Consider the following 59,626-nt stretch of genomic DNA (forward strand, 5'->3'; position numbering starts at 1 on the left):
ATTAGAACAAATATTGATTTATGTTTTCTTTGAATGTGATGTCAAATAATATCTTCTTATATGTCCTACTTTTTTTTCTGTGGAACAAAAATCACCATCATACTTTCCAAGCAGTTACTCGTTTTCCAAGATGAAGAGCCCTGGTGTCAATTTGCCCTCTCTTTTGGAGACTTCCAGATTATTATTCTTATTCTTCTGTATATATTCTCTAGTTTTATCTGTTTGGGGTTTTACTGTTTTTTCTTTTTGTTTTTTGTTGTTGTTGTTTTTAAGATCGAGAGGACACAGCTGCATGCAGTATTCAAGAGAGATAGACACTGTATTCATAAACAGGCTTACAGATATTTCCTGGATTGCTATCCCATTTCTTTTTTCTGCATGTCTTTTGCAAAATCTTAGTTCTGAGATGCTTTTCTACTGGCCACTGAATACTGAGTTTCCCCCACCATTCTGTTATGTGAGATTATTATGCAGCAGATCCAGTGTAAGAATGAACGTCATTTGTGTCAGTTGTGTAAATTTTGTAGATCACCAAAGTTCTCTCACTAGGCTTCTCTTCCCTATCACACTTCTCCATTTCATGACAAATGCTTACATCTTCTTACCCCATGAGATGAACCAGAGAATGTAAATAAAGCCAAAAGAGAAGTGTTTTGATTTTAAGTTTCACATTTGAGAGCTAAAATTTGTCTGTTTAACCCTCCTCTTGCCTCTCTTGTGCCATCAACACTCACAGAGATCATAAGTGGCTACCTCCTCTTTTGCAGACCTCAGCAAAATGCCTTACCTGCTGAACCCCTTCGTACTCCTAAAGCATGCAACCAAACTACACTTCACCAACTACACTACAATGGCCAGTTGCTCATGTAGTTGCCAATACCAGCTGAACTAATAGACCTCTTCCCATCAGTAAGAATCACTAAATGTGAAAGAAAATTCTCAGTGCAAAGAAATATATTCTTATCTGGTGGAGAGATTAACCTCCTCCAGAGTTGGACTCTGGAGGAGAGAAGGCTCTGGGGACACCTCATATCACAAGTCTAGTTGCTCTGTTCTCAAAAAGCAAAAATTCATCTATTTCACTCAGGGATGTTGTCAACAATTAGTCAGAAGCAGTGGGTTCCTGCATTACCCACTGAACCTTGATCTGTTTTCTTTTGGAGGACTGAGTTTCTATTGTTGATTGAATGACTGTTCTTTAGTAGTGAAGTCAGACATCCATATATGTGTAACTCCTTTCCTCATCAGAATTCTGTTCCCTCGAACAAATGAGCAGTACTGTTGTCTCTGATGTACTTGGCTTGGTGCCTCAGCAATAGCCAAAACCTCAGCTCCACAAAGACAAAATATGAAATTACTGGGCAGCTTCTCCAGAAAAAGGTCAAAGAATCTGGACATCACAGCTAAATATGTATCAACATTGTTCTACTTTGCTGTAAAAACAGGTAGATTTACCATTAAAATAAGCTGAATAATCTTTTTGCTCTCTTTCTCACTTCCTAAATATCAGCAGAAATTCTTCATTGATTTCAAACACTTGAAAAACATTGAACATTATAAGGAATGAAAATGAAAATGGTAAGAATAACAAAGGCTAAAATAACAACGCATGAGGCATCAAGAAATTTTGAAGCTAGAAAGCAAAAGCAAGTCATATCTAAACAGTATTTAAATACCTAAATAAATTGTCAAGAGCATAGAACTAAACTGTTCTCCCTTTCCATTGTCATAAGACAAAGTGCTAAAATTACTGCAAAGGAGATTTGCGGGGTAAGAATTTTCTGCTAAGAATAGTTAAGCATTAAGGATAAATTGTCACAGAAATATCAGAATGCCTGCCTTTGGAGGCATTAAAGAACAGATTAAGGAAACATCTGTAAAAAAGCAGTGTAGCTTTGGCTTATCCTGACTGGGGAAAAAGAAGGATTAAGTGACCTTTTAAATGGGTCACGCTTTTCAATAATCTTGTGGCTTTGGTTTGATTGTTTTTTTTTAACAAGTTTTTTTCACTGACATTTCTGAACTGTTTTTATCCCCTAGGGAAATGACTCATTTAATACAAAGTTTTTTGTTTCATTTCTCCTTTTAATACTTTAAGAGGCCTACAACAAAGCTTTACCAGAGATCATAGTGACAGAACAAGTGACAGGACAATGGCTTTAAACTAAAAGAAGAGAGATTTAGTTCAGATGGCAGCTGTGCTTGTCACTCTTAAAATCAGTAGAAAGGAATAGGTGTCATAAATTACATAAACTGCATCCTAGAAGTGCCTATTTCTCTCATTAACTTTTGCTGCACTCTGAGTAATCAGCACAACTGTAGCTTTGTCTGTGTGTACCTCTGAGCACATCTTACTAAGATTTCATATCCATCAAATTTAAATGGGTCAAATGATCTAGAATATAAACACCACAATATTTGATGTTATAAATGCCTAACATCTTTTAGCAAGTTCCAGTGAATGATGAGAGAAGGGCCCCACAGTAAGTGAGAGAAAGAAACGGTTACAGAAACTGGGACAGGGGGAGTGAAAAGATAGTTTATGTAAAAGTTGTTAGAAGAATGGGGAGTGCAGACACTGGGTCTGGAATAACAAGGGGGATGAAGGCCATAAAGATAAGGGTGGAACAGCCTGAGAACAGTGTGGTGATTAGATGTCCACAGGGCAACTGGAACCAATTTGGGGGGGTGCCCTCCCACAGGGTTAAAAGTTTACAGTGGGGAAGATGATGAGCCTTCATCCCACAGCCACCCCAGGACACACTACACACACACAAGGGGGGAGGGACTGCATGCTAATGGGGTCTCAGGAATGTAATGAATATATATACAAATTCCTGCAAAATACTGATTATTTATTAGTTCAACCTATATCTGTCACACATTTTCTCCTAATGGTGTGCAAGAGAGGTGGAGCTATCTCCCTTGCACCAGGGGGAATTAAGTCATTAAGCATACCTGCTTTATAACTACTTTGTGGTTATGGAGTTTGATTCCGCAAGTCACCAGGGTGCTCTCTGCAGTAAAGTGTCAGTTGGCAAGAAACCATCTAGCCCATCCACTGCCTAGAGATGCTGTATTGGGTTTGTTTTGTTTAAGATGTTTAGAAGTTGGGAAAAGGATAAATGCTAAATTAATGAGAAGGAGAATACAATGGTGTTCTTCTTTCTAAAGTTTGTGTGAATGAAGTAATGGTGCACAATGACCATGAGTTAATGGTTATATAGCTAGCAGACTGTATTTCTTATGTTAACTCTACAAGAGATAACGCTTAAATTCTACACCCTGAGATACTGTGACAGGACAGGAGCTAACAACTGTATGAAAACACAGGCTGATGACAAGGATTTTCTGATATTGATAGAGGAAACAAAACTTTAACCATGAAGTTTGGTATTTGAAATATTCAGAAAGAAGAAAGAAAAAAGAGAAACTGAATTTTGAAAGAGAAATTCCAAATATTTCTAGTAAGATTCAGTTTTGAGGGGAAGAGGATAACTCATGAGTGAAGAAACTTTAGGAGGTGTCTGGTCCAAGTTCCTTCGCAAAGCAGGATTATGTCTGAGGTATGATCAGTTTTGTGAGAAATTTACTTAGGTCTGGAAAATCTAAAGGAGAAAGGCTGTACCATCTCTTCTGGGTAGGTAACATCACTCTTGATGTCCTCCCAGTGGAAAAGTTTCTACTTATATCTAGTCCATACATCTCTTATCTAAACCTGTGTCTGGTGTTTCAAGTCCCACCATACACCAGTTTGAAAAGTCCAGCTCCATGTAATAAAATCCTTGTAAATACTGCTGTTCTATATATTATGGGTATCTGAGGGCTTCAGGTCCCTCTGAAGCCCTCTGTGCATATAGAAAAAGCCCTCTTCCCTCAGCCTCTTCTTATACCACATCTGATTCAGCCCCATGACCATCTTTGTGGCCTTCTGCTGAAAGACCACTTTGTGAATGTCTTTACTGTGCTGGGGAGACTAAAACAGGATTCTACATATCATCTAATGAATGCTAATCAGAAGGCAGTAGTCATTTTCCTAGGCCTTTTAGATAGGTTTTGTTAATATAGCCTAGGATGTTGTTAGCATTTCTTCCAGGCACATTTTTAGCTACCAAGCTGGACATCAGTTCAGCAAGATCCCCAAGTCACTCTCAATGGAGTTGATTTTCAACCATCACAGTAATCCAGTCAAACAATCTATGACACCACATTTCTCATTTCAATTACATTGCTGTACTTTGTCTGCATACAGTCTTCTAGTTCCTCCCATTTGTTTCACGGGCTGCTTGGATTTGTGTACATACACTTGAGTTTTATTTTATCCTGTTCTGTCATCCCTGAGGACTCACTTTTTCTTGTCACCTTGTACCTTTTTCTTTCACTGTTAATCTCTGCTTAATGACACAATTCGCCTTTTCCATCATTCCTAGTAAACATTCCCCTCAACAGGTTGGTCAGCTTCACTAAGATTATTTTGTAAAGCTTTACCAAATGTCCCTTGTCTCCCCAAGCAGTTCCTGGTCCTCAGAGACAGTTCTACAGTTGTCAAAGCCTGTCATCAGGACCAGTTATGCAAAACCAAGTGTTGCCTGCAGCATCCAGGCCCTCCACCCAGTCTTTCTTCCTGTAGGGTCAAGGAAAACACAACCTGGACCGCCATGTCCTACACCTTCCCCCACAAATCATGGTTGTGTAGTCATTCTGGACATGCTCAAAGCCTCCCCAGTAGTATCTTTGGTGTCCACATGGTTAATCAGCAGGGGATAGTAGCCTGAGGTCTAGACAGACTTCAGTAGTCTCCCTGAAACATCTTATAGTCAATGCCCTAACAGAGAGCAAACATCCCTATATCTTACTAGATCACCAGAAAATGGTCTTCAGTCCCTGAAGGAAACAGTTTCCTGCTATCACACACTGGCTACTGCATTTTCAGGATTCGCTGGCTCTGAGCACATGCCATGTACAGTTTCCACTCTTTGCCTGATGCCAGAAACCAAACCAGTTCTGCAGTTGCAGATCTGCTAGTGGAGAAAGAGCCATCTTCACCTCACCAGAAGTCACAAGCACCCAGCGTTCCCAGTCCTGGGAGCCTCCAGCAAACAGTCTCCAGCTGCTCTTTCTTCTGTGCATATGGAGGTTCAGGCTCTTGTCTTTGCAGTGTCTCTGTGAATAACTTGTCAATTTAATCATCCTTTGTGCTATGCAGCCTGCTCACTTCCTCCCACAACTCCTTGACAGATCAAAACAGCACATCTGCAAACAAGGGTGTGTGACTTCACATTTCTTGCCTTCAGCAAGAGACACCAGTCACTCAGCTTAAAAATCAGAGCAATGCAGAACCTATGTCACAGATGTTTTTTCTGAACTAGGACACATAAATCTGCTTTCGCAATACTAAGACTTCCTTGAAACATTCATGGAGTTTGTTTGTTTTTTATTAGAGAAGATAAGTATTGCTACACAAATATACAATTTTATTAAAACATATTTTTTCATTCTGTTCTGATTTTATGGTTCACAGTATGCCTTGAGAAAAGGTTAAAATTTATAGAACTGAAATAGTGCCCAGGTGACGTAAATCTTTTACTGGATGTGCACAGTCCTCTGTAGAACTGTGAAAAGAGTTCATATACACATTGCAAGCTTTCTCTGGAGCTGCATGATCAGGAAACTTGTATTTAATCTTTAAACTCCTTTCCAGAATTTTTCTTTTGTGCTTGAATTCCAAAATAGTTTTTGTATATTTGTTAATGGTCGTGACAGCTGCAGCCATACAGCAAGCGAAGGAAGCCCAAGCGAGACTATAAACAAAAAAGTTTATTAGAAATTAGCAGATCATTTTCATATCCAAGTTGTTCAACTTTATTTTTGAAAAAATGCACCCAAGATGTTGCACTGGTTTATACTAGGGAAAGAGGAGAATGGTCAGAGAAGACACACATTTGGTTAATGGCCATCCACATACCTGACTTACAGAATGCACCTCTGTATTATGCTTATAATATCCACATTTAATGACCTTCCTTATAATATCCACATTTTATGCCTATGATTCCTCTGTTAATTCTGAGTTCATTATTGGGAAGAGGAACTATGTAAAAATGAAGATGCTTAAAAAATTAAAATGTGCGGCTACTGAGACTAAAAATCTCACAGATGTCACTGAGAAATAATTTGTGTCAGTTACCCACAAAGATTAGTAAGTGTTAAATAGCAGGGCCAAATGCTGAAATACATTCCTGAGAAAATACTGAGAAAATAAAGGTGATGACTAAAGAGGAAGAAAGTGGCACCAACTATGAAATGTTTGGAGTAACACCATAACAAGACAGAACTAAAAATTGATATTGAGTTAGGATTTACTGAAGATACAAGAAAATGCTGGACAACGCATGCTAGAAATGTAAAACTATCATGTAAAAATATGGTCTCAGTGGAATGAATTACAGTTTACAGTGAATAAATTTAGCAGAGCCTTTCTTAACATGCCAAGGTCAGGATAATCAAATGAAATGTGTGCTTTAGTAGAAAAATCAGTATAAGCAACTCCTTTTAATATCTCTTCTCCTTCATAGCTATTTGTTCCTACATCCTTGCTGTAGTTCAGTAAAGTCATTTGTGTTTCCTTTTTTATTTTTTCCCCTTTTGAATGCTATTTTCAGCAAGGATTAGTTACCAGGATTATCAGACAACCAGTTACACTGACAGTTTGAGTGCAGTGGACTATGGCATACAGATGCACAAGACCACTAGAAAGAGGAAGGAGGGAGAGCAGTTTAAATTATGTTTTCTCCTCAAGTCAGCCAAATCACATATTGACTTACCATCTCAAATATAAGAATAAGTGGAAAAGACCTTGTAACAAAGAAATAGCAAGAACTGGGGAAAGAACTGGGAGAAGCAGGTCCACCTTTGCTGGTATGTAACCTGTGGCTTGAGCCAACTGTAGTAGAGAAGAGTTGAAGATGGCAGCAATGAAATCAAGTTTTAAACTATGAGATGATTTAAAGGTAGTGTATCTGATTCATGTAAAAGCATTTTCACTGAATAAATAAAGCGCTGTAGCATTAGTAGAAAAATTAGTATAATTAATAATACAAAGCACAACTCCTGTTGAAGGCATTCTTCCTAATCACCCTGTTAAAGCCCTTTGAAGGAGCTACTTAAATAAAGGCAAGAAACTGATTACAAGAAAACTTCAAAAAGGCCTCTTACCAAAAACTGAAAAAAAAAAGACCTCTTATGAGCAGATACTTCTGTAGAACAATGCTGTTGTGTTAAAATATACAAAATAAAAGACAGAACTGAATTGTTTCCTTTGACAATATAAGAGGATATTAATGTAATTCCTCAAGATTTTTCCCGAACTTTTCCTTTTCCATATACAATCTGGGGGAAAAAAAAAAGAAAAAAAAAAAATAGGAACACATCGACTAAGGAGAACCATGAGAACCAAGGAAAGAAGTTGAAGTCTTGTTACTGAGAGACCCAGAGGATAGAGGACAGATTGGCTACAGTGGAAATTTAGCTTCAAGAAGTAAATTCAGTTTGAACTCTGCTCAAAGAATAAAGGCAAATGCATGATCAGAAAGATCAACTGGAAAAGAAAGTGGACTACGGCAACTAGTTTATCTGGATAAAGGAGTTACAGGTAAAAGTGCAACTTGAATACATTTTTTTCCATCACTGCTTTGTGAAGGGAATGTAGTACAAAGCAAATCTTTAGAGAGAAAACTTTTTTTTTCATTTGAGGATGCATCAATGTGAGAAACACAAGGAGAGTGAGTGATTCACTAAAATGATAAACATCTTCCAACATACCTAAGAAGATAAAAAACAAATATAGAGAAATGTACTGTCTTAGTTTCAGATGGGACGGAGTTAGTTTGTTTTTTTGGTTTTTTTTTTTTTTTGTTTGTTTGTTTTTGGTTTTTTTTTCTTTTCAGAGTCTGGCATGATGTTATATTTTTGGTTCTAAGAGAAAAACAATGTTTTTAAGACATTTGTGTGCAAACAACTGTCTGATGCTCAGCCACCTGCTGGTGCCCTAATGCTTCTTAAAAAGATATTCAGGGCCACCACAGATTAAGCCTACCCATCAGAAGTGATTATTGTGCCAGGTACCTCCTGGACAAGGTAGAAGAAAAACTCTGGCACTGCAGCCAGATTTGAGGAGACATAGGAAACTGTAGCAGGTGGAAGAAGCATGACAGAGGATCAGCAGTTCTTGCAGGCACTAGAGCTCTTCTCCAATGAGTAAGGAGGTTGGGATAAAAAACTGTTGCCACTGACCTGATTCTCTGTTTTCCTTGGCAGTTAGAGAGGTGATTTTAAAGAGGACCAAATGGTAAAGTAGTAAATTTTTTCCTGTGTGTCTGCTCATCCATATCCCTGTCATGGTCTTAATGACAGTGACCACAAGTGGAAGTTGGGATAATCAAAAACAGAGTTAAATACAATGCATCTTTTGGCATTTGACTTCTTTCCTCATAGAGTATCAGCATATTTCCCTTTTTACTCTCATGAGGTTCTTCCACTCAGTCAGTAGGAGACAAGTTTTGGAATGCTAGGCTTGAGGACTTACAGAAAAATTAGGAAGCTCCATGTGTAGGCTATCAAAAGCAAGCTAATTTTGAATATGGAAAGAGATAAAAGGAAAGAAATCAAGCAAGGCAGCTGGAAGAAGGTAATGAGGCATCTGTATGTATGGTTTGCTTTATTCTTAGATGTGAATGGGGTGATGTGACCAACTGTTAGGATGAGTAAAGGAAAGAAGAAAGTAAACTTTGTCAGGAGAAAAAAAAAAAAAAAAAATGGCGCATGCAATTGATTAGAAAAAAGGCACCACAAAGACCATCTTCCTTAGAGTACATGCAGGTACCAATGGCTTCCTTGGAAGTTGGACAAATATGTTAATCTACATCATTTATCATTATTTGAATAGTCTCTGTCCTTGAAGTGTTGTCTGTACCCACACTTAAGTGCACTGAAAGCACTAGAGAAACAGCTCCGTTTATATATGTTGAACAGAAGCTTCCAAACAAGCTGGTTTGGCTCAGGAAATTTAAACTATATCTATATATATCATATAGATATCATATATATATGATCTATATTCTCAGTATTTAGAGAATTAATCTGAGTTTTGCTCTAGTGACATTAATTATTAAGGCCAGCAGACTTTGGATTTAACCCAATACAATTGTTTCTCCGGTGACATAATGACAGCTGTTTTCAGCAAATATCTTTTGAAAATTCATAGAATCATCATAGAATCATAGAATGGCCTGGGCTGAAAAAGACCACAGTGATCATCTAGTCTAATTTTCTGTCATGCTGCAGGAGAGATGTAGCGATTATGGCTTTAGAGAAGTAGTAGTAGACTGTTTTCCTTCTGCTGAGCTGGAGAGAAACACACGAGAGAAAAAGGGGACATAGCTGAGACTGAGCTGTAAAGCAGAAAGGCACACTTAATAAGCAGGCAACATGAAGTAAATAATTTGATGGGCATCCGAGCTTTCTCTCTCTCTCAAAAGGCAGTGGAGAGAAGAGCCAGAAAAGAAAGAATAATAACACAGAATCATTATAGAATGGCCTGGGTTGAAAAGGTCCACAATGCTCATTGTGTCCAGAGTCACATCCAGCCTGGCCTTGAATGCCTCCAGGGATGGGGCATCCACAGTCTCCTTTGGCAACCTGTTCCAGTACGTCGCCACCCTCTGTGTGAAAAACTTCCTCCTTCCCTTCAGTCTATCAACTGCACTGCTCAGCTTGATGTCATATGCTAACTTGTGTGCCCCGGTGGCGCAGTGGTTAAAGACGCTGCCTTGCAACACTGGGGCCCGGAGTTCGAATCCCCCCTGTGGCGCAAGTGGTAGAAGTGCCGCTCTGTTACACAGAGGCTCGAATCCCGGGGGCTGGACTCGATGATCTCTAAGGTCCCTTCCAACCCGCACGAAACTATGAAACTATGAAACTTGTTGAGGGTGCACTCAAATTCAAATACTGAATACTGACCAAATTGGAACGGAATTTCAGTGGCCTAACAAAGATATGTATATAGCAAAAATCCTTTGCATAGCCCACTTTCTTAATAAATGAACTATATTTCCTCAGTAGGAATGTTACAATTACTTATAGGGCAAAAATACATTATTTTTTGCCCAAGCCTCTTCTCAAAAATTTAAATTTTGTCTGAAATGTTCCACATGCAACTACTTGAAGTAAGGAAATATTTAGACTAAATGAATGAGGCCAGGAGTGCTTAAAGTAACTTATGCAAGGCAGTCTTCCTGGAAAACAAAGGTACTCAATCTGGGCCTGAAAAAAATGGGTAATCTGATGCATGTGGAGGAGAACCTCTGCTTCATGCAGAACTGTCTGAGGGATGGTAATTGCAAAACTCACATTTATACATCCTATGCAATAATCTGAGTACTGAATTTTGGAGAAAAAGCATCTAGGTATCAAACTGTTTTGTCAGGAGAGAAGTAGGTTAGACCTATCCATTATAAAGTAGATATAAATTCTTTGAATATAGGGTGAAGTGACTGAAATTGAAGAATCAAACATAAACAAATAGGTACCAATAGGACCAGCCATAATCCCATGTGTGAGGTCTCCAGTCTTCAGGACCAAGATTTACAGTCATTTGAAATACAGTTGTGTACATCATGTGAGCAACCATTCCCAGAAGACCTAAAAAACACAATATCATTACAATATTAGAAAATGCAAGCTGCAGCCATTCCTCCTTCTCATCTCATTACAGTTGTCCCTTGAGCTCCTGAATAACATTTTTCAACATATCTAAACTCCATGAGAAACTGAACATACACATGAACATACTGAACATTGTTATCTAGTTGTATTTATGTGTTGTGAGTTTGTCAAGACAATCACTAGTTCAATCCTTTGGCACCTGCTAGTGGAATCTATGGAAGCAGTGAAATATGCAACACATAGATTTTAAAAAGCAAAAAGGTTACTGGTCAGGGGATGAGGCACCCCTAGCCATGTTGTCAGCTGCTGAACTGAGTGAGGTTTCTATTGTCAGGGCCTACAAACTTTGAGCCCCAAGCACCAGCTATTGGAGTCAGACTAGTGGTATGGGCCCCTGACTGTGATACCAGATCCTGGTTTTACCAACCACTGAAACACAACTGGCAAAAAACAGTGTGACTAAAGAAATGTACATGTGTGTGGATATGATTTTAAATGATTAAGTGCTGGCTACTGAGGGGACCACTATAGGTGGAATTCAATGCAGCTTACTGGAGTAAGGCTGGGAATGTGGGTGCTCCAGCCTGTAATGTCAACTACTGGCATCAGTGGGGCTCCAGTGCAGCTTCTGACATGTGTGGGGTCTTCTACTCCTGGCCACTGAGGCAAGAGTATTGTGCAATTTCAGACTGTCAGCATGCTGACATGAGTGAGGCAAGTGTAGGACTCCATACTGGTGGCTGAAGCCAGGCCATGCATCACAGCCCATGTGCCTGGTGCCAGCCAATGTGGGGGTAAGTGTCCATATCTTCCCCAAAGATGTTGTATGTTTGGAGGGTGAATTAGCGAGCAAACTCAAAGCTGAACCAGCCAGAAAATAATGGTGCTGCAAGTCTGGTCTGGGACATCAGGAGGGGTGGGAGTCCATGCCATTACATCCAGGAGGCCTTACAGCATGGGGTGCATATGGGATGAGTGTCTGTATGTGAAAGCTGCATTTTCTCAGTATGCATCAGGCTGGACTTATCTATAAGTAGGAGACCAGGGAAGTAGACAAGAGAGGCCAGAATCTGGGCAGGCATACTAGCCAGAAGGAGGATTTGTGCCAGCATGTAGAGTATCCATTAATGTCTATGTGCTTGTGAACCTGGGGAGTGCTGTGTATGTGCCTGCACTACTGATTTCTGCCTCTGCCAGACCAAGCTGAGAGTCAGCTTTCTGTGTTCATGTTCTTATGTGAATCCTCTGTTTTCAAGTCAGTGTTTTGACTATGGCAGGCTGACTATGTCATGGTCCTTTGCTTGTGTGTCCTATGTCACTGTGACATGTACTCAGCATTGCTACTGGATGAACTTGCAAAAGGGAAAGAGGCAGCCATGTCCCTCAGTCTGGGCAGAGGCATCAGGTTCACAGGCACAGAGATGAGCTCCACTGACCAAGAAAGAGGATTCTGGTGCCAGAGTGGCACCAGAGGAAGTGGCCATGCTCTTTACATCACTTAGGCTCGCTATTCTTTCCTTAGAAATAGACCTGGCAATGGACGAAGAGGTACAGGTAGGAATATTTCAGCAAAAAGTAAGCTTATTTAGCAATTCAAAAAAAAAAAAAAAAAGTATGCTACTTTACTAAGTCTGTAGATGAGGTTCAAAATACAGAAAATCTCTGACAAATGATAAGAGAAAAATATTTTAAAATTGTTTCCAGGAGCTCTACTGGTAAACCCCTACTCAAGAAAGACTGTGGAGACAGGGGTCTTCTTTTGAGCAATTAGTAGGTCTGGTGACTATGAACATTTTTTAAAACTTTCAGAAAAATAAGTCAGGAAAAAAAGAAAAAAAGAAAAAAAAAGGAAGAAAGTTATTCTACAATGTTCTCAAAGGTCATAGACAGTAAAGCTTGGGTGCCACACTGTGGCCTATGTGGAGCTGAGAGAAATCTGGAAATACGTAAAAGTTGACAAAAAGGAAGAAGAAATCACCCATTCTGTTTCAGGTGAAGAGCCCTAAAGATACAAAAACTGTAGCAGCAGTGGCTCTATATTGGGCATGAAGAAAACATTTTCATATTTAAGGTCATTAAATATTACATTTCCTCGGAAAGTCAGAGAACCTTTATTACAAAGATGGGAGTTTTGTTTTGTTTTGTTTTGTTTTCTCTTTGCTTTGTTTTGTTTTGTTTTTTATTGGTGGTGGTGGTTCTGGGAGTTGGAGATTTTTCCTAACATGAGGCTAGAAAAACATCTTTCAGATAAATATTAGGAAATTTGGGCCTATCTTGAATGTTGAACTAAAACTACAGTGTTCCAGAAATTACTATCTGGATTGTAAATTGTTGTCTTCTAAAGTCCTTGGAGGCTCACCCCATTGTCCACATTAGTCACTTTATGAAAACTGTAGAAAAGTTGAGTAAGATAATAACTAGAGCCACAAGAGTGATCAGAGGCAGTAGAAATATATGTGAAGTCATGTGACATGTTTTTCTATTATTTCTTTCAGAGAAAATGAAGGTGAGACACAATAGGTGTCCTTAAGTATGCAAAGGCATCTTCAGAAATTAAGAAAAATATTTTTTTTCTCTATTATCACAACTGGGCTTTTACATATCTTAGTTTACTTATCCAACAAATAATAATGGCAAACGAATTAAATATGTGATTATGTCTAAAAGGAAAAAGTAGAGTGAAAAATCTTTAATTCATGAAGAAAAGCACAGCAATCACAAATACAAGAACACTAAATCCACAAATATTAGAACTAGGATCAAACCCAATTTTCCCAGAGAAAAGCATCTTGAGATTACTTCATAAAGACATAGGCTTTGCCATCTGCCCATGTACTTGACTGTCAATTACATGTGTTTTTAGAAGATATTTTTGCAACCTACAAAAATCAATTTGTACTCATAACATTGTGAAAGATGGTGGTATGTGTTCCACAATAAGTTATATTGCTTCTAGCTTTAAAACGAGTAACTGTGAAACACTGTGCATGTTACCAGTAATTTTAGCATAATTTCCCTCAGTGACAAGTGTTTGACATAGAATTGCAGAGTAGTAGTAGACATAGAATTCAGACTGGCAGACATTTTCAGAAGTCCCTGATCTGATCTCCAGTTCTCATCACATGGTCAATGATGAACTCAGACCACATTGCTCAGGTACTGGTATATTAAATTCTCCACCAAGAGGACAGACAAGCAGTGGAATCAGCTTCCCAGGAAGGCTGCAGGTCTATAAGAATCAGCTCCACTGCGCAAGCTGCTCTGATCTTGGAGGTAACCCTGCTGTGAACAGGGAGTTGGACTGGGGACCATTTGAAGTTTCTTCAAAATTGATTTTGTATAGGATGCTATTATTAGATAGCACCGGATTAAGAAGTAAAATGCAGAAAGTTAAACACAATTTTTATGATGGTTTTTTAGTAAAAACTATGTGATTCCACTTTATTCCCTCTTATAACTGCCATTTTGATTGGACTGTTTCTCATTTTATCCTCAGCATCTTGGAAATAGAAAATCAAGTTATTTTGAAGGTTTTTGTTGGGTTTTTTTGTGTGTTTCTTTGTTTGTTTTTGACAATCAGACAGCCAAAATAAAAATTATAAAGTTAAAACACTGACAATAAAAATAATAAGTACAAATATAAAGTAAACATAATAAAGCATATTAAGAAATAATATTAAGAAATAATATTTTCCATAAAAAAAACCACAGCAGTGTGTTATTAATTTCTCAGTAGACAGATGGTAGTAGTTCACAATCTTACACACTGTCATTAATCTTCAGCTAGTTATCAGTGTTAAATTTTCTGGATGTTATAAATTGAGATCCTAAATTGTACCTGCTAGTACGATGACTACTGCAGAAAAGGCGTTGATCTTTAGCCCATCAATGACAGTACTGTAGTAGCACATTTCTATTGACATAAGAACAACTCCAGTCAGAAGTAAAATGTTATAGAGTAGCTCTGCTACAATAGACAGCCATAAAACCCCTGTAAAATCAAATAAATAGCGCAGAGTTTATAAAATGTCACTTAGTATTTTCACCATTTTTCTCTTCATTTATATTGTTTACATAACTTTAAACAAAATGTCAGAGATGTGAGAATGCTATTTTAACATCAATAAGAAGAATTCAAGTTCAATAGCTACCCTGACTTATTATTCCTCTACTGATTTGGCCATGTAGTGAAAGAGCTCTGCACATTCCTTCTGCACATGTAAGAAGCTCACAGTCCAAGGTGGGTAAGTACAGTTTCTACACTGAATAGTTACCCTAGTTATTAACAAACATCTTCCCTTTTAGTTTTCAGTCTTACCAGAAAAGCTCTTTCAATTTGGACAGAGATGCCTTTATGTGCCTAGGCAGTCTCCAGTTTTCACTGAGATTGATCTGTTAGTTCTTATCTCTCTAGTTATCTGTTAGTTACATCACTGTTTTTACTGTTCACATGCTAGTGACACACAGGCCGGAGCAGGCAGGATAATCCTCTTGTGTCCAGATAGAATCAGGACCTGGCCAACAACTGGTCACTGAACCATAGAAACCTTAAAAACAAGTTATTATATATATGCACCAGGTATATATATATACATATATATTAACAATCATAAATTAAAAATAGAAACTTTGTAAGTCATGTAATTGACTAAATACTAAATATTGACTAAATACTAAGTGCCTGGCAAGGTGTATTTCTCAAGAAAATCTTTATCTCAGCAAAAAGAGTTGATTATGTTCAGGAAATTTGAATGATACATTAGCCAACAGCATGGTCCAATAATAGAATCTTGCATCTAAATATGTTTGAATAGTGAACCATCACTGCACATGCATGGAGCACCTATGTATATCACCTTGCCTTGGGATGTTCAGGAATAGCAAGCTTGATGCATCCCAAGACTTGTGCACACAGTAGCCATACGTATGTGTGGAACACAAGCTTTGTCTTCTTGTGCAAGGTGGAATGTGAAAAGGGCAAAAACCTTTATTTCCACACAGGATTTCACTGCCCTGAGGTATTTTCACATTGAAGTATTCAGGTAAAAAATTTCTTAGTTGTCTTGATAGGACTTGTGGATACCAGGGGCCAATGTCCTGTTCATGGAGTTGTTTCTGTACTGTATCCACCAGTGGTTCTAGTTGTAAGGATCCCCCAGTCCCAGGTCCACAACCTACTCCTCATGCTACAAACACCTTGAATTATTTGTGCACAGAGACATGGCTGCACAGAGGTAAGAAGAGGGGCTTGCCCTCAGATATTCAGTCTTTCTGCTACCCCTGGCAGTTGTAAATGCTTATCCAGGCTATTTGGACAAGAGTACTTTTCTAGTACGTAATTGCAAACCTTGGAGAAGACTTTATTCTGGATCAGCCACTACCTGATTGGTCTAACCATTTAGATGATGGGGTTAACATTGGAAGGGACTCTCTTCATGGCATCTGCAAGCAGGTTTCGTTGGAAAAGGATCAGTTCTTTGAAAGAACTAGGTTTACTCCATGCTTTCTGTAGTTATCTTTGGGTTGCAAAACCTAGATGAATGGAAATACCTACTTAGAGCTATGTGTAGCACACAGGGAAAGGATTAATCTCAAGATTGGTTTGGTGCACAGGACATCTCCCAAGTCCCCTGGGAGACAAGATGCTTGTCCCCGTTCATATGCTGCTGTCCCTGTGTCCTTTCCAGGTAGCATAGTGTCAGTAGTGGAGTTCTTGACTGAATTTGGAGGTATAAAGAAAGAGATAACAAAACTTAGAAAACCCGATTTCCAGTATTTCCATTATACTTATTCGAAATACCTTTTTTGTTGTTGTTGTTTAAGTTGCTGTTCAAAAGGAGTGGTTTCAAAGGACATTGACATATACTTTAAGTCATGTGGGCTTCATTTTGAAATGGAAAAACAAAATAAAGAATAAAAACTATATGGGATTTAATTTCTTTTCTTTCTTTTTTTTTTTTTTTTTTCTTTTCCAAATCAAAACACATTGTATTTATTATAGTGGTAAATGTGGTCAAGAAAGTTTTATTTATGTAAATACAATTGCGTATTTACCTCGATCAGAAGCTGGAGTCAAACTGATAAAACTTCTACATTTCTCACCTAAAAATAATAATAATAATAATAATTTTAAAAGAAAATTCTGCATTATTTTGTGTTCTGCAATGAAACAGTTCAACAGAAAAAAAATTACCATAGAAGCACAAATTAAGATGACCTGGAAAAACTCTAATCTGTGTTTGTAAGTACATGGATCAACTCATGGACCTGTTTCAGAACAGAAATGGTATTACACTTTTAAGGGAGACTTTTGAGAAAGTCTTTGAAGTTATTTTCCAAAAGATGACAGCTGTGAAAGCCAGAAATTGAAAATTAACAGTTAATTTGAAAGACTGTATTCCATTCCACTTAGGAATCTTGTGTGCCCCGGTGGCGCAGTGGTTAAGGACACCGCCTTGCAACACTGGGGCCCGGAGTTCGAATCCCCACTGTGGCGCAAGTGGTAGAAGTGCCGCTCTGCTACACAGAGGCTCGAATCCCGGGGGCTGGACTCGATGATCTCTAAGGTCCCTTCCAACCCGCACGAAACTATGAATCACAGAATCACTAAGGCCGCAAAAGACCTCTACAGCAAGAAGGCTGCTGCTCACACTAATTCCTTCAAAGTTTGACTGCTTCTTTATCTGTAAGCTTTGATTTTCTAACCAATGTGATCTCCTGGTCCCTGTATAGATGCTTTGAACAAAGCTCTAGGAATTAATTTTGGTCTGCTCTGAGAATAGAGGATGGTTTTTTTTCAGCTACTAACCACATCAAGTATGGACAAAAATAGCCATAGGCAACAACAGATCCATTCTATGAACCCAGTATCTATAGCAATCTCTACCTAAAATATGTCTTTTTTTTCTGTTGTTTTCTTTTGAGTGAGAGATGCATTTTGCTCTGCTCTTTGTCATCAACCTCTTTAAAATTGCACAATATACAAGATCTTCTGCCAGAACTCACTGCTCAGGACATACAGCTTCTAAAATATTTGTATTTTGTTGCACAGATGACAGCTGACTTGATTCCTAGTTTTGTTCAATTTGGCACTCCTAAACTGATCAGAGCAACAAGAAAAAAAAATTAACTTTGACCCGAATTCACAATATAAACCCTATTTCTCAAATCAGTTAAGCAGTTCCACATACAAAGATCCAAACACAATTAGAGGTTCTCTTACACAGCAATTTTTTTCCCATTCTACTGATACTTATGTCAGAGTGAAACACAGTTACATGGAAGCTCCCATGATTCACGAATTTCCAAATTTTGGTCTAGGAGTGTGAAAATAATATTATTCTGCTTTGGTTTATGAATTTTGAGATCACAGTAATAAAGTAAGTATGCCTGTGCTTAACAGGAAATCCATGTAAAAATCTTAGTCTCACAGATTTAACTGGTAAAATGAAAATCTAAATAATTTGTCATTAAAATGCATGTTATGGTTTTTATGTTCCTACAGGGCAATCATTCAAGGTAAATATCACAGAATCACAGAACTGTAGAGTTTGTAATGGACCTCTGCAGACCATCTAGTCCAATGCCCCCTAAAACATGTTCCCTGCAGCAGGTTGCTCAGGTAGGCACCCAGGTGAGTATCTCCAGAGAAGGGCCACCCTTCTGGGCAGCCTGTTCCAGGGCTCTTCTACCCTCACTGCGAAGAACTTCTTCCTCTTATTTGTTTGAAACTCGCTGTGCTGCAGTTTGTTCCCACTGCCACTTGTTCTGTCATTGTACACCATTGTAAAGATCCTGGCCCATGCACGATGGGGGTTATTTTTGCCTTAGAAAGTAACAACATCAGAAAATAAACCACTTCCCTGTTATAAGCAATACAAAATCTTGATCTGCATGATGGTCTGTCACTTTAAAATTCTTAACAGAATTTATTAGAATTTTTTTTTTAGAAGTTGACCGGGGACTATCATCTAAGATCCCCTTTCCTGGATAAGATCAAATTTTAAAGGCTGCTTATTCTTTTAAAATACATACATGATATTGCAGCAACGAGAAAATTGACATCAAATAAGTAGAAAGAACTCAGAGTATTTTCTAAAGGAAGTTTATGTGCTTTTACTCACCTTCCCCATTTATAATTTCTTCACACGAATACCAGATTCCAGCATGAAACTTTCGGTCAACAAACTTGTCATCTCCTGTTTCCCAGATATACTGCACAGCATTGCTGTTGTTGGCGTCAGGGCTATTAAAGCGGATGCAGTGATCCCCTTTGGCCTGTCCTATGCAGAAAGGTTTGGCAACTTTTCTTGTCCCTTCACACCAGTAATTGCTACTGAATGCTGTAATAGAGAAAACTAAAGAGAGAAAACTGAGAAAAAATGCTGCTGAGGCTCTCTGCCGTCTGTCTGTGGCTGGGACTGAAACTGGCATCCTCTAGGACTGTTGTATCTGTTCTTCTGAAACAATCATTTACACAAATATATAGGCCTGGTAAAACACCTGCCTGTATTTACCATCCTAATCTTCACTCCTCTCAGTGAACAGCACCAGCTTAGCAGTTAAGACAGAAAGCAGAGACAGAGGCATAATCAGAAATCATGTGGTAGGAGAGATTAAGGATTTAGGGCAGTGTTGTTTTGTGCTAACATCTTGTGAAAGAAATACAAGGAGAAGAGATAATGAATTATAATTTGGCCTAAGAGTCACAGGAGAAAGGGCACAAAGAACACAGAATCAATCTCAGAATTGTAGGGGTTTGAAGGGGCCTTTAGAGATCATTGAATCCAAAGCCCATGCAAAGTGGTATCCCAACAGCAGTCTGCACAGCTTGGCGTTCAGGCGTGTCTGCAATATCTCCAGAGAAGGAGAATCCATGATCTCCCTGGGCAGCCTATAAAGCATACCAATATGTAATCAGAAAAAAAATATATTTAGAGAAACAAAATACACTTATTACCTCAATCACCATATGGAGTCCAATTGATGAAGCTTCTACATTCATCACCTAACAATTTGATTCTGTCCCTTCATGACTCGAAGGCATTATAGTGTACTGTGTGCTGGTATCCACCAGTGCTTTCTATTTCTAGGTTCTGATGTGCCAGGCCATCAAATCCACACAGTCCAATAAACTCTATTATCCCTTTCCCCTCCTGACTGAGGGCAGGGCCCTTATATTCACAATCTATGGCAACTGGAGCAACTGTACTGGTAACTGACCTGTTTTGTAGATCTCGCACCTGTGCTTGTAGTACAGGAGTAGCTTGGTCATGCCACTTCCTCATGTCTTCTCCACGGTCATGTAGGTAATGCCACAAGACAATACGCAATGTAGTCTTACTTTTGTTTCTTGCTTGAGCTAGAAAGCGTTTGCATTTAATAGGTGAGAATTTTGATGACACAGGTGAGAAGGAGGGTTCACCACCTTTAATTAATTGGACTAGTTTGATCAGCTCTTTCATTAGACTCCTTTGATGATTCTGATCTTCATCTATCATTTCTGATACTACTATGGGATCATCACTTGAGACACCTGCTCTTGCACTTCATTCAGTCTGTCCATTACTTCTGAGATGGCTGAAATGGAGACATGAGTCGGGGGTAACTGTTGTTCAAAGTTTTGAAGTGTGAGAACCAATTAAAAAGGTAGGGGTCTTCTCTGTTCTTCCTCATACCTTTGAAACATTGCTGCTAGTGTAACGACGTACCTTTCTGGTGCTGTTTTTATGAGTTTCTGCCATATATCAGGTGTCATCCTCACTCTCTCAGGATCATGGTCTTGGCAAGGATCATTAGGATCAAAATTAGGCTTATACAACATTTCCACCATGGCTATTTCCCTCAAATACTGGATACCTTTTTCAATTGTATTCCACTTTTTCATCACAGGCTTCAGATTGTCTTTGAAGGGATGCCTTTCCTTCACAGATGCTAACATTCTCTCCCATTGGGTGGCAGCCCCATCCAAACATGTACTAATCCCTCTGTTAATAGTTTGGTCTCTGGCAACACCTCCTAGTTGGCGAGCTTTGTTACCATCTAGAGATAAGCTACTGGCCCCACTGTCCCAACAGCGAAGCAACCAGGTAAAAAGAGATCCGTTCGGGCGCTGTGTAAACTCCTTTCTTGAACCTTGGATTTCAGTCATCTTCAGAGGTCAATGAACAGTGATAGAGACTTCCTCCTCATCACTCTCCTCTTCATGCCTCTTAGCTCTTCCTTTTGCCTTTCTAAGTGCTGTGGTGAGCCCCTCGCCTAGATCTTCCTCTACCTCCTCCTCTGCTTCTTCTTTTTTCCGTTCTAGATGTGAGGACATCTGTTTCCATTTCTTGCCTTCCACAGGGGCAGCTGGCATTGTTACTGGTGCCTCCTGTGACTGATCAGATTTGACTTGGGGATTTCCCCCTTTGGCTTGAATCTCAGCTCCGAAACTCTTTCTCTCCAGAACAGTGTTATATAGAGCACGGTAAGCAAAAGCCAAGCCCCAAATAAGTCGTATTATTATTATAAGTCGTAAATAATCTATCATAGATCTATCACCTAAGCTGCACCATCCCTGACGCAAATAATGGCTTAGTTTCTTGGGATCCCACAGGTGTTCAAGAGTGAAATCCCATGACATTGCAGGCCCTCACACTTCTAATATTTTTCCTAAACCTCTCCATATTCCCTGCCAGTCAGCATTCTCTGGTTTTGGAGAAGACTTCTTCCACATAAAATGAATGGAGAAGAGTACATTGAGGAAGACTGACACAAGGATGACCACTGATTCGGCTTTCGAAAAGCATGTGGCAAACTGAGAAGACAGCCTGGAAACTAGATCAAACATCGTGTTATTTGTAAAATTGGCTATTCCATCTGGGGATGTAATTGTTTGTGAAATTAGTCATCCCATCTGGGATGTAAGTGTCAAAGTTCAAATCATACCACACTGTATATGAATACTAGGCAGGTGTCTCCATCAGTGCCCTTATTTGGTAATAGATTAACACAAATCCACAACAATAAATCATGACGTTAATAATCATCCAGTATGTTGAGAAAATCATAATTGCTTTCAATCCCTTAAACAGAGCAGCTAAAATGAAAAGAGGATTCATAGCTGGTAGCTGCTAAAAAGGGGGAAAAAAAAAAAAAAAAAGAACCAAAACAGAAGACACTCGGTACAGTGTCCAGAGTTTGGCAGACTGCCCAGACTACAATCTAATCTATGAAGGTCAAAGTAGCAATGCTTTTGCAGTCTCTGGCTTAAAGAAATCCTTTCTTGTTTTGTTTTGTTTTGTTTTTCTTCGCTACTAACTAACATTTAACTAACATTAAAATCTTATGCTAGTGCCCGCATTCTCCACCAAAAACTGTCATGGAGTTATCTAGATCAATCTATATCCATGACAGGGAGCAGTAGGCCTGTGGGCCTCCTGACCCCCAAAAATGGGATAGGAAAAAGGGAAAAGGCGTAGGGAGGTGGGAGCTGGGCTCAAGGAAACAAACAGAGCCACAGCAACAATCTAAGGAGGAAAACTTATTTTACTATGATATTGGAATGCAAGATAACACAATCCAATCCAATCCAATTGAAATTGAGGCTAATAATTCAAGTAAAATAAGAGTGAGAGAGGTTTTCTGAAGACCGAGAAGCCTCCTTTGAAATTGAAGGTGTATGGCTTGGAAGCACACCCACACCTGCTGCCAGGAGTGAGAGAGAGAGAGTGAGCGTTACTTCCATGACATATATATCCCTCTCTGACCATGAGGTCCCCCGAGACATGTAGTTCTTTTTCTCTGTGCTCCACATGACGTCAAGATGTGGAGCACCGATAGCAAAAATTACAAAACAATGACAAAGCCATCTCTTATGGTGGTCTCTAAAAAGCTCCAATGCCAGAGCATTGTTTGGATTTGCTGTTCATAGCCTATTACAGAGCTGATCATACTTACACAGCAATTTGAAAATTTGTAGAAGAAAAGACAATCCCTTATAACAATACACAGCTGAGCAATTGTTAAAGGTGTTTTGAGGTGCCTCTCTTTAGGCCTCAGAATAGCCCATAGGTGTGGCTTGGGGAGGATGTGTACTCAGGAGAACAATCTCTGGACACAGACAATATGATGAAAGCAGCTGATGTCCTCTCTGACAGAGCTCTCTGGGGTGGGGTGGGTCCACTTCCACCCTGAAATGCTTTTCTCCAGAAAACTTCCATATATATATTGCTCCCAGAAAATTTCTGTACCACATCCAAGCCCTAAGTAAAGATAAGATCCATCATGCCTTTCTTCTTTTTGATTCATCTAGACCAAATTTTGGGCATGTGAGGAGGGAGGGAGTCAGACACACTTAACCACTGAACAGGTTGAAAGCGTGCACTGCAGTTTGCTTTAAGCCTATGTATGGCAGTGAAAACTGGTCTGCCACTGCTTTTACAGTCTCAGTGGTGTATCTCCTTTCTCTGTCTGCGCTGGAGGGGATAAACATGAATTTGGGGAGAGAAGTGGGGCCTCCTTCTGTACAAGTAGCTGCAAGTCTCATTTAACTTAGAAGTGCAGAAGGAAACATCTGCCTGAATCTCCATGCTGCCCACTGAAAGTAGAACCTAAGCCCTAAAATCTTTGTATTGTAAATGTTTTTAATTTCCTGGCTTTCTGTATCACATACACTGAATATGAAAAGCATTGTTGTAAAACTTTAACTGCTGACTATGTCCATTTTTGTGCATTTAGGTTGTCCTTAATTCTGCACTGTCTGTGCATGTTTGACAAAGTATTGATTAGTATGGATCAAAATGCCTTTTAGTGAGACTGAGGACCTTCCTACCAACTAACTTGACTCAGCAAGCTTTCACAGATTTTCTACGTTCTGGGACATCTTCTAATAGTTTCACAAGGTGTATATAAACATATCTATATATTTATGGAACTGTATTCCATTCTCACAAAGTCACTGGCAAAATTCCCATGAAGTTTCAAGAGAATACGATCAACTTCTTAATGTTTTAATAGTTTTGTGACTTCTTATTGGCTGAAGAACAAGCTACAGTAAACAGACTTCATGTGAAGTTTAGACTAAATTCTCTGTGACTTTAATCAGAAAAAAAAAAAAAAAAAAAAAAAAAAAAGCAAGACATAGCTGGAGACCATCAAGCCTAGACGCCTAGACATTTTAGTAGACTTCCTGGTTTATTCCTAAGAAGATTCTTGAAACAGAAGAATAAAAGAAGACACTTAAATGTGTTACACGGGAACAAGTGATATAACTGGTTTATTATACATTAATACAGCAGCATACGGGGAACTAATTTATTAAAATAGGCATGATTGTACTTTTTGGTCTCTGCTCCAGCATGGGGATCTGGTCTGGAATATCTCCCATACCTGTCAGCTCAGTCATTATATTATTTCTAGTTAAACAGGTAAGCCAATTCCATAATTCATAATTATCAATGTAAAAGTGGATATATATCACACAGCATTTTAACCTTCCTTGCATGATTGTTTCAAAACCATTTCTGATATGCCAACTAATGTTTATTAAAATGAGTTATAAGAAACATTGAGAATTAATAGAATGATGTATCTATCATTCTATTCCGAATCACTTGGAATATGTGGTGTATTATAATTTTATTCTATGGTTCATACAGTGAATAAATGATGTTTACATTTATTTATGCAGTCTCTTTGCATAATGACACTGATCATTATTAAAGTAGTTTTATTTTTTTAGTTTTCTACCAATATATCAATGCTGTTGTGAAAATTCTTTATTTTCTACTGTTGTTTCCAATCATATTCTATTCCTAATGTTAATTACTTTTCAATGTGCTTTACAATGTTGCTTTACTTTACATTTAGCCATTTAGAAATATACAAAGAGAAGACATTGATTCTCACATTTGTGAAAGCTGATGTTATTGGTTTTGTTCTGCATCTCAGCTTCTAACATCCAACTAGAAAAGCTATTCGGAATTGTTATTTCTAATTCTTCGAGTGCTCTAGCAAAATGGTATTTTCTTTCTTATTCTAAATCTATGAAAAATTAAAAGCCGTCTTCTTCATCTGTATTGTCTTGGAAATCTGTGAGAGTTCTCAGAATTTAAGGACAGAATACCTCAGGGTTATTCAGTTCAGGGAAATTTTTTTTTTCATATATATATATTTATTTATTCATGAATATGTACCTTTATTTCAGGAAAGTAAAAAAATAAGTATATTATTGTGTTGAAGTTAATTCTAATTCATCCAAATAAAAATAATAAAAATCATATGCAAATTTAGAGAAATAATTTGTGAAATAAATATACAAAGTAATAAGCACAACTGAACAAGTTTACTTTACACTGAAATTAATAAGTTACTTCTAACCACTTGTGCTACAATTGCATGTGAATGTGCTGTAAATGTTGAAAAATACTGAAATTTTGCTCTTTTTTTTAAATAAGAAAAAGTTACCAGGAGACATGTATTTTGAATCTAGAGCTTCTCTCATGTAAATGAATAGTGAACTGACGCAGCTTTCCATTTTCTGAGAATCCTTGAATCCATACGGTTCCTCAAACAAAGCATCAGTACCATCATTTTTAACTGAAAATCTCCCAACGACTTCTGTGTCATTAAAATTTAAAGAAATTAAAGAGATGCAAACCTGATTACATATTAGTCAGTTATGAAAAGAATACATTGATTACAATTATTCTGTTAGCAAACTTGGAGGTCTATTTTAATAACCTGCTTCTTTGGGGGGAACTTGTAGCAGTGCTACCTACTGCATCCAACATATTTTAAAACAGTGGGGTCAGCTTTGTGCAGCTCTGTGTACCTGAGTGAACCAAATGAATATAAAAAGCTTTACAGGGAGGTTTGGTAACATTGCAGTGTCAACGAACTTCAGTGTTCATGGGCTACCAGCAAAACTTCAGACAGTCTGAAATGAAGAAATGCCTTGCTTTGCTCAAAACATTACAGACTTTCTGAGCTTTTGTCTTGGAGGCTGGAGTTTAATTTTTTCTGAGTTTTAAGTCCAATTTAAATATGACTGAATTCTTGCTGAAATGTAAAACTGGGTTCAAAAGTCATGCTTAGCTGCATGTTTTCAGACTATGAGATTACTGTAACTGAAAGCTTGTGAACATGCACTGAAGGATCAAAGTTTTGGCAGTAGAGTTGCTCAAATTTAAAATAATTTTTTAAAAAAATCCCTTTTCTGTAATCAGACCTGATGCAGGGAGTGATCTGTGGCTCTTTTCAGAGCACCCCTACAAAACTGGATCCTCTACTACACATGATGAAGGCAGAAAAAATGCACGCAATCTCAGCAGCCAGGTAGACAACGTGAGGCTTCCTCTGTTTCTTTAGCTGTTTAATGCATTTGTTTATTAGAAACAGAAGTGCTATCCTTAAATCAAGCAGTCTTTTCTACAAGTGCGTCATCATATCTTTTGCTTCTTCAGATGAGGTTCACTGACCAAGGAATATCTGAAGAATCTCCCCTGGCTCTCAGCATTTTGAGGCCCACATGAGGGAAATGCCAAGAAGATTTGTATTTTGGAAACATGCACTCTTTTCTCATGGCTGCTGTAAATATTCTTTCCTTATCTTGCAAGCCTATCAGATGAAGAAAAAGTACAGTCTTTCTACTGCCAGGGTGTCTGGAAATTAGTTGAGAGTCTCAAAGCAGAGCAGGGAGCAGACAACATCTTATACAGCCAAACCATGCAAGAATGGGTGGTCTCAAAAATAAACTATGTAGCATTCACTGCTGTTCTGTTTTGAATATTGAATATACTACCTTTCTTTGCTTTTTGCTAAACTTGGGTTCAAAAAATATGTTAAAGGTGAAGTTCACAGCAGTAGGGAGTCCTGGTTTTTTGTTCAGCTCTTAGCACATTACCTAGCTCAGACAAGTACAACTATACACATGTGAAAGGCACTTTCTGAAAAGGGTCCAGTCCAGGTAAAAGGAAATGAATTTTCCCTGGGTAGCTGACAAGCAGTTTTTTGATGCAAGAATTGTTCTGTTTTGGTGACACACAGTGACATTGTTCTTGGACTACTTGCCTGCCTCTAGCCTTTCAAAGCCCTGGTGTTCAGGAGACTAAGTGGCATACTGTACAGAGATTGCTTTGGCTAATATTTCTTTCACTGGAGAAATGATGATCAAATCATTATGCTGGTTCTGAACTGCAAGCAGTGTCTAGCAATATCCTTTCTGTACTGCTATTGTCCTAGTTGGGCATTACCTAAACAGCCCAAATCTAACAGAATGCAAAGCAGTTTTGCATTTAGCTCTTCTGGTTTACCCATTCCTTTCCTAGCAGTATTTATCAAGTATAGCTCTCTGAAGGCCTCTGCAGTAGGAGAGCACTGTATGAATAAGATGCATCAGAAAGACAGATATTTAAAGAATAAAATATAAAATTATATAAGTCCTTTCAGGATAACAGTAACCCTTAAAATAACATTTTTGCCACAAATGTCCACTGCATCCTAGGCACTGCAGTCACTTCATATGAAATTATTATTAAAGTCTGTTCGTCACTCAATTCTTACTTTTTATTATGTAGCTTTTTATTTATAGCAGATTTTATTTTATTTTATTTTTTTCTCTCCTCTCTACTAGCAACTATATGTGTACATCCCAAATCTTACCTTTTCAAGAGACCTTCAACTAGGTCCCTTTCCTTTCTCCATATCAGTATTCTGATCCATCTCAGGTTCCAGGGTTATTGATTACCAGCCAACTGAATATGAGCCAGCAGTGTGCCCAGATGGCCAAGAAAGCCAATGTCATAGAATCATAGAATTGAATTCTTAAATTCTCTGGAAGAATATAAGAAAATTGTGGATGTGGTAATTCAGGACATAGTTCAGAGTAGGACTTGGCAGTGTTATGGATCTGATTGGATGTGATGATCTTGAAGATCTTTTCTGATCTACATTTTTTGCAGTTGCAGTGCAGTCCACATCTTATAAATGCAACTCTGCAGGGAGCAGCTGAGAGGAGAACTGATTTTTCAGGCACTACAAAAAATCTGCTGTCATCAAACTGAATAAACCCAGTCACACCTGTACTATGCTACACTAATAAAAGAGAGATTGTTTTTGTAGTGTTTTAGTTGTATTCTCTTTTAGCAGATAAGCAGTTATTCTAGAACATATTCTTCAGAAATCTAGTTTTTCAGAATTTAAAGGCCTTCTTGCTCCAAATCATAACTCTAACAGAAAGATCCAAACTTCCAGATTTGAAAATATCTAATATGAAAAAAAGAAATTTACCTACAGGGCATAAATATTCATTTGTATGAGATGTTTTATATGGAGAAATCTATTTCATGGATAATAATATGCATTTATGCTCCATTTCATTCTGTCAGAAATCTTGAGGGCAGAGATACCTGTGGACAGGAAGGGATTGTAAAATTGTCCCCTGCATCCAGGCAAAAACAACAACAGAATTAGTGCAGATAGACAAGAAAAACTAAAATGAATGATTGTAAGTTTTCCAGAAAGCTGAGGAATAGAAATGTATTTATGTCACGGTTGCTGTGTTGGAGGAAGAAGTGACCTTTGAGTTGCTGAAATGGAGCACAGAATGAACTGGAGAACAGACAACAATAGCTAAATGTTACTGTTTATTCTTTACACTTCTATCCAAATTACTACTGAAGTATTCAATCATGTAAGCTTGACTATCTTCAAACATACTGTAAAAATAAAGAGCCTGCAAAGTTGTCATCAATCAATTTCCTAAATTAATCCGGCATAAAGAGAAACATAAATACATAAGAATGAGTAGCTGACCTTGGTGTGAAATGACTGTCGAAGGTTTGGAAAGACTAAAATTTTTGAAGCTTAACACATATTTTGTGGAAAAATTAAACGTTTTTCCTCCTACCCACTCCCTCCCCTACCTCCTTCCCCCAGCACTTAGGTATCTGTGTGTATTTTCAAAAAGGACTTCATGAAGCTTGGGTAGATTTCTATGGCAATACATACCTTGTCCAGATAAAGAAAACAACTGATGAAATCTCTTCCTCCCACTTACCTAACTTGCCTCCATTCTCCTCCTCACTCCTCTCCTCACCTCTTACATTTGTTAGAGTTGATGGAAACTTGACCACTAAAAGACCACAGCACTCTAGCTGATTTTCTCCATGTAAGATTTTTTTCACTCACAGGCCAAAGGATCTCTGCTGGAAAAAACAACCACTGGATGGAACAAATACAAACAGGAATGTCTGAAAATGCTACAGGAATCAGCTGTAGGTACTGGTAAGTGCACAAATAGCAAAATAGAGAAATGCATTAAGCAGCATTGCTGAAAATGCAAATATTCACATGATATTACTTGATTCACAGAAGTGTGTGACTCTTAAGACCTAAATGTAAACAGTCACTTGTAACTAGGTCTACAAATATTCAGGAATGAAGTAAATGGCTGCCTTTGTCCTCGACTGTTTTATATTGAAATGAGCCATAGAACAGCTTGTCCTGAGCTACTGCTGTGATTCATCACGGACTACATAACTGAGAGGTCCTTTGGATGAAGGGGACCTGTGTTCACTCCCTTTTTCAGCCTGAAGGAAGACATGCACTTATTTCTGGAAACTGTACTAAGCATAAGATAATGAGTCATCAAAGGAAAAAAAAGATGACTCCGATTTCTCCTTTAGAAACTGAGCCATGATGGAGAAAAACACAAAACAAAGGTGGCAGGACAGCTGGGGTCTTCTTACTTCTCACAGGATTGCTTGTGCCATAAGCTCAGCCATTAGACAAAAAAAGACAAGGAGACCAGGTTTCCCCTTGCTTACCTGGCACTTGTAACCCTTACTTTACAGTTCTGAATTTATTCTCCAGTCTCTATGACTTCTGGATTCCTGACCTAAGACTAGAATAGCTTCAGAGGATACAGTCTTTTCCTGAAAAGTTGCACAGGGAAGAACAGAATCCACATCTCTTATTTGTGGTTGGATGCTCTAAGGCTTATGATTTTGCTTTCTTTCTTCATTATTAAAACAGACATATGATCTACAGATTTTTCACTGTACTCCCATCCTAGTTCAGTTCTTGGCTGATTCATCCAGTTATATTTCAAAAGGCCTGTTGCCAGACAAAATTTAGCACTGAAACTCCTTCATAGCTGAACTGCTTGGCTGAGGCCAATGGGCTGATATATAACAAGACTAAGTTCTCCACTTTGGCCACAACAACTCCAGATAATGCTACAGGCTTAGGGTAGAGGGACTGGAAGACAATGTGGAAAAAATTGATCTGGGGTTGTTGGTCAACACTTGGCTAAACCTGAGCCATCAGTGTGCCCAGGTGGCCAAGAAGGCCAATGGCATCCTTGCTTGTATAAGAAATGGTGTTGGCAGCAGAAGCAGTAGGTGATTGTCCCTCTGTACTCAGCTCTAGTGAGGCCGCACCTTTGTGTGTGCTGTGTTCAGTTTTGGGCCCCTTTCTACAAGAAAGACATTGAAGCTCGGCAGTGCGGCTATAGAAGGGCAATGAAACTGGTGAGTAGTCTGGAGCACAAGTGGCTGAGGGAATTGGGATTGTTTTGACTGGAGGAGGCTCAGGGGGGACCTGATTGCTCTCTATAACTACCTGAAGGGAGCTGGGGGTTAGGTCTCCACCCCCATGTAACCATCAACAGGACTAGAGGGAATGGCCTCAAGTTGCACCAGGGTGGGTTCAGGTCGAACACAATATACCCTAGGAGAGTCAAGAAGCCAGGAAGAAAGACATCTACTGAGATGCTCTTTTAATCACAGACAATTGTTTTGCTTTTTGGTGTTCTTTCATATCTTGGAAGCCCTTCCCACTCCTTCCCTTCTCTTCTTCCTTTCTCTAAATGGTTGGTAAGAAGCTAAAGATCAATGATCTGTACTGAAACCCTGTCAGAAAAACACATGAGCAAAATGCAAAAGTGTGTTATGGTGGGAAGTGGCAATTGGAAACAATCCAAATGACCCAGGAAGCCAAAAAGCAGTGGCACATAGCAACATGTCAGAAGACAGTGTTTTGTAAAAGAACTATTCATACTCAGAACTCCAGTTTTCAAGGTATAAAGTAAAAACTATTTTTCTCTAGTCAGCCTACACAATCTACACCTGTCCTAACTACCTGAATTCTGTACCCCCAATGAGATATGAGGGAAAGGGATCATAAGAATACATGTATAAATGTTAACAACTGTGTGTGGGTTGTAAGGCAGATGGAGTCACAGATTCAAAGGTATAGTAGAATCATTAACAATGCACATGTTGTCTGTGGATTTTAGCAAAAGCACCCTAAAAAAGTTTCTGGGGAGAAAGTATGCAAATTATCCTTGTTTCTTATTTCTCACCAAGATCAAAGTGTTACTGATCGTCATGGAAAACAAGGCAGGATATATTCTTCTACCTCGGATGGACAGAAAGTTGTGAAGCTCAGAGATGAGAACTTCAACTTATCCTAAAAAATGACAGAAAGATCAAAACTAAAAAACCCAGAAACCAGTACAATCAGCAATGTTGAAGTGCAGTTTGAAGTGTTTTGTCTTATCCTTATGTCCTGTGTGTGATGTGGTATCTGTGAATATTAAAACTAATGGAGTTGGTCTGAGATCCTGCCAGCTCCCAATCCTTTATTACTGAGAGAGCAACAGAAGTCACTACCAGAGAAAATGATTATCTGAGCTGAGAATCGGTGTTACAGGGGTCATGAAAAGTGTAATATCTTCTATTTATCAGCAGTCTTTGATGTGTACTCACTGACTGAGCACAGCTGGAAGCTGTTACACTTAGAAGACAGAGATCTTGGGATGATTTTAAACACTACTAGCTCGTGGTGAAGCGTGTAAAACATGTTGCTATTGTGTACATCAAGGCAAAAAGAACCATTTCAAAAATATGCCATTTCTGCACTGTTCAGCAAACAGAGTACTGTGAATGTATGAAGTCTGTTACATTTTCTAAAAACTCTTTCTATTCCAGAGCACAAGTGATCATATGTTGTTTCCATATGGTAGGATTGATATTTCACGCACAATGAATCCACATGCTTGCAGGTTACTTTAAATGGTACATGATGTTTTTCATGATCATCCACTGTCTGAAACATTTTCTGTAAAACGTCTATTTGCTTCTCTCCCTAGGAATACGTTGTAATGGGACTTTTGATCAGTTTGTTTGCTGGCCGTACTCAACCCCAGGAAAAGTATCTGTTCCTTGTCCTTCGTATTTGCCATGGCTGGAAAATGGTAATGTAAAAGCTGTAATTTTTCTTGGAGTTTATGCTAGCAATCCAGACACATGACAAATAGTTCTGGTCTATTTTGTTCCAGTGTCCAGTGACTTCTTTTCTGACTTGAGACACGGAATTACAATCAATGTCTAATTATTTACCTTTTTTTTTACCCTTCACAGAATCACAGAATCACAGAATGACCTGTGTTGGAAGGGACCTCAAGGATCATGAAGTTCCAACCTGGCAGGGCCACCAAACTTCCACAATTACTAGATCAGGTTGCCCAGGGCCCCGTCCAACCTGGTCTTGAACACCTCCAAGGACGGGGCATCCACAACCTCCCTGGGCAGCCTGTTCCAGGGCCTAACCACTCTCCTAGTGAAGAACTTCCCCCTAACATCCAACCTAAATCTTCCCTCTTTCAACTTAAAACCATTTCCCCTAGTCCTGCTATTGTCAGCCCTTTCGAAGAGTTTACTCCCCTCCTGGGAGTAAGTTCCCTTCAGGTATTGAAAGGCTGCAATGAGGTCACCCCGCAACCTTCTTTTCTCTAGGCTGAAAAAACCCAACTCCCTCAGCCTGTCCTCATAGGGGAGGTGCTCCAGCCCCCTGTTCACCCTTATTTACCACTGATGGAGTTCAGTGCTTCATCTCTGCACTGTCAAAGCAAAATTTCCAAGAATGCATAACTGTACAGTCAGGCCTTGACTGGCAGTAACAGATTTGGGGTTCACCTTCTGGGATGTCCACTGATCCAAGAGATTAAGCACTCACATAGAAGAATGGAAAAGACAAACCAATGGGTTTGAGCAGTCCGCCCTCCGGTGCAATATGCTGCACCAACAGCAAGTGGTGCATTGAATAAAAAGGTTTTCCAAGCTGCACTCTCCCGGACAGAGTGGAGCAGGAAGGCCCTCCTGGAAGGGAAAAATAGTAACATCTTCAGGAGCAAAACCATTTGAAAGCGAACAGCCTTCCTTTTCTCCAAAAGGAATAAAAAAGCATTATTACCAGCACATTCTAGCAATTCTGACTCCTCCTGTTTAGTGTTCCTTTGCTACACCCATGTAGTCATATTTTGTAGTCATATTTGTAATGCCTCTTAGAAGAACCAATTGTGCTTGTGTTCTTTGGTTGGGCATCTACCATGGGCTGCTTATCCAAGCTTTCTCCAGTCTACCCCACAAATGATTTAATAGGAAATGTCAACATCCATCTTTTTTGGGGCTGCTGAGCTCCAAAACAGGGAAGAACAACTTTTATCTATTCTCTCAAATACCTACTTCTTCCAACCACTAATAACAAATTCAGCTGTTCAAAACAAACATGGTAGCATCTTACTTCCTTCCCTGTAATAGAGACTCCTTGTTGTTGTTTTTGTTTGTTTGTTTGTTTGGTTTGGTTTTTTCCCCAATTTTTTTCTGTTTGAATTTCTGGAAAAACAACCTGTAAGACATTTGTCTGGGAAAATGTTGATCACAGCCTGAACCTCTGATTAACCACCTGAGGCAAGCAATGAGTCACCTGCGGGAGCACAGGTGAAGGTAATTCAATTCAATTCAATTCAATGAAGCCAAGCTCCACCTCTCCTAGATCCCATTTAAGGGCTGACTGCCACTAAGGCAGGATCTCTTTCTGTGGCAATTCTTATTTGTGGAGTTTACTGTGAACCTTCAACATTGGGGAGCATTTTGTATTTATCATAGATTATCTTTCTATCTCCATAATCTTTCACAAAAAACATGTGTTTAACCTCTGTTTACCTATTGTTTTGTACAATTGTGTGACTGGCAATTGTGTGACTGTACAACATTGCACCAGATCATGAAGCTTTCCACTCTGATCACAATGGGGAATACCAATGCTAATTCGTAATAGGTTGGGATACGTTCTCATCCGTGCCCCAGTGTCTTAGGAGAAGAGTCACAGAGACAGTCTGTTCTAAGGATTCTGTGAATCTGGGGTTACCTGCAGGCCCATCATCACACTTCCAAGGTACAGCTGTGTTTGTCCTAGAACATAACTGGACTTGAATCAGAAACGTTTGTGGGCTTGAGGTAGATTTTTTTTTTCTGATTTGATATCATTGCACTGGAAGATCTGAGTACTCTAGAATTAAGATTTTGAACCATGTTTCATATGAACTCCTTATTTTTTCAGTGTCAAGTTTAAATATCTGCTCCAGCTATGGTCCACATTAATTTTAGCTCCTTTTCCAGGCTCTTGAATCCCAAGCTCCATTCTTGCAGTCAGGTTCCTACATGACCATTCTGAAGATTAGAGTTTATGAACTGTTGCTGAATTTCTCCCTAATGCTAATACAGAAGAGCTCACAAAGCGTCCTTTTATCTCTCCCGCTTTGTATCTGGCATTGGTCAGTTTATTGCCTTTAGAGCTATCCTGGCACTGGAGTGGGACCACACTACAGCAGAGTGCTTTCTGAATGAAAGCTTAGGAAGGTCATTCTCTAAATAAAATAACATAAGCCCTGATATCCCTCCTGATCTGATGTGAATTTCTGGGATCTCTTAGCTTTTGGTCCTAGACAGGAATGTTTTCTTCCTCTGATACGCTTTTACTGCTTAGAAAGATATTGGTCATACTGTGTCAATGGTGTCCTTAAAGAGTTGCCATCTCTATACTGTATGCCAATGTGCTTGTAAATGTGTAGGTCATTTCCTGCTTGGGGAATCTGTTAAAACTCCACTACTTGTTGGACTATAGAATGTGCACTGAACATGGGTAGGCAATCCTCACACAAAACTACTGCACCATCACAGCAAACTGTGCTTCATAAGCAGTTCTTTCAGTTTCAGTCACTCTAAGTAAAATTAGATATTCTGGTGGTTGCTACTATTCTGCTATTCTGGTAACAGCTGCATGGACAGCTGTTATGAGATCCCCTCTTAGCCTTCTCACACCAAACAGCCCCAAGTCTCTCTGCCTTTCCTCATAAGGGAGATGCTCCAGGCCTTGACCATCTTTCCCTGTCTGCCTTGAGCTGAGGAGCACAGAACTGGACACAGTACTCCAGATGTGACCTCATCAGAGCAGAAGGGAGAGCCTTCCTCACACTACTGACCACACTCTTTGTAATGCACTATACACCACTGGCCTTCTTGGCCTTGAGGGCACAATGCTCATGGTCACCCCGATGGCCACCAGAATCCCTAGGTCCTTCTCTGCAGAGCACCTTTCCAGCAGGTCAGCACCTGTCCTGTACAGATGCATGTGGTTATTCCTCCTCAGATGTAGGACTCTTCACATGCGCTCTTCACTTGTTGAATCTCATAAGGTTCCTCTCTGCCCGACACTCTAATCTGTCCAGGTCCCACTGAATGGCAGGACAGCCTTCCAGTGTGTCAGCCACTCCTCCGAGCTTTTTATCATCAGAACATGCTGAGGATAGACTCTGTCCTTTTATTTAGGTTGTTGATGAAGATATTGAGGCAAGACTGGACCCAGCACTGTCCACTGGGGAACACTACTAGCTAAAGGCCTCCAACTCGATTCTGTGTCATTGATCACAACTCTCTGAGCTCTGCCATTCAGCCAGATCTCACTCCACCTCACCATCCACTCACCTATCTCACACCTTGTTTCATAACAAGGATGTTGTAGGAGATGATGTCAAACACCGTGCTGAAGTCCAGGTACCCAACGTGCACTGCTCCCTCCCCATCTACCCAGCCAGTGAGGCCACCACAGAGGCTACCTGGTTGGTCAAGCATGATTACCCCTAGGTGAATCCATCTTAACTACTCCTGATAACTTTTTTCTATTCTAACTTCTTGGAGACTGGCACCAAGAATAAGTAACTCCATCACCTTTCAGGGGACAGAGCTGAGGCTAAAAGGCATGTAGTTTCTCAGATCCTTCTTCTTGCCCTTTTTGAAAACTGAGGTGACATTGGCAATCCGCCCTGCTTTCCTCTATTCAAATATGAAAAAGATATTGTCAAACACAAAGTAAAATGTGTTTTTGGTGTTTTGGTGGTTTTTTGTTTGTTTGTTTGTTTGTTTGTCTGCATTTGAGCAACGGTTTATTGCTGTGGTATAAGGGACAAATCCTTAAAGTGTTCATGAAAAATGAAATCTTTATTTTCACCTTTAAGACTAAAGCTCTATTTACTTTCAGGAAGTGCAGGAAATGTATACAGAGTCTGCTTAGATGAAGGAACTTGGCAAACGAAGGAAAACTCCACAGACATTTGGCGTGACAGTTCAGAATGTTCTGAGAAAAATAATCTCCAAAAAAGTGTAAGCATGATGTTTTATACTGTGGTTTGATACTATAATCTTCTTAATCCGTTCTTGAATAACTGATAAAATATTTCTGTTGAATACCTGTAAAGATGTTCAGATTTCATTTGGATTACCAAATTGAAAACTGCTAAGAAGAAGCAGAGGAAGAAAGATTAAGGAAGGAGATTCCTACTTTACATGAGACAAATTGTTTTCTGTTTAGAGTCCAGCATTCACATGTGCTGAATCCCTCGTAATAAAATTGAAATAAAAAATCTGCAATATATCTAGCAAATAGCTTGGAGGACTGGAAGTCAGACAAAGCCAGACTCCCAACCCCCATGACCTCCTGAGCCTTTTAGCACAGCAGTTCAAGCTGGAAACCAGGGGTCCTGATGCCTTGTCACCTTGCTCAGCTGTGTAATGCCTTGCAATGAATGCAGCAGTTTCAGATAACAGTAAAGCATGTAGCTGAACTGGTTTCAGCTTCTTGTAACTTCTTTTGCCATACTGTTCGGCTTTGCTGATCTCAAAATGAAGTCTGTTTGGTGAGCAGTATTACTACTGAACACCTTATTAATTTAGCTTTTGCTACCTTGGTAGGCATTATTGATGTTTATTACTTCATTGATTTTATTTTTATTAGTAATTTATTGATCATGTCTTATTTATTAAGCAAGATTATTTCAGGATTACCAAGACCTTAGTAAACTCTTTATACAGCAAATATATGGTTTTCCAACTTCATAGTTTATTCAAGTATGATAAACTTAAAGTACTTAGTTTTTCTGCAGACTGTTGACTATCCTGGATTGTAAACTTGTGGGTGGAAGATTACCACATTAATTCATCAGGTGTGACAACAAGAGAACAAGAGGTTTCTCTGAAAGCTTCAGCCAGCTTTCCAAACAAACCTAAATGTGTGTTTATACCACGTAATTATATTTAGTCAAAAGCCACAAGCTGTTAGGAATAACCCAAAGATTGTATCCATCCACATCTGATGAATCGTCTTCATTTCATTTGCTTCAGATTTGAAAAAATGTTGTAGCCAAAATAATTCATCCTGTTGGAATCTTTTCATGGAGCTGAGTGACTAAGGAACATCCCTTGGGAATCTCCGGCTGTGCCTCTGGGCTTCCTCTCCAAAGGTTCCACCAGCAGGCACAGCTCACTCTGCTATCCAGATAGTGCTTATTAGCATATACTGATTAGAGATAACTAACTGGCAGGAGGAGAGTGTGACAGTCAGGGTCTGAATGGATAGTTCTTGTACTCACAAGACCAATGTGTATCTTGTGTCCCCAGATCACACAGTGACTGCATTTCAGTGCATAGGTGGAGTTCACTCTGCAGTTATGAAACATTAGGATCCATTTAATTTATGTAATTATTTTAATGACTAATAGTCATTAAGACTCAGAATTGGATTTGTGCAAGAGAATTCTGGAAATGGGACCTTGCAATGCCTTCAAATTTGAGAAGAAACTTAGTCTGTTCTCCAGGGTCTCTCCCACAGGGTTTTCATGAGGAAATGCAGGGATCAGACATCAGAAATTTGCCCTGGCTGTGCTGCAACACAAATAAATTGGACTCAGAAGCTTCTGGTTTATGTTCATTCCCTACTTACCTGCCTACATATACATATACAAAGCTCCTCTTTCTTTTTTTCATTTCCTAGGAAGAAGAACATAAATTACTTACCACACTACAGTTGTTGTACACTATAGGATATTATTTTTCTCTAATCTCACTGGTTTTAGCTCTCCTTATACTTTCTTTGCTCAGGTTAGTATGATTTTGCATGCATTTTTAAATTATAAAATACAATATGCACACTGTTTTTGTATAGTTGGATTTAGTATTTCTGATGTAAGTTATAGAGGAAATTCCTGTATAAAATCAGTTGATGGCAGCAATATGATTATAATAGTATTTTTTGTTGTTGTTTTCTTTGAATTAAATATGCTCCAGAGTATTTATACCTTTTTTCCCCACAGAAAACTTCACTGCACAAGAAACTACATCCATATTAATTTATTTGCATCTTTCATCTTGCGTGCCACAGCCATTCTTATTAAAGACAATGTACTTCACAAGATTTACTCCAAAAGACCAAATGATGAAACTGGATGGATATTATACCTCAGTCCTGAGGTAACTCCTTAGTTCATTTCTAATAGTAAATGTGTCTTCCCAGTGGCTGTAACAGCTACCATTTTAGAAGTTTGCCATATGTTTAGACACTTGTACATAAGAAAAACAATTTTTTTTTCACACTTGTAGCCTTAGGAAGAATTCAATGAAGTTATTCAGCACTTACGTAAGAATTCTTACATTAATTCATTCTAGGTATCCATACCAAAATGCAGTGTACACAAATATTGCAGTTAACACTGTGTTAAATGTGTTTACTGTGAAAGTACACATAGGGGAACACATAATTCAAAGACTTTTCAGTACTAGGAAAATGTGTGAATTTTCAGAGTCAGTTCTGAACACAACAGCCACTGTAGAGTCACTTTCACAGAATCCCATATGGTTGAACTGCAAGGGACTTCACATCCCCCCCCAGCGCCATCCCTGCCCTGGGTTGGCTGTCCTCCCATCTCAGACCCATCCATGGCCTCTGGGCACCTTCAGGGATGGGGAACCCACAACTCTCAAGGCAGCAGTGCCAGGGCCTCACCACTTCTGAGTGAAGAATTTCTTCTTAATAGCTAACCTAAATCTCTCCTCTTTAGTTTAAAACCATTGCCCTTGTCCTGACGCTATCAGACTATGTAAAAAATTGGTCTCTCTCCTGTTTTTAATCTCCCTTTAAGTACTGGAGTGTGTCAATGAGATCCCTTTGAAGCCTTCTCTTCTCCAAGCTGAACAAGATGTACTCCTTCAGCCTTTCTCCACAGGAGAGGTGCTCCATCCCTCTGAGCATCTCCATGGTTTCATAGTTTCATAGTTTCGTGCGGGTTGGAAGGGACCTTAGAGATCATCGAGTCCAACCCCCGGGATTCGAGCCTCTGTGTAGCAGAGCGGCACTTCTACCACTTGCGCCACAGGGGGGATTCGAACTCCGGGCCCCAGTGTTGCAAGGCGGTGTCCTTAACCACTGCGCCACCGGGGCACACATGGTCCTTCAGCAGCTCCAACAGATCTGCAATCTTCTTGTGCTGGAGGCCCCAGGCCTGGGCACAGTGCTCCAGGTGGGGTCTCACAAGGGCGGAATAGTTATGCTGATCTCCTTGTACACCAGGAGCACTTATCTTCTAGTAAACAATAAATTTAATACTCCTCAGTGCTTCCCCTTGTTCCCAAGTATCAACCCCGGCATGAACTTTGAGTGGTTTCCAGAATCTTAGTGCATCCCGAGTTGGAAGGGACCCACAAGAATCATAGAATCATAGAACTATAGAATGTCTTGGGTTGGAGGAAAATGATGATGATCTTGAAGATCATATAGATCCAACCCCTCTGCAATGGGGGATCATCAAGTCCAACTCCTGGTTCCACACTATACTAATATCAAATCATAGGACTGAAACTTCACTGAATGCTTTTTGAACTCTGGTTCTACCCCTTTTTTTTCTTGAAAGGCAGAGACATATCCAACCTAACTGCATCATGTTTACCTCTATTTCCAGAAGGTTCAGATCTCCCAAAATAACAGCAGCTCAGTATCTTGATAGACATGACTGAAATACACATGTATCACAGCCACATACTGGTTTTAAAATGATTGCTGAAGTAACAAGGGAAAATTGGATTTGTCAGAGCTTTTATGTATTACGGTGGTTCCTGGTCTTTCATTCCTACAGATTCTAATCATTTGCAGAACTGCTCAGTTCTTCATGCACTATTTTGTTGGAGCAAATTATTTTTGGCTATTAGTAGAAGGAATTTATCTGCATACATTGTTGATTACTGCTGTGCTCTCAGAAAGAAGACTGCTGCAGACATACATAGTGATAGGATGGGGTGAGTACCTAACAATTTCAAAATTCTTGATTCTGTGGCATTTTTTTCAAGTCATTGGTGAATATTTTCTAATGTCAGAGGAAATGAAGTTTCTTTTTTGTTCTGAAACCAGCATTTGTCAATACAAGTATATCAGGAGTGACATGATAGTTGCAGCTTAGTTTGATTTGCAGATGGAGGTAATAACTTGGTTTACCTGAAAACAACAGCCTAATAGAATGAGAAGAAAATTTACTATGTTTGGTAATATTCTCTACCAGTGTAGAATATTAAAGCACTATCAGCACCTTCAGTTTCTACATTTGAATTACAGCATCTATGTGGTCATGATGTCTACACATTTAACACTTTTACTTTTTTTTATGTATTCACCTTCTGAGCACAGCAAAGCTGAGTGTGCTTTAAGTTAGAGGACAGTTCAAAACACTACGTGATTCAGATCCTGTATTTCAGACATTTTTTCATGGAAGAAAGACAACATAAAGGCAATTACAAGCATTTGAACAATGTTGTGTAAATTATTTTCTCTTTTTTTTTCATTTCTCATGAGAGAAGTGCATAATTGGACAGTTGTTTCTTTCTCACTTAGCATAATTCTGTATACAGACTGAACAAAAGGGAAAGTCAAGGTTTCCTAATTCCCAATAATCATCTAAAATCTGCCTGTACAACTTGCAACTCTTAGAAGGTTTTTTATGAAGATTTCAAAATATAATTTCAGAATATGTGTAGATTTGGTGCAGGACATACTGATTCAATAGCTGATGGACTGACCTGAGGAAAATGACAGGGTAGATGACCATAAGAATATCTGCTGATCATAAAGCTTTATCAGTGTATAGATTTATTAGATCACTTACTAACACCATTCAGTTTAATTTTTCAAATGCAGAATTGCATATCCAGGACTGTAGGATTGTCACAGAGTAATCTAGATCCGTCTATGTCCGTGACAGGGGGACAGTAGGCCTGTAAGCCCCCTGACCCCAAAAATGGGAAGGGTAAAGGGTAAGGGGTAGGGAGATGGGAGCTGGTCTCAAGAAAACAAAGCAGTGGCAACGATCTAAGGAGGAAAACTTATCATACTAACTATGATATCAGAATGCAAGATAACACAATATAATACAATCTAACTGAAATTGAGGCTAATAAATCAAGTAAAATAAGCGAGAGAGAATTTTTGAAGACTAAGAAGCCCACTTTGAAATGGAAGACGTATGGCTTTTCCAACACCCACACCTGCTGCCAGGAGTAAAAGAGAGAGCGAGCGTCACTTCCATGATGTATTTCTCTCTCTTCCATGATGTATTTTCCTCTCTTCCACGATGTATATTCCTCTCTGACTGTGAGGTCCTCTGGGACGTGTACTTCTTCTAAATAGATTCTAAATAGATTATTCCATATTTTCTCTGCTTTACTGCATACTAAAATATCTACCTGGAATAAAGAGGTACATTTTAAAGATCTGTTTAGACTCAAACAAAGATAAACAAATGCAATATCAGCTAAGATTGAAATTATAATAATAATTACAGTTGGAGTGGGGGGAAAAAAAAAAAAAAACAAAAAAACTTTTAAAAATGCTTAAAATAAATCTTTGTTTATTGTTATAAATGCTGTTGTTATAAATTCCTTGTCAATTTGACAGTAATTCATGTCATTCAGTTCCAGGTGTCTGATGTTGTTCAAGACTGTAATAATCACAGGGAATTAAGACAGTTCCTTTTACTTCTTTTTGGTGCCTGTGCTATCTCTTGATATTTTAAATAGGAATTGGATAGCATCTAAGAAACAAATGTCCTTCTGGAATAATTAAGTGAATTCCAGTTAAGGCCATGTTTCCTGTATTTACAGATGTATTTTTTAAATATATACATATATATTTTATTAAATAGAAACATTTCTGTAGAAAAATACCAATTCTTTCAGCAGGATTCAAAACAGGGTTTCAGAATAAACTGGCAAATTTTACTGAACTAACAAACATCAGTTCCTTTTGCTAAACAAATATATGTAAATTTGTATTGAACTCTAATGCTACATTAGACTATATCTTAAGGTTAGTCTATCTGGTAGAGTGAGGGACTCATTTTATCTAAACAAGTTAAATTTATGTGGGTAATATCTACATTCTTCCTAGAACTAAAGGAAGAAGACAAGAAGGAACAGAACTGTGGAGATCATCTGGTCTCTTCCTAGATCTAGTGAGCATTGTCCAGACAAACATGTTTTTGTATGGAAATCTGTTTGATTTGTTTTTAATAAAATGGTTTTCCAGAAAGAACCTCTGCTTCTTAAAAAACAAAAACAAAAAAACACCGAAACTTCACTGAAAATGACCACCACAAGACTGAAATATTTTCACTCTTGGTGTTTCATTGGAAAGTTTGAACTTTCCCATGTCGTAAGCCCCTTCTTAATTCAAAGTTACAAGAGTTTGCTCAAAACCAGTACGGCTCTGATTATTTGGAGGAATGGAAATGCCACTACTCATTTGTGTCCACATTTCAGTGCTTGATTGTGATGAATATTTTCTTTATACCTAAAGCTGAACTTTGCTGCTACAGCTGTTGCCTGTTTTCTACCATTCTTTTGTTATGCACCTCCTGCTCTATGTGCTTCTGCTATCGTTAATATTGAAGACAACAGTTGGGCTTCCTCTTCAACTTTTCTTCTTAAGGCTGAAGACATTTAATTCTCTCAGTCTCTTCTACATGATGCACTACAGGTCCCAGTAGTCTTGTTAGCTTCTGCTGGAGTATTTGTATTTCTAGTTCATCTACATCAGGGACTTTAAATTTAAATTTAAATGTTGGCAACATTTCTGTATTTATGTATGTACATACAATGTGCGCACTGAAAATGTGATATTCAATTACACAGTGAATTTTCTTATTTTCTTCGAGGTGCAAACGAGGGAAAACAGGAACAAGTTGTCTTTTGTACAGTATCTTAGTACAATGCTGAAAATCATATGTCTTTGCACCAGGGTTCATTGTAGTATGTATTTATTTTGTATCAATTATTCTGCAAGCTTGGCTGTAATACCTCTTTTTCTTTCTTTTCCTTTTCTTTTTTTTTTTTAACAGTTGTTCCTATTCTGTTTGTCGCCCCCTGGGGAATAAGCAGATCAAAACTGGAGAACACAGGGTACGTAACTAAGCTAAACTGTTTTAGAATACTGGTTTTCAGTTTGCTTAATTTTTTCCCAGAAGCTTTTGACAGTAATTGACAAAACTATTGGCTACTGGATTATACTAAGATTATACAGCACATAATTAGACTTGCTAGATTTTAAGTTTCATTTTTTTTCACATTTAACTACTGGAAATTAATGAATTCAATTATACATTAATCAAGAAGGAAAATGAGCACTCACTGTTCTCAGATGAAAACTATTTTATCTGTTTTTCACTCATGGGAGGCAATTTTCCTGCACAAACATCTTCCCTGGGAGCTTCATAGCAAGAAAAGAAGATCAGTGTTTTCTCTGGAGACCATCTGTGTTTTGAGTTTTATTAACATTCAATGCCAGATTGGAAAAAAATATATAAATATATTAGTTATAGTAGATAATTACAAAATCTCATAGAATTAGAGGTTATACAGGCCTTAAATGTCAAGCAGTTGTCCCACAGGTTTACAGCAAGCTAACTGGCAAAGAAAAGAATCATAGAATCATAGAATGGCTATGGGTTGGGAGGGACGTCAACAATCATTCATTTCTACCCCCTGCTGTGGGCAGGGTTGCCAACCACTAGATCAAGCACTGGATAATGAATATGTGCATGGGCAGAGCTGTTCTCTGTCTTCCCACTTCAGATTCATTTGCACAGTTGCCATATTTGTTTGGTTGACAGCCACTAGCAGGGCTCAATTCTAGGGCAACTCTTCAACATTTTTATCAGTGATGTGAATGCAAGAGTACACTGCATCATCAGCAAATGTGCAAATGAGTCTAATGGGGGAGGACTTGCTGGCTCTCCGGAGGGACAAGTAGCCTTGCAGAGGGATTTACATAAATTGATCATCAATGGCATGAAGTTCAAGAAAAGGAAGTGCCAGGCTCTGTGCCTGAGACAGAATAATGCCAGACACAGTTATAGACTGGGAGATGAATGTCCAGAGAACAGCCCTGCAGAAAGAGACCTAGAGGTGCTGGTCAATTGCAGGCTCAGTGTGCATCATGCCAACAGTATGCCCTGGCTGCCAACGGACAAACTGCATTTTGGGGTGCATTAAACACATTGTAGCCAGCCTGTCAAGGGATTATTCTCACATTATGTTGATATTGTCTCATCTTGCATACTGTGTACAGTTCTGGTCTTCACAATATAAAAGGATATTAAGGTTCTTGAAAACATAAAGAGGAGGGCAGTAACACTGGTAAAAGGGCTGGAAGGCATATCCTGTGAAAACTAGCTGAGGACACTTAGGTTGTCCATTTTGGAGAAAAGGAGGCCAAGAGGTGACCTCACTTTTCTCCACAACTCCATGAGGAGGACAAACAGAGGGAGGTACTGGGCTTCCCTTCCTGGTAACTGTATTAGTAGGGATTTCAGTCTGGATATTTGGCAAAATTTCTTTAACTGTGATGGTGATCAAGCAGTAGAACAGGTTTTTGAGAGATGTGGTTTGTGCCCCATGCTCATGAATGTTTGTGGTGCATTTTGACAATGCCCTCAATAAGATGCTTTAACTTTTGCTTGGCCCAGAAGAGATCAGGCAGTTGGATTTGATCTCTGAAGGTCTCTTCAACTGCACTATCCTGTTCCATTCACAGTCTGTATGCATAGTTCTTAGTTCAGAAGTTACAACTCAGATTTACGCTTTTCCAGTTTATGGTTTTAGGTGAAGATTGGGTAAGATGTGTCCCACTGTGAAGTTTCAGTGCCATGTGCAGTTGTAGCATAGATCCAAAGACAGAATTCACCAGATAGTTTTGAGGTTTGCAGCCTCAAATTCTAGCAGGAAGATCTTCACAAAATGTACAATTGCAGTTCTTTATTATAGTCTTCATAGTTTAATTCAGTTTCTCCTGAATACCACCTAGAAGTTCAAATTTTGTTTCCTTTGAAATAAGTGCATGCATTATCTAAACTTTCTTATTTATTCCTATGAAAACAATAGAATTAATTTTTGAATTATTCTGCAGGTGCTGGGGAACAAATGAACACATGGGAATCTGGTGGATCATCCGAGGACCGATGTTGTTTTCCATTACAGTAAGAACTATTTTATCTGTTCCTACCATGATGTCTGCATTGAAAGTAACATCTCTATCATGTTGGCCCATGATGCATGAAAAAATTCCATAGCTGCAAATTTGCTCAATCAAATAGCATTACTGTGCTCTTTGTATCTGTTATAATTTCCATGGAAATAAATAAGAGGCATTACTTGCAGAGAAACCTACATATCATACACAACTGTATCTCTTGTGATCATTTCTATAAACGATCACAGTAGAGGAGATAAGACAGAAAAGATTGTAAATGTGATTTCTTATTCGCTGTCAGTGCACAGTTTCATATTATAAATCTGCAAGCAAGAAACTTTTCAGGGTCAGCCTCTCAAATGTGTATCTGTGCAGTGACTTCTGCATGGCTCTGCACAAACTAACACAAAACCTTTTGCTTCTTGTATTTTTACCATACTTTTATTTAGTGAACAGGTTACTTAGGAGAGTACTACTATGTGGTGAGCAGGTATAGACTAAGTTGTATGATAACAAGGATACAAAGAAGTAGCAACAAAAAAATATTGATTGTCATAGAGAGAAAGCATTTGCCTAAACAAGCACCGGAATACTTAAAAAAAAAAAAAGTAGTATGGCATAACAAGACTAAGATAAGTTTTTTTAAAAAAAAAGTTTAAACCAGAAACTGAGTGGTAATGAAGAGATGAAAACAGCACAATCAGAACAATTCCTGAGGATGTGATTACAAACACAGAATTTTGATGGCTGAGGGTTAGGTACATCTCCAGCAAAACTTACATTTTCAAAGAGTCAACAAGGAATAAAAAAGATCAGAGATTATTTGATCAGCATCTTGCTAATCTGTCTAAAACAGAAAATAAAAATAGAGAAGAAATAGACTTTAATTATGCAAGGAGTGCTCAGACTGTGATACTGAGGAACTGATGCATGTGGAAAGGGTATAATTTTCTGTCATGCTGTAGTAGAGATGTAGCAATTATGACTTTAGAGAAGTAGTGGACTGTTTTGAATCTGCTGAGCTGGAGAGAAACACATGAGAGAAAAAGGGGACATAGCTGGGACTGAGCTGTGAAGAAGAAAGGAACACTTAATAAGAAGTCGACAAGAAGTAAATAGTTTGATGGGCAATCGAGCTCTCTCTCTCTCTCAAAAGACAGTGGAGAGAAGAGACAGAAAAGAAAGAATCATATCATAGAATCATTATAGAATCATAGAATGGCCTGGGTTGAAAAGGTCCATAGTGATCATCTAGTTTCAACCCCCTGGCTGAAACTAGGCTGCCCAGACCCACATCCAGCCTGGACTTGAATGCCTCCAGGGATGGGACATCTACAGCCTCCTTGTGCAACCTGTTCCAGTGCATCACCAGCCTCAGTATGAAAAATTTCATGCTAATATCCAACCTAAAACTTCTCTGTCTTAGTTTAAAACCATTCCCCCTTGTCCTATCACTGTCCACCCTCATAAATAGCCGTTTCCCATCCGGTTTATATGCTCCCTTCAAGTACTAGAAGGCCAAAATAAGGTCTCCCCAGAGCCTTCTCCAAGCTAAACAAGCAGCTTTCCTCACAGCAGAGCTGCTCTAGCCCTCTGACCATCTTAGTTGCCTCCTCTGGACTTGCTCCAAGAGCTCCATGTCCTTTCTGTGCTGGGTCCCCAGGCCTGGACGCAGTACCGCAGATGGAGCCTCACAAGAGCTGAGTAGAGGGGGACAATCACCTCCCTCTCCCTGCTGGCCACCCGTTTTTTAATGCAGCCCAGCACACAGTTGGCCTTCAGGGCTGCAAGCTTACACTGATGGCTCATGTCCAGCTTCTAGTCCACCAGGACCCCCAAGTCCTTCTCTGCAGGGCTGCTCTCAAGATCTTCCTCCAGTCTGTACAAATAAAGAGAAGAGACTTGAAATATGTGAAGAGGAAAAAGCTGAAAGAGAGCAAAACTGCCCCAAAACTAAGGATGGGATCACAATGGACAAAGTCCGGAACTACAGATCCAGAAGGGATCTAAGCCAGTTTCATGTTAAAGTTAAAATGTAATTTTATGATAGAAGAAAATATATATGTAGATCAGGCTGAAATAAGGCAATGCTGAGTTATCTGATTTCACGGCTTGAATATTTTTTATATTGGGGTTTTGGTTTCTGGAATTAAAATAGTGCTGCATAACCCTTTGCAGAACTTCTTAGATAGAAAATTTGCAGGTTGGTAGCAGTCAAGTCAGAACAATTTAATTAACAGTTTACAGTTTAATAGTGAAGTTATTTGCAAAAGCATGTACTGCCCAGGGCTTCCTTATCTGCCTAGATAAAGCCTAGAATTCTGGAGAATTCCAGTTGCTGTTGGAATGTGTCTAACCACATTCTGCTCATCTAAAAAGTGTGGTAATAAGTTGTATTATGAAGGTACATAAATGCTGTAAGTGCCTCTCCGGAAGAGAGCTCATGTCAGGAAAATGTCACCGTGCTGCTCTGTGCTTTACCCTAACACCAATATGAACAACCTGCTTCTATTAATGCCAGTTTTACATCTCTTTAGTAGCTATATGAACAGTGTCATAGGATTTATTGTAAATAATCAATATGTATTTAATTTCAAGGTTAATTTTGGCATCTTCTTAAAAATTCTGAGGATGTTGATTTCCAAACTAAAAGCCCAGAAAATGAGCTTTCATGACTACAAATACAGGTATGTAATACATGACAAGAAATCCTAGTCCTTTTTGTTTTCACAGCATTGGAATGTTCCCACCATGTCCTTGCAGATTACACACTAACCTACCTACCACTGCCAGTGTAAAATATATTCAGAGTAAAATACATAGAAGCCAGCTGAGAAATTGGGATCCGCAAATAATTTCTTATCTGAGTGATAAAGGCAGGTCATTATCTGAGTGTTAAACTCTTCAAGCAGTTAAAAATGCAGTATGAATTCTTCTCTCGGGTGTCCAGAGTGTATATAAAATAGCCTTGACTGCTGTGACTTATTTTTCTGATAAAGGATCCTCAAAAGAAGAAATGTTCAGAAGACTTGTGGAATGTTTCTAGTTACCTTGGACACCAGCACCTACCTATTTTTTACAGACACAAGCACTGTCTGCAAACTTACTGAGCTTGCACCCCCTCCAGCAAGATCACTGATTAAAAAGTTCAGTAAAACTGGCCACGGTACTGAACCCTGAGGAGCACCACTTGTGACTGGCTACCAACCAGATTTAAGTCTATTCACAGTGACCCTTTGGGATCCAGCTGGGATAGCCATCCACTCAAACTATGAGCATTCAGTTCCTCCAGGATAAGGGCATGGGAAACAATATCAAATGCCTTGCAAAAGTCTGAATAAACAATATCTACAGCTTTCCCCTCATCCACCAAGCTGGTCACCTTGTCATGATCATAGATCAGCTTAGTAAAGCAGTACTCGCCTTACATAACCTCATGTTGACTGGTCCCAGTCACTTGGTTGTCCTGTACTTGCTATGTGATTTCACCCAAGATGCTCTGCTCCATGACATTCCCTGCTCTGAGCTCAGACTGACAGGTGTGTTAATCCCCCAGTCCTCCTTCCTCCCTTCTTACAGATGGACATCACATTTGTCAGTGTCTAGTCAGCTGAGACCTCCCTAGTTAGCTGGGCAATCATTTCTGGAATCATTTCTGTGTAGATCCATTTTCAGTTCTGCACTAAGAATGTTGAGAAATACCATAATTAAACATTTTCTTTTTAAGATTGGCAAGATCTACACTTGTGCTGATTCCACTGCTGGGGATCCATGAGTTTATATTTTCCTTCATCACTGATGAGCAGGTGGAAGGATTTCCAAGACATGTAAGACTTTTCATTCAGCTGACAATGAGCTCATTTCATGTAAGTACTGTTTTGCAAGTAGTTTCTAGTGGTCACATATCCACCACCTACGTATGTTGCTTATCTGTAGGTTACACAAAAATAAAATAGTTTACTACGGCCTGTAATGTCTTTAAATATACAGTAGAGATGATAAAAAAATGCAGTGTTCAAAATATGGTGACCCCGAAGTCGAAAAAAAAAGGAGTCTGATGTTTTCAGAAAGATTATATCCTGTGTTCTCTGTAAATCACAGATGTCTGACCTGAAAACAGAATAAAACCAGCCTATTTTAAGTAGTGTTTCATATAAAGTAATTTTTAAAAATCACTGGACAAAATTTAATTAGAATTTTAAACTGATCTCTTGATTTTGTAGTCAGGAGAAGCAGGTTGGGTCTAGATCCATGTTTTTCAGCAAATTTTGTACATTCAGCATATGTATGCTGATATATGATAACTATGTCATATCACATAAGAAGAAAAGAAAAAAAAAGAAAAATAAGAGGAAGTGGGCAAAATACCTGGAGATACAAGGAACAGTTTCATTCCACTGACCATACAACTGATGCAGTAAGCCTGAGATGGTCCTTCCATTTTGGGTTTTTCCAAAAGTGCTTGGACTACATGGCATTTGGAGTAGTTTGATGAGAAGAGATACTGACCTGAAGACTAAGATGACAGTCAGTGCAGTTAAAGCATTTTCTTTGAGAATAAGCATCTGGGTGGGTGGAAAGTAGAACTTAATATGACTACCAGGCTGATGTTCTCAGGCAAGTATGTTGAAGACAAATGTAGCACATGAATCTTATCAGATTCCCTGATTTGCATGAGTCAGGAGCCACATGCTGCTCAGCTGTAATATTCACTTCCATGAATTCCTTCAGGAAAACTCAGAGAGTCTGCATATTTTATTTGAGCAACAACATACATATATACTTCAGGCACCTACAAATTTTAGGGAACCATATTTCACATGTAGGCATCAGAGGCATCATCCACGATGCCCTTCTAAGGGCTATAATTTGGAGCATAAGTATAAATTAAAAACATGTGGGTTTCTGTGATTCATCTCTGTTGACTTCAGTGAACAGGTGTCAGTAAAAGAAGTCCACTTTGGCACACCAGACCCCTGATTACTGCACTCATCTGGAAAATGGAGTTGACACTGGGGACTTCCCAGTGCCCCAGGAATGCTTAAAAGCATTGTTTTCTCCTGTTCAGGCACAGCTGTGTAAGTCAGAAACCAAATCTGCAAAATAAGCAGAGAGAAAGGAGGATGAAAAAGCATCAGAGTCTATGGCTAAATGGTATAAGCAGCCAGCTGAGAAAGGGATGCTCTGAGGCTTTGGCTTCTGCCCTGAGTGCTGATAACATTCACAAACATAACAATAAACTTAAAAAGGAAAAATCAAACAAAAGCAATTAATGAATCAGTATTTAGAAAATCTCATCACTTGCCTTTGCCATCCTAGATTCATAGAATTGTTTAAGTTGGATGGGACCTTTTGGGGTCATCTAGTCCAACTCCCCTGCAAAGAACAGGGACATCTTTAGCTTAAATCTTTGGGTCTCTTTAGCTTGGAGAGAAGGAGACTGAGAGGTATTAATGTTTATAAATATGTAAAGGGTGAGTGTCATGAGGATGGAGCCAGGCTCTTCTCAATGACATCTAATGATCATAGAATAATAGAATCATAGAATTACTCAGGTTGGAAAAGACCTCAAAGACCATCAAGTCCACCAACAGCCTAACCATAGTACCCTAACTCTAACAACCCTCTGCTAAATCTTATCTCTGAGCACCACATCCAAACAGCTCTTGAACACATCCAGGGATGGTGACTCAACCACCTCCCTGGGGAACCTATTCCAGTGTTTAACTACCCTTTCTATAAAGAAGTGTTTTTTAATGTCCAATCTAAACTTATCTTGGCGCAACTTGAGGCCATTTCCCCTCTTCCTGTCACCTGTCACCAGTAAAGGTGTAAGCACCTTTCAGATACTGGAAGAGAGCAATAAGATCTCCCCTCAGTCTCCTTTTCCCCAGACAAAACAGCCCCAGCTCCCTCAGCCTCTCCTCGTAGGGCTGATTTTCCAAGCCCTTCACAAGCCACATTGCCCTTCTCTGGACCTGCTCCAGCACCTCCATGTCCTTTTTGTACTGAGGTGCCCAAAAGTGAACACAGTACTCAAGGTGAGGCCTCACCAATGCCAAGTGCAGGGGCAGAATGACTTCCCTAGTCCTGCTCACCACACCATTCCTGATACAAGCCAGGATGCCATTGGCCTTCTTGGCCACCTGGGCACACAGTGATAGGACCAGAGGCAACAGGTGCAAGCTGGAACACAGGTGTTTCTACATAAAAATGAGAAAAATGCATGGTGAATCTCATGATTCTTACCATCACTTATGCACAACTACACGTGCGTGTCACGGTAACTTTATTCCGCAGTTTAGAAAGTCTAAGGAATGGAAATATCAGTCATTCCACTGCTGTATTCATCAATCCATGTTATACAAATTTCTGAGCATTGATTTTTTATATGTAGCACTCCAATTTAACTACCTTTCCAGACAGTTTGAGGGAACTAGGGGTGTTCAGCATGGAGAGGGCTCCATGGAGACCTCACTGCAGCATTCCAGTACTTTAAGGGAGTTGATAAACAGGAAGGATAGAGTCTTTTTACATTGTCTGATAGTAATAAGACAAGGAGGAATGGTTTTAAACTAAAAGAAGGGAGATGGAGGTCAGATATCAGGAGGAAATTCATTACCTAAAAGCAGTGAGGCCACAGCACTGCTGCTAGCCTGAGCTTGGGGGGCAGCCAGCCCATGGCAGAAGGGTCTAGGGGGCTGGTAGAACCCTTTCAACCATTCCATGTTTCTGTTATATGATTGGTTTACCTGTTGTTCTTTACTCATGAGAGATGATACACTCAACACTCTTGCCCTGCCTCACTTTTCAGCCTTAACAATCTCCATGGTACAACAAATCAGTGTCCAGGTCTTCTGTCTTTAATGAGGTGCCTAGGAATACCTCAGGCCAGAAGTCCTTCCTGTTTACTAACTCAGTCTTTTTGCTCTCTTCTGTAGCCTGAAATATGAAGGCATCAAAGCACTGTCCCTAGAATTTATTTCAATCTCTGTATTCAGTCTGTGCATATGCTCCAGTGCTCTGCTGTATGCATCAGTGCTTTGACAGTGCAATTGAGCCTCTAATGAAAAATTTCCACTTGAGCAGAAAAATGTCTGGGCAGGCAGAAGGGAATTCATGTGGAACCATCACCCTAAGAGGACTGTTTGATATGGTATTGAAGTATATGTTGATCATATCCTTACTTGGAGAGGTTGCAGGGACTAGATGTTATTTTAAGCAACATAATCATTTTAAATGAAATTTTTATTTAGTAGCTTGGACAAGGAAGTATGATATAGAGAACAGCTTACTCAGCTCTTCCAAAAAGCACAGACTTCATTCTATGTACAGGAAAATGCATGTGCTTTGCTATATGGTAAGCTTTAGAAGTAAAATTTCTTTTCAAAGTGCCCAGAAATCTTGGGCAATGTTTATTGTAGATTCTCTTTTTTAGCCACAACATTATTTGTTAAGGGATTAGCAAAAAAGCACTTAAACTGTACCCAATTACATTTGTTTAGTCTATAGATCTTCTCAGCAGTTTTAAAACTCAGTTAAACTGTTTTATTAAAGAGGCACCTCTGGAATCTTCCCTGGAGGTTTTAACTCAAACAAGTTTCAAAAAGCACAACAAAAGCATTGCAAAAATCAGGATACAAAACAAACAGCAAACACAAATAACCACACTGCTTTCTGATGTTGTTTTGCAGTGTTTCTGTGCATCATTCTGTGCTTTAATTCACATGGGGGTTTATAAACCTCCATTCAACACAGAGGTGCCACCAGCACTCACAAGGCCTTCTCCTGTTCTGGTGACTTTCCACTTTTCTGGCCATGCTTTGGCAGCACCAAGCAGTACAACCCCTGTTTCTGCTTGTGAGTTTCCATGGCATTTCTATCCAATGAGAGAACAATCTCCAGATGAAGATGTTCTGCAAAAAAAGCTCTTTTTTCATAAATAGTTCTGCATAAAAGCTGCTTTTTAAGCCACTGAACTTGTATTTAATCAACATAAACTCTCTGTGGAACAATATTTAGATTTATTTTTCCTAATGCTGTGAGATAATTCAGATGCTGAGAATCATTTAAAAGTTACACCAACAAAGGATATGTCAGAAGTAATTAGATCTTGCAACCAGTATCCAGGTGAACATGGTTGTCACAGTTTACCTAGATTTACCTGTGCCCATGACAGGGGGCAGCCACCCCGTAGGGCCCCCGGCCCAAAAGGGAATGGAAAAAGGGGGATGAGAAAAGAGAACAGCGGCGGAGGAGAACGTATTTTACTAAATATGATACTGTAATACAAGATAACACAATATAATACAACTGAGGCTAATAAATTGAACAAAATAGAGAGAGAGTCCTTGAAAACCGAGAGGCCTGCTGTGAACTCTGGGCGACACGGCTGGAACACTTCCCACTCTCTGAGGGTCCGAGAGAGAGAGAACTCCAGCCTGGGAGCGAGATTATATACGTCCTCCTCCCGTGACTTATCTCTGGCCACGACGTCCTCTGGGATACGTAGTTTTCTTCTGAGAGCTGAGTATTCAGGACGTTGTTATTCCACAGAACTGGAGTATGAACTTTTTAATGATCCATACTGCACACGATGTGGAATATTGACAACATTACAAAGCCATGACAATGATAGACTTAAAATATACAGAAAAAGCAATTGCAATTGTTTTTTTTTTCCTGCCCTTACACCCACTGGCATGACAGGGAAGTGATTTTCTTCATACTTACTGAACATATGTTTAGGGAGTTATCGGTTCTAACTTTTTCAGGATTGTTAGTAAATTCCCTACAGGTTCAAACTGCTATTTGTCAGTGGTAGATACAATAAGAATATTGAAGCTGCTGTGCATTTCACTATAAATCTGAGAAAAACTGAAATATTTATGGGGAAAAAAAAGTATGAATGTAAAAACGAATGATATCAATTGTACTACATATGAAATATTGAGCTTCTGACATGTATTTCAGGTTGTTTTACCATGTCTAGGAACAGGAATTGTAGTATAACAGTGATAGTCTGAAAAGAAGAACTATGTGGTAGTAAAAAAGATTAAGCGTAAGATCAGATGGGGTTGTAGAGCCTATATTCTTCAGCATCTGCATCAAAATACCTACAAATGTGCCCTACATTTGCTAAGGCATCACACAAAAATAAATTGATGATTTCAGTGATAAATTAAGACAGGTGACTAGTTTCCATTCTGAAAATTAGAAAGCACTGTGTGTTTGTGTGGCTTTAATACTACTGCCATCTCTACACTAAACCTTCAGGTATCTAACTTTTCCTTCTTATTGTTCGTCTCCTACAGGGTTTTTTTGTAGCAGTTTTATACTGCTTTGCAAATGGAGAGGTAAGAGACTATGATATCAGTTTTCAGTAGATTAATTAAATATATTAATGACACCAAGAAGGATGAAAACACTGACTAGTTCTGGTTACTGGGGGGCATACTTACATCTTTTAAAACTTAAGTAATTGTTATGTATAATGAAAGCAAGACTTCTCATATTCAAAAAGATTCAAATGCAAAGTATTTTCAATTAAGCTTGTGTTAATATATGGCACTGTGGAGGTATAGATTCCCTATGATGTGAGATATCACTGAATGCTTATAGTGAACCTGAACCCCACTCCTTTACACAGATGAAATCAGATTTTGTCCTTGGACAGGCTAAACCCTTGCTTTACTTTCCCCTACAGTCTAGGCGAAGCTGCAAAATCTGGCATGCTTACATGGTAAAAATCAGCAAGCTGAAAAATCAGTTCCATGTGTGCACTACAAGGAACATATCTAAATTTGAGGTGATTATTGACTGGTGGTTGTTTTCCACTAAGCCTCAAAGAAATCAGAGAACAACTCACAAAGGACCTTGGGAGAACCCCAGTCCCATATATTGTTCAGTATTGTGAAGATGGAATTCAAAGAAGGTAGCTCATAGCTTTGTCCAGCAGGGCTTTGAAAACCACAAAGTACAGGGGTTCTGCCACATCTCCTGTCCTCTGCTCTAGTGCTTCACTGCTATCAGGAGGAACAGGAGGAATCTTTTCTGTAGTTCCAGGTAGAACTTCTTCTATTCCAATTTATGACCACTATCTTCCGTGTCCCTACAGAACACCTCAGTAGAGTACCTAGCTTCAAATCCCTCACGATCTCCTCACAGGCTACATTCACAGAATTACAGAATCACTAAGGTTGGAAAAGACCTAGAAGATCATACAGTTCAACTATTCACCTCTTACCAATAGCTCCCACTAAACCGTGTCCCTAAACACAATATCCAGTCATTCCTTGAACACCCCCAGGGTCAGTGATTCCACCACTTCCCTGGGCAGCCCATTCCAGTGCCTGACCACCCTTTCTCAGAAGTAATATTTCCTAATGTCCTCTACTGAAGGACTCTACTGAAGCCTTTCTCCTCTGCAGAATGAAGAAGCCCTACTCACGCAGCCTCTCCTCAAAGTGCAAGTGCCACAGCTGCATGCAGTCTTGGCATGACCACAGTGGCTCATAACAGGCAGCCATCAGAAATGAGGCTTGTGTAGTCTGAGGAATTCATGTCACAAATTTAAATATATTCTAAGTCGAAGATTACTGTTTATACCTCCCTTATAGTCAGCCTGGGTGCAGATCTCCACTACTTGCAATAAGCACTTGTCCAGCACAGAAAGTTCATGTGGTATATGCTACACTTTTATGGTGTATACTGTGGTATACTGACACTTGTACATGACTCTGAACACCTTTTTAAAGGCAAAAAATGAGAGGAGCTGCATAGAAAATGTAGGACATACATACACTCCTAATGTTTAACCAAGAAACCTGGAACAACTTCTGAATTGCTGTCAGAGACCTGGTGCTCATCTGCAGCACAGGAGAGCTTGTCCAATATTTCGGTAGGGCAGATAACTACTAGCAACTCTCATCAGCAGTTAAAAGTTGTTCTTTTGAGCTTTTAGCTCCCAGCTGAGCTGAGTTTGCAGGCCAAATATTCTGACAGTTGAAGTGGGGGCTGCTCCTCTTGCATGGGCTCTGAGGCCTGATCTCCATCTGCAGATCTGAGCTGGGGTCAGGGCAGGGAAAAACAGGACACTGAGTGCTGGGGATTTGAGGCAGGCTGCCAAATTTAAAAATTTCAGCAAAAACAAACCTGATCTCCAAGCATAACACTCTGAAAAAGCCACACAGTCCTCATTTCCATAGCCCTTGGGGTTTTCCTCCACTTCATCAGGATGTAAACATGGAAGGCACTTGAGCTCTCCCCTCATATGTATCAGAGTCATAATACATCAAATTACAGAGGATTGAGGCCCTGGAAAAACTTTCCCAAGTGAAGAGTGTCTGAAGGCTCCCTTAGCAAACAAGCCCATTTCTGCACTACAAGTACCATCACAGCTGCAAGGTGAACCCAGTGTCAAGAAACTCAGTGCTTCTGCAGTTGCTCTAATAGCTGGTGTTTGGATGAATGCACTGCCAGACTGGCACATCACCTGATTTCTCCTTCCTCCAGGTAAAAGCAGAACTCCACAAGCAGTGGTCCCGCTTCTTGCTGGCAGAACCCTTTGGTCGTAAGCTCTGCTTTCTTGGGCAAAACATCAAATACCTCAGGAAATGTTCACAGAAAGAGAAAAAACAGCACCTCAGCAGCAATCACTTGTTCGTGGAGGTGAGTGAGTCCTGGGGCATGAAGCTCCAGCAGGTACTGGTGAAGGAGAGGGCAGTTCCATGCATGAAACCAGGCCGTGCACTTCCATCTCATCTGCGGGCAAGTGTGTCAGATAGCAGTGAAGAAGTGACCACTGGAGAGACAACTGAGGAGGTGGTCTTTGAAGAAAGTGAAATCTAGAAAGAAGTCCACTAGGACAGCACCTTCCAACAGCCACAGTATTTCGAAAGATCATCTTCTTTCACCTCCAGGCTGCACAGATCTCTGTGATGTGCAACACAGAGAAAAAGCAGTCGTACTTCCTGCCAGTTTCAGCTGTTCCACCTTGACTGACTGGGAGAAAACTGTTCCTAACCCGTGTGGCTGGGGAGGAGGAGGTGCATCAAAAAATCCTTTGGGTTGGCTAATATAGATAATAACATGCTGAGATATACACAAACAACTACTTTCAGGTTAACCCAGATGCATTTTATTTAAGCAAAGGCTTGGGATGAAGCAAATTTTGGCTTGAATGCTTAAGCTTCTTTCCTTATGGTCTAGTGCTGGAAATGTCTATATGAAGTGACAGATCAAAAAGTACTTATTCTTTTCTAAATGCCCAAATGAAACATTTTTGCAGAAGTGTTAATTTTTGTTTTCACACTTTTTCGGAGCAAACCACACATTCTGATCCATATGCACGTTACCCTAACTGTTCTGAAGACATGCGTTATGACTGGCCTAAGTAATGAAACAGATCAGTGGGAAGTGCCGCTTCCACCTTCCCCCTGAGGTACTCAGCATAGATAATGGATAACGGATTGTATTCACATTGAAAGATAATTGTGAAATTTATCCACCAGCATTTAAAATTTCCATTATCATACACAACTCTCCTGAAGACCTGAGGAATTCAGGTTTGTTAATATCTATCTGATGAGCCAGCCTGCAAACTTGCCAACACAAGCCTATGCATCATACTGAAAGGAGAAAGATAAATAAAGATTAGCAAATAATACTTACCTACACCATAAGTCTATACTCTGGGCACGCACACTGTAATTACTGAGCAAGCAGCAAGTTACATAGCATTTGAGCAATTTCAGTTCAAAACTTACCAGTGTTACCCGTTGTGATATACTGATTCTGTGCAGAGGACAGATAAGTTCACTGACAAGTGCCAATCTAGAATACATTTGAACTATTCAATTTCTGGTACTTTTCAAAAAAGTATTTCTTTTATAGTTTTATCAAAGTTAAAAATTTAGTCTCTTTAGTATATGTAGATAACATATTATTAAAAAGTAAATATTTGATCAATATGAAAATATATTCTCAGTTTTGAAGGGCTTTTTTCCTAGAATGTTTGTTTTGCTTATAATATTTTAATGCAACGGATTACAGGCACCTGACACTACATATCTGCTGATGTCTTCTCAAATTTAAAGATTGACTTCTTCCAGAGATTTTTTTTTGTGCTATTAAAAAGCCTTCAGCAGTTTAGAATGCATTTTAGATGGGTGCTAAAAAATGTTAACACTGTAAGAAATTTATTGTATCTCAGTAAAATACCTTTTTACTATAGAGTATTTCTGTTTCCATTTCAAATCTTCACAAATCCTCTGCTATGCTAAGAGTCAAGTTGGTTTGGAGTACATTCATAGTCAGTCCCAAAGTCACACAGAACAGCTGCAAGATGCAGCTGTTTGTAAGCCATGTCATTGAAGTTATCTTCAGGAAAGTATGTGGGAGCTGCCACAGCATCAGGCTACATCTGTCGGCTCAGCTTCTTCTTTTATCATATGCTTTGCATTCAATGGTTATTTTCTCCGTGTACAACTAAATTCTTTCCAGTTTTTAAAAGGGGATTATAAACAGGAGGAGAATCAAGGGTAGACAGTGGTAAAAAGGGTGCCCATTTTACAAGGGTAGACAGTGATAGGACAAGGCGGAATGGCATTAAGCTCAAGGAGGGAAGGTCTAGGTTGGATGTCAATGGGAAGTTCTTCACAGAGTGAGTGGTGAGGTGCTGGAACAGCTGCCCAGAGAGGCATCCCTGGAGGTGTTCAAGGCCAACCTGGGGCCCTGGGCAGTCTGGACTGGTACCAGACCTGGGGTTGGTGGCCCTGCCTGTGGCAGGGGCTGTAACTTGATGATTCTTGGTCCTTTCAACCCAAGCCATCCTGTGATTCTAAAATTTGCCATTTTACCCCATTCAGTTTTTTTTTTTTTTACCTTCTCTGGAGGCAGCACTGATTTTAAGCCCAGCAGAATATGCAGACAACAGCAAGCAGAAGCCTCGGGCTGCTCACCGTCCCTCCAGGACTGCCTTCTTTCCCTTGCATAGATGGGTCACTCTGGGGCTGACTGGGATTCCTGTGTACACAATAATCTTTTTAAACTCCTGATTGATTTCACAGTGTTCCACATAATTTCATTTCTCACAGCAAGATTTTTTCCCTGCCAGGAGGATCATGTTATTGCCAAAGATGGGGAATGGCTTACAGGGATTGTGCAATCCAACTTCATCTGGCCCTAACCACGGGCACCATGTGGACTATATCAGTGGCAGAGATGAAACAGGCTGCCA

General features: G+C 39.3%; 2 protein-coding genes across 2 annotated transcripts; one reads left to right on the forward strand and one right to left on the reverse strand.

The window, feature by feature from the left end:
- Positions 1–5,515: 5,515 nt before the first annotated feature.
- LOC107321983 (germ cell-specific gene 1-like protein) lies at positions 5,516–19,221 on the reverse strand. The gene is made up of 5 exons (XM_015879517.2): positions 18,846–19,221; positions 16,777–16,824; positions 14,561–14,713; positions 10,587–10,698; positions 5,516–5,801 (listed from the first exon to the last, which is right to left on the reverse strand). The coding sequence occupies exons 1-5, from the start codon at positions 19,153–19,155 to the stop codon at positions 5,546–5,548; spliced, it is 879 nt and encodes a 292-aa protein (XP_015735003.1). The 5' UTR covers positions 19,156–19,221; the 3' UTR covers positions 5,516–5,545.
- Positions 19,222–22,830: 3,609 nt separating this feature from the next.
- Positions 22,831–59,049, forward strand: GLP2R (glucagon like peptide 2 receptor). The gene is made up of 14 exons (XM_015879515.2): positions 22,831–22,873; positions 24,031–24,131; positions 28,896–28,989; positions 31,859–31,963; positions 36,088–36,209; positions 37,876–37,982; positions 38,195–38,351; positions 40,010–40,169; positions 43,259–43,319; positions 45,325–45,394; positions 47,986–48,074; positions 49,115–49,253; positions 54,702–54,743; positions 56,902–59,049. The coding sequence occupies exons 1-14, from the start codon at positions 22,831–22,833 to the stop codon at positions 57,235–57,237; spliced, it is 1,626 nt and encodes a 541-aa protein (XP_015735001.2). The 3' UTR covers positions 57,238–59,049.
- Positions 59,050–59,626: the final 577 nt, after the last annotated feature.

Source organism: Coturnix japonica, chromosome 18 (assembly GCF_001577835.2).
Source record: "Coturnix japonica isolate 7356 chromosome 18, Coturnix japonica 2.1, whole genome shotgun sequence".
Lineage (NCBI taxonomy): Eukaryota > Metazoa > Chordata > Aves > Galliformes > Phasianidae > Coturnix > Coturnix japonica.

Excerpts from the sequence above, each read along its gene's own strand:
- LOC107321983 (XM_015879517.2), bottom strand. The coding sequence starts at position 19,155 with ATGCCAGTTTCAGTCCCAGCCACAGACAGACGGCAGAGAGCCTCAGCA. Across the intron at positions 16,825-18,845 it reads AGAAATTATAAATGGGGAAG|GTGAGAAATGTAGAAGTTTT; the intron begins GTGAGTAAAAGC and ends TATTATTTTTAG. Across the intron at positions 10,699-14,560 it reads AGTAGTCATCGTACTAGCAG|GTCTTCTGGGAATGGTTGCT; the intron begins GTACAATTTAGG and ends TGTGTTTTTTAG.
- GLP2R (XM_015879515.2), top strand. The coding sequence starts at position 22,831 with ATGATGAAAGCAGCTGATGTCCTCTCTGACAGAGCTCTCTGGG. Across the intron at positions 43,320-45,324 it reads TCAAAACTGGAGAACACAGG|GTGCTGGGGAACAAATGAAC; the intron begins GTACGTAACTAA and ends ATTATTCTGCAG. Across the intron at positions 45,395-47,985 it reads CGATGTTGTTTTCCATTACA|GTTAATTTTGGCATCTTCTT; the intron begins GTAAGAACTATT and ends TTTAATTTCAAG.